This window comes from Musa acuminata, chromosome BXJ2-7 (genome assembly GCF_036884655.1).
Source record: "Musa acuminata AAA Group cultivar baxijiao chromosome BXJ2-7, Cavendish_Baxijiao_AAA, whole genome shotgun sequence".
Classification (NCBI taxonomy): domain Eukaryota; kingdom Viridiplantae; phylum Streptophyta; class Magnoliopsida; order Zingiberales; family Musaceae; genus Musa; species Musa acuminata.
In genome coordinates this window covers 27035501-27107589 of record NC_088344.1, presented here as the reverse complement: position 1 = coordinate 27107589, position 72089 = coordinate 27035501, and the positions used below count along the sequence as shown (strand labels likewise).

The following is a 72089-nucleotide window of genomic DNA, read 5'->3' as shown; positions in this document are numbered from 1 at the left end:
GTTATAATTATAAATGAATATCCTTACACTCATTTTTAGAAGCCAAATCTAAATATAAACATCCATACATTCACATAAAATATAAAAATATCTATTTTGAAAATGATTATAACCATGTTCATGAATAAATGTAAATGACAAATATTATCGATTTTACCTCACACTTTGTTTTTTCTATTTTGTGTAAATTTAAGGAGAGTTATATTCAAAAACCAATATATTTTCAGCATGATCTTGGAAACAAATCTAACGATGTTCAATTATGAGTGTGACGGCATAGGTATTAAGTTTACTTGGCACTTTCACCGTGAAGGGGTAATAATATCCAAATAATGAATCAATATATTCTTTTATTTTGTGTAAATTTAAAATAATTTCATAGGACAAATCATAATGGGAGGGGGAGGAGACGGGTAGTGGATGAAGATGAAGATAGTATTGAGTCAACCTTGGAGTCAAATCCATTGACAAAACGGAAGAGGGAGAGAGACGGGGGTGGGGTGTAGCGGTCGAAGTTGCATGGGCCGAGGGGGTTGTTCCTAAGGGAAGGGTTAATATTGTCAACACAGAGGAAAGGGGAGAGCATGAGATAGTGGAGGAAGCTGAAGGTGATAATTTTAGGATTAGTAATGACATTAACAGGGAGGAGGATAAAGTAGTACGTGTGTAAATTTAAGCAAAACTTGTAATTTTGATGGAAGCAATTGTATGAAATCTAACTAAAGCAAGTAAATAAGTATAAAGAGAAAGGGTACTTATAACCCCTAAAAGCCCCCAAAAATTAGAGCAAATCAAGGAAAAAAAATTAAAAACTAGGGTATTGATAATACTATCATCGTTCATAGTGGTACTACTATCGATACTCCTAAAATAATACTATCTGCATCGTTTCTAGACTTATGTTATATCATAGCGTGAGTTATATAGTACCACCTATCATGAATAATTGGTAGGAAGGGAATTAATTTGTGCTTTAGAAAATTTTTGATTTAAAAGTCCGATCAATAAATCTGTAATAAAAATGTAATTGATAAAAAGTGTCAGTTAGAATTGCTTAGTAGGTAAATCAATATGTAATAGTAAATCAAGGTAAAAGAAGAAATGAAAATCGATTTATAGTAGTTCGGTTATCCCAATTTACGTCCACTCTCGATTCTTCTTCTTTCGAGGCCATCGACTTTCACTACCGATCATCTTTTAATGGGCGAAGATCAACTACCATTGTTACAACTCTTTTTCCTTTTCACTAGTTAAGATAGAACCCTTATACCTTTTTTTTACAAAAGAACTCTCACCTCTCTTAGAATAACTTTTAGAATCAAGGAGGAAGAGACTTAACAATTTTTAAGAGTTTATAATACTTTAATATTGTTGAATCTCATATTTTGGTGATGAAATCAATTGATAAAGTTAATATTTAATTAGCATTTGAGTGATGCAGGACTAACTTCGATCATGGAAAGTAAATTAATTAAAGTTGGAGAATCAGACGTTGAGCTGGAGAGCATCATGTTAGAAGATTGTTCGACATGCCGGTAGAAGGACTTCATTGTTAGGAACGAGTCGACTCTAAGAGTGGGGGGTGAATTAGTGCAGCGGTAAAAACGTCGATTTTGAAATCCTTCGTACGATTAAAATCGATTCTATGCTTAACTTTGAAACGTTTGCAAGAATGTCATGAGCAAATAAAATAAGTAAATCAGTTTGCAATATGATAATTAAAAGCAGAATAAAGATGCAAACTAATTTATAGTGTTTCGGTCGTCGTGATCTACATCCACTCCACTAATTCCCCTTCCGTTGAGGCTATCGGCATCCACTAACGATCTTCTTTCAATGGGTGAAAATCAACTGCCCTTTTACAACCCTCTTCTCATTTTCATAAGTTTAGGAGATAACCTTTATACCCCTTTTACTCCTCTCTAAAACTATACTAACACTTGGAGCTTTTAGAGGAGTTCTCACGAGATTAGTTTTTCTACTTTTTTTTTCACTCAATTCTTATGTAAGTTAACTAGGGATGAGAGGGGTATTTATAGGCCTCAAGTTGATTCAAACTTGGAGCCTAAAAATGTCTCATCCTGAGTTTCTTGGGTCCTAACGGTACCACCGCTTATGTTGGGTGGTACCACCGCTTGTAGCATTGACACTGGACAGTACCACTGTCCAGTTTGGTGGTACCATCGCCTAAGTGACTATGTCTATGTAGTACCACCACCCAGACCGGTAGTATCACTGCTTGACATTGACACTCGATGGTACCACCGCCTAGTCTAGTGGTACCATCACCTGACATATTCTCGGAGACTGTGCCACAACGGTGCCACATGTTGGGTCACTATTTGGGTCTTTCACTTAGCCCAACATAGTCCATACATGGGCCCAATTTGCCCCTAATTGGTTTGGCCTAATTTCAATCCCAATTATATGCTAACTACTAAATTTAAGGCATACACTAAGTAAATCCGGTCCGGTTAGTCTAGGTTTCTTTTGGTGAGCTTTTGGCGATCTTTCGGCGAACTTCTGATGATCTCTCGGCAATGTTCCAACGTACTCCCGATAAGCTCCTGGACTTTACGACGATCTTCTTGACGAGCTTCTTCGGTAAACTCCTGGACTTCTTGGTTAATTCTGGTAGAACATCCGACGAATTGTCACGGATTTAGCTGGTTTTGCCTAAGTCGTGCGGCACCCTTGCGTGTCCGTCCGCAAAGGTCAGCCTCCCCGAAGCCTCCCATGTCCCTTAGGACCCAAAAAGGAGAGAACGGGTTAGAGAAAATGCCTCATTCGGGATCCACAAGCAAATATTTTCGAAAACACTTCATAGATAATGCAAATTACAAATAGACTTTACAAGCTCTGAATAGTTGCACAACAAAAGGTAAAATGGTCCATTACAGATCGAAAATCTCTCACACGTGTCCACATGACATAACCTTTATTTATAAGCCTAAAGAGGCCACTAACCTAACTAAAATGGGACTATTAAGCCTTCGGTCGTCCCTCTACATGTTGTACAAGGCATGAACATACCAAAAGACACGGACATACATAAGCATTACATCAAACATCCTGTTTAGAAGTTTGTCCGTGACATTCTCCCCCACTTATTCCTTCGACGTCCTCGTCGAAGCCTTTGTGAACATTACAACTCCTCGCCTATGCTGAGTCTTCAATCTTCCGCTCCAGCTGCAATGCGCCTCTTGGCTACCAGTTGCTCTCCGCTGTTGTTTTTAAGTAGTCGAACCTTTGATCCGCCATGCTGCTTCAACTCACCAATGACTCTGACTCTGGTGTGGGGTTGGTTGAGTTGTGTTGATCCTTGTTGATTCCTACGGATCCCTAGATGAAGGAAAAGGCCATCCTTACTATGCTAGTCTCTCAAATTCCTCATGCTGCTTGAACTGGGTGGATGCTTGTTGGAGCTTTAACGAGCATCGTCTCGCAAACTTCTAAAGTTTTGGGTCCTTTCCTCCACAAAATTTGCTCATTGACTCTTCTTTCACTTAGTTGTCACATCCAAGTAGGTTTGCATCACTTTCGCTTTCGATTGGCATTTCGTTGGGAAATGAAGCGGACAATCTACTCTCAGTAGCACTGATCACCGTTGGTGAGGATTTGACAACTATTGTCTTTCATTATCTTCGAAGGGTCTTTGAACTTGTGCAGAGCTCCTCTGCTAGATAGATAAGAGAATTGGGGTACTTGGTTTCACCCATTCTCTTAAGAGTTGAGAAGGCAAAGGTTACTTGACTTCGCCCGTCTCCTCGAGATTGTACTTCATGCATCGAGCTGGTTACTGACCTTCGCCTGCTCTTTGCTCACACTTCTAAAGTACTTGAAGTGTTTGCACTCCTTGCGTTGAGTTAGCTACTGTGATTCACCTTCTCAATGCCATCGAACTTCTGGAATGTAGGAAATTTTCACCCCAACTTGGAGTGATTCTCTCATAGGTTTGGTTGCCTCTGGAATTGTACCGTCTTCTCCATCAACCCTATCGCCTACTCCATTGAGTAGCAAAGGTACAGCACCACGTACTGCTTGCTTCGTTCTTTGGTTATACACTCTTGCATAACCCGAAGTCCTTCACTTTTGGCTATCTTGATGAGAAGCTCATTAACACCGGTCTTACGAAGTTCCTCGGCCTCTGCCCTTCAGCCTTGTCTCGGTACTTGGAGATTACCTCTGCATGTTCCACCTCCTCGGCCCCTTTCACGACCAAACGCTCTCCCTCCATGAGAGCAAGGGATCAATGACTTTCACGGAAGTCCCGCCTCTATGGTACCATGGAGCTACCATGCCCATGGCCCTACTATCCGTCGCCTCGCATCTGCATCCTTTTTCTTCACGATCAGTAGATATGTCTCCGTGGCACTCCTCTGAGTCCACCTACATTCTAACTAATGCTTGATTTTGGGTAATTAAGTCCCTCTGGACTCGTCGTCGCTTCCTTGCCCCTTTCGACCCCCTGCTTCAACACATCTATGTTCTCCAAGCAGCTCCCTCTAGTCAATGGAAAGACAGACTACAACTCCCATGCATGGCCTCTGCCATCACGTTGTAGGGTTTGCACCGATTCTATTCTCCTTAGCTTCCTTGGTAGCAACGTTCGCTTACTCGACCTTGTCCTCTGACTTGCCGGGCTCCCTTAAGCGAATATGAGCTCTAGAGCAGTCCAACTCTCCAACTGCTTCGATTATACCTCTGCATGATCAAGTCCCTCCCATGGAACTCACTGGTACTTGCATTCAAACTTTTCCTTTGGTGGAACACAACCCCCATATGCTGATGACCAAGATTTTCATCCGATGCAAAATTCGATGCACATACGGAAGACCCGCCTCTGCGGTACCATGGCCTTCACTCCTTGAATCCATAGCCCTTCTTGCCGTCGTGTTGTTCATTGAAGTGGAGCTTCCAGTAGCTCCCGATCATACCTCCATATGATCTAGTCCCTCATGGGACTATGTCGTGTGTATCGCATTTGCCACGAACTGTTCCACCACGATTCGTTGCACCATGTCGCCTCCTAGTGACATCTCCATTGCATTCTGATCCTTGTGGGATGAACTCGAATTGTGAACCCTCCATGTGTGGCCTCTGCCAATACATCGCAGGGTCACTTTCACCTTCGATTTTGTTCGTTCCTTTGGCAATCGACCTTCATCCACCCACTCTTGGGTCACACCTAGATGAAGCGCCGCTCTAGGACAGTCCGTTGCCTAGTAGCTCCCGAAGTCCACCGACTTCACTGAAATTTGTGCACCATAGTCTGGATCTTGAGCCTCTACCCCTACCAGCACAATCTCCGCTACGCACCGCTTCCTTCATGGCAACTTGAATGGCAACACTGTGGCATATTCTTCAAGAGTACCCACCTCTGAGTCCTCTTGCCCCGTGCTAAGGCCTTCTGAACCCAATTTCGCCTCCGCAAATTGAGTCGCCTTAGTTCCTCCATCAAATGCTTCTCCGAGATAAGGTGCATGTGCCTAGAAGCTCCTTTCGTCTTTGGCATTATGCAAGATGAGTCCGCTCCGTCAGAATGAAGGACCCATGGAACAACATGATTCTACTCTTGCCTCTACAAGAGTTCATGTCCTTGACCTCTGTCTAAGGAAAGCACTGTGCCTCCGCTCCATGTTCCAACTTCTATGCTGGCTCTCTTCATGCGGCTTGGGTACTTCGCCAAGTTACACCCAAGTTGCTCCGCTTCTCGTTTTTGCATTGAGTCGATGGTGGCCCTCGCGCCCACCATTCCATGGGTCAGCCCTCCCTTGAGTTCGATCTCCACATCGACTCCAAGTGTGCCTTCATTTAAGTTGCTTTGGGTCGCTCCCCCACTTGATCTCGCAATGCATCCACCAATGCATTCTCTCAAGCGAGATCATGCGACGACTCCTCGCCGCTTGCTCAATCCATTGAGCTTCGTGGAGTCGTTGTTTGTTGAGGTACTCCTCCTCAACATGTGAGGTCCGTCCCACATGATTCTCCCTCTGGAGAGTCGGGATTTATCCCTCCTTGATAACTATCCCATTGGAGCAACATCTCTCTTCGTTTCGAAGACCACCATCCCCTTGGACTACTCCGATCTGCTGAACAAACTGTGCATTGTTCTGCCTCCTGCAAACGCACTTGCTAGATTGTGACTCCCCGTCAATACAGCCCCTGCTGCACCCCTCAAGGCCTAGCAACATGCTGAACTCGTTGCACACTTTAGCCTCCTACGGACGTATCCTTCACATGCTGAAGAGAAAGTTTCAATGCTCCATGGCGCCGAGTTTCGGTCGCCTTGGGATGGCCGCGAACATTCCATCGCCCGCATACAAGCCCATGCATGAGTACCGAATTCTTTGAGTTAGCAATTCCCCTCACCTTTGTGAGCTTTGCACAACTCTTTCAATCGCTGAGCAACTCATTCCACCTTGGATGGTCTTATCCTTTACCAAGCGCCTCGCTTGCCTTGAGCACCATTAAGTATTGTTGTCAACGTTGAGCCGTTGCTCAAACTCAGCCATCCCAACCTTTGTGCACTCCGCATTCTTCCAAGCTTGCCTGTTCTTGTAGTGCCTCTTGCGCGAAGGGTTGGCCATTCCTCTGAATGCCAATGTCAGATGCCCGCTCCTCCGAGCGACTCCTTTTCCCTACATCTCCATGCTCATTTTCCCCCAAACGGTCGCGCGTGTGCTGATTGCTCTCAACGCAGCCCCGCTAGGTCCCCCACATTTGCATGCTAAGTGTTTCTATGAGTACTTGTCCCGCTCTGATACCATCTGTCACGGACTTAGCTGGTTTTGCCTAAGTCGTGCGGCACTCTTGCGTGTCCATCCGTAAAGGTCAGCCTCCCCGAAGCCTCCCATTGTCCCTTAGGACCAACAAAAGAGAGAACGGGTTAGAGAGAACGCCTCAATCGGGATCCACAAGCAAACATCTTCGAAAAATACTTCATAGACAATGCAAATTACAAACAGACTTTACAAGCTCTGAATAGTTGCACAACAAAGGGTAAAATGGTCCATTACAGACCGAAAATATCTCGAACGTGTCCACATGACACAACCTTTATTTACAAGCCTAAAGAGGCCACCAACCCAACTAAAATGAGACTATTAAGCCTTCGGTCGCCCCTTTACATGTTGTACAAGGCATGAACATGCTAAAAGACACGGACATACATAAGCATTATATCACACATCTTGTTTAAAAGTTTGTCCGTGACAAAACGTCCGGACTTCCGACGAACTCTCAAACTTCCAACGAAGTCTCGTTCTTAACTCTAGGACTTCATTTTGCTTTATGCCTTGATCACTATCGTAGTTAATTCTGCACAAATAAAACCTACTTTGATCTAGATAATTATTACAAAACTTAAATCATGTTGTCTGGCATGTCATTGGTTCATCGACGCTTTATCCGATTCTTCGGCACATCGTCCTCTCTTGCAGCCTATTGCCCAATCGGCTAGTTGACCTCTACAACTCTGGTTTAGTTAGTGCAATTTCTGCTCTTCTTTGCCTAATGCTCGAACTCATGGTTCGAAGCCTTTTGCTAATACATCGACCGATCCTCCGACTCGACGTCCAATCTTTTGACATATTCCACTCTGGCCCAATATGATTCTTCCTATCTTTAATTGTCTCTCCCTAATCGAAGCTTCCTATGTCACTCAAAACGTAAATTAAATCATAAACACTATCAATTTGTTTCATCATCAAAATCCGAGATTCAACAATCTCTCCCTTTTTGATGATGACAACCAATTGATGATGGAGTTTAAACAAACTCCCGGAGTTTAAACAAATTACCTCTATCAATTTGTCATATTGATAGAACTCTTGGATTTAAAAATTCAAACAACATGTTATCATAAACTTATGCATAACATTATACTTCTCCCCCTTTATCATCAACAAAAAGGAGAAGTGCACCTTTCAAGTGTTTAGAGATATAATGTCAAGCATTGCATTTATCATCATGTAATTTGTAAGCTAGAAAATTTAACAAGTGTTACATCATATTTAGAACATGCAAGTTAGCATATTTTATATCACTTTACAATATGCATAATCACCAAATTATTATTTATTTTAAAGATGTGCATGATTGCAAATTTTGTAAGTTTATATTTTTGCTTCTTAAGATAGACAAGCTAGCAATTTTTGGTGATGTTCAAGATAGCAAGCTCTTTCTTCTCTTTTGAAAAGTAAGATTTTTGCTTCCTATGCAAAGTGCAAGCTAGTAAAATTTTACATTATTTTACAAATGGCAAGTGTTACTTCTCTTTGAAGTATAAAGGCTAGCAAGTTTTTAAAAAATAATTCAAGATAACAAGCTAGCAAGATATAATGTTTTACATGAAGCAAGCTAATAAGTTTTGCATCTTTTTACGATATATACATTTGTAATTTTTGCTTCTCTTTAGATGAGCAAGCAAGCAAGCAAGTTTTTCTCCTTATAATTTGTGAGCTAGCAAATTTTATACATATGAAAGTTAGTAAGATTTTTGCATCTTTTGAGCTGAGTAAGCTTTTTGCTTCTTCTTGAAGTCTACAAGCTAGCAAAATTTGCTCCCCCTATGTCATTGTCAAATAGAAGGGAAGAATACAATGTTATAATTCTTTTCCCTTTTTATCAATCTTCACATCATGACAAAGGTAAAGTATCAACCTTATTTCAATATGTTTGTGCATCATTATAGTTTTAATTTACAACATGCACAATTTTAAAACTTTACATATCATCCTTACTCTATACATGATACTAAAAATAAATCAATCATCATATCATACATGATACTCATAAGCTAGTAAATTTATATTATTTTAGAACATCAAAACAATATCATGAGTATTTCATGCATTCGTATCATCATATGAAAAATATCAAGAAGAATTAGGTGATAAGATATACTTTAAGAATACAAGGAATTATACAAAAACAAAAAAAATCATATTATGAAAGATGAGATCATGTGAATACCAAAAGACATGATTCATTTTAATAAATCTCCTCTTAAATATTCAAAGAGAAATCTTACGAGATCATATAATAAAAGATATTCAAATGAAATTTTAAGTCATAAATTTTGAAAAAGATATTCCTTTTAGTAAATCACAAAAGGAAACATAGGAGGAAAAAGATTTCAATTCATGCATAAGAAATCTTATAATTCATATAGGAAATCTACTCTTTAGTAAAATACCAAGAAAAATCGTAGGAGTACAAAGAAGAGATCTTGATTCAAAAAATCTCAAGTAATTCCAAGAAACCAAGATCATGATTTTAATAAAACTTATTCAAATTAAAATCATCAAAATCATCAAAATATCAACATTTCTTTCAAGAGATTCAAAATGGCATAAATAATTTTATTGGTCTCTTAGTGAAAAATCGATAAGATAGAGAAAAAGAAAATTTTCAAGAAAAATGCTTTCCTCCTTTGGTTTCAACTTATTGATTGATTTCATACATGCATGTTCTTTTCTTTCAATTCCATGCATCATTCATTAACACCAAAAAAGAACTTTCAAAAGATCGTAAAAATTATCATACATAAGTTCGAAATATAAACTCGTTAAGCATGCTTTCAAATCATCATTACATTTTCATTAAGACTTCAAGCATGGTTTCGTTGAACATAATGTTGAATGATTCTTAAAGATATCTAAACTTCTTTTGTTTTAATTTATGTGATTGACTTTATATTAGCATGCCCAAATATTTGTTCTTATGTCAAAACCATGCATCAACATGGAAAGATAAAAAATCATCAAGATCAAAAAGTGTAACACATAATTCCAAAATATATGATTTCAAATCATTACTTCAAGTCCTCATGCATAAAAATCATCAAGTATGATATAAACATTTATTTTCAAAACATTCATCATGATAAGGCATACAAGCCAAAGAAATCATTAAACATAAAGCATATTCATTAATCATGGTTTCATTTAGCATAAGGCATTTCCAAACAAAATAAAAAATCAATACAAAAATCATCAAGATATACATTATTGCTTCTTAAAACATACATAGGATTTATCTTAAGTATTAGATTTAAGTCTAACATTTTTGTTCATTTATCATAATATTATTAAACATATAATTTTTAAGAAAATAATTAAACTAAATTAAAAATAACTCATGAAAAGCATCATGTAATTTTGAAATAAATTATGGAGATTTTGATTACCTCATCATCAAAAGCCATTAAGACGTAGTTTGGCACCTCGCCTTTGTTGATTTTCTCTTCGTCTTCGGATGAGCTTGATTCATCCCAAAGTAGTTTCCTATTCTTACGTTCATAATAGGTAGTTACATTCTTTTTGTTATTTAATTTTTGTTTCATGAAATTTTTAAATTTTATAGTGAGGAGTTCAAGTTCACTATCATTTGAGCTTATGCTCGAGTGGTTTTCAATTGTTCTAAGTCTGAAATCCTTCATATTCTTTGGAAGGTTGTCCTTAAGTTCATTTTGTGCATTGTGTGTCATTTCATATGTCATTAATAAACCAAAAGGTTCTTCAAGTAAAAATTATTAAGATCTTTTGCCTCTTGTATTGCGGTTACTTTCGGAGCCCAACTCTTATTAATAGAACATAAAATTTTGTTTACAAGTTCAAAATCCTAAAAACTTCTACCAAGTGCTTTTAAACCATTGACGATATCCGTAAAATAAGTGTACATGTCTCGAATGGTTTCGCTTAGTTTCATATGAAATAGTTCAAAATCGTGCATTAAAAGATTGACTTTAGAATATTTTACTTTACTCGTGCCTTCGTGTGTGATTTCAAGAGTATGTCAAATGTCAAAAGTCGTTTCGCAAGTAGAAATCCGACTGAATTTATTTTTATCTAAGGCGCAAAATAAAGCATTCATAGCCTTTGCATTTAAAGAGAAAGTCTTCTTCTCCAATTCATTCCAATCGTTCATTGGAAGAGAAAACTTCTGAAAACCAAATTTGACTATATTCCATAAATCGAGATTCAACGAAAGCAAGAAAACTCTTATTCAAGTTTTCCAATATGTGTAATCCGTCTCATTGAACAAGGGGGGATGAATGAGAGAGTAACACTCTTGAAAGCTGAAAAGAGCCATTTCTCTTTAGGTGTTAAACTAAATGAGAAAAACGAGGCTTTGATACCAACTATTAGGAATGAGTTGGTACTAAGAGAGGGGGTGAATTAGTGCAGCGGTAAAACCGTCGGTTTAATAAAAACTCTTCGTACGATTAAAACTGATTCCAGAAATATGCTTAGATTGAAAGCGTGTTTGTAAACATATTGAAGGTAGTTTGCAGTTAATGTAAATTGCAAGAAGTAAATGCAAACCAGATTTTATAGTGGTTCGGTCGTCGTGACCTACATCCACTCCGTCGATTCCTCTTTCGTCGAGGCCACCGGCATCCACTATCGGTCTTCCTTCAATAGGCGAAGACCAACTACCTTTTACAACTCGATTCTCATTTTATCGGGTTTAGGAGGTAACCCTTACACAGCCACTCACTCCTCTCTTAAACTATTCTAACACTTAGAACTTTGAAAGGAGTTCACACAAGATTACAGCAGTGTTTTTTTCTTTTTCACTATCAAATCTTGTGTATTTTAACCAGGGATGAGAGGGGTATTTATAGGCTTCAAGTTGATTCAAACTTGGAGCCTAAAAAAATCTCATCTCGGGTTTCCTAAGTACGGGCGGTACCACCGCCTGCAGCCTCTCAGGTGGTACCACCGCCTGACACAGTCTCAGAGACTATGCCACGATGGTGTCACCTCTTGGGTTACTATTTGGGCCTTTTCATTGGGCCCAACACAGTTCATACATGGGCCCAACTAGCCCCTAATTGGGTTGACCTAATTCCAATCTCAATTATATGCTAACTATGAATTCTAAGACATTTACTAAGCTAAACAAGTCTGTAAGTCTAGTTTCTTCCGGCGAGCTTCCGGCGATCTTCCGACGAACTTCCGACGATCTCTCGGTAATGTTCCAGTGGACTCATGGCAAGCTCCTGGACTTCACAACGATCTTCTTGGCGAGTTCCGACGAGCTTCTTTAGTAATCTCCTGGACTTCTTGGTTAGTTCTGGCAGAACTTTCGATGAACTTTTGGACTTCCGACGAACTCTTGAACTCCCAACAAAATCACGTTCTTGACTCTGAGACTTTATTTTGCTTTATGCCTTGCTATCGTAGTTAATCCTACACACATAAAAACTAACTTTGATCTAGACAAATAGTATAAAGCTTGAATCATATTGTCCGACATGTCATTGGTTCATCGACACTTCGTTCGATTTTTCGGTGCATCGTCCTCTCTTATTGCCTATTGCCCAATCGGCCAGTTGACCTCCGTAACTCCGATATCCTTGGTGCAATATCTGCTCTTCTTGGCCCGATGCCCGAATTCATGGCCCGAAGCCTTCTACTGATATGTCGACCAATCCTCCAGCCCGACATCCAATCTTTTGACATGTTTGACTAGCCTAACATGATTCTTCCTACTTTAATTGTCTTATCCTAATCGAAGCTTCCTACGTCACTCAAAATGTAGATTAAATCATAAATACTTATCAATTTGTTTCATAATCAAAATTTGAGATTCAACATAAGCAAAAATGAGTTTAATCATCTTTCTATTTGTAAAATGACTTTCGATATTTAGCATACACTTGAAATCACACACGAAGGCACTAGTAAAGTTAAAGATTCAAAAATAAATCTTTTGATACATGATTTTGAACTATTTCGAATGAAGCCGTGTGAAACCATTATTAATATGTACACCCGTTTTATGGATGTCATCAATGATTAAAAGATCGTGGCAAATGTTTTTCGAATCTTGAACTTGTTAATAAAGTTTTACGATATCTTTCTAAAACTTAGGATCCTAAAGTAACGGTCATTCAAGAGGCCAAGGATTTGAATACTTTTCCTATTGAAGAACTTATCGGGTCTTTAATGACCTATGAAATGAGTTGTACGACATAAAACGAATATAAGAACAACCTTCCAAAGAACAGAAAGGATTTGACACTTAGAACTCAAAAGGATCACTCGAGCGAAAGCTCAAGTGATGATGATGACGACTTTGAACTTCTCACTATAAAATTTAAAAAGTTTATGCAATAACAATTAAAGAATAAAAATAAACTTAAAAAGAAGTTGCCAAAGAAGAAGAGACCACTTAAGGTGGCTTGGAACGAATCAACTTCATCCGAAGATGAAGAACAAACCAATAAAGACGAGCTGACAAACTACATCTTAACGACTTTCGATGACGAGGTAACCAAAACCCCTTTGCTTTATTTCGAAATTACATAATGCATGTCATGAGTTGTTTTAAATTAGTTTAGAAAATATCATTTCTAAGATAGTTTTAGCAATAATTGAGATATATCGCTAAATATCTTGATGCTAATAACATAAGTTATTTTAATTATATCAATCAACTTAAAGTTCATAGTGAGACATTTCTTGGTTTCATATAATAAATCATGATCATTACTGCTAAGTAAAATATTATCTACATATAATACCAATATAATAAATTAGCTCTCACTAACCTTTAAATATGAACACTAATAAATAATATTTTTTTAAAATATAAAAAATAATAATTTTATGAAATCATTATCTAAAAGCTTGTTTATAGTCATAAATGAATTTCCTACATTTATAAGTCAAATTCTCATTTTCTTTTTTTTTTTACAAATCCTTTAGGTTGATTTATATAAATTTTCTTATTTAATTCTTATTTAAAAATTTTACTTTTACATTCATATAATGTAACTTAATATCATAAAGAGTTACAAATATTATGACTATTTTTAATAAGTTCTTTTTAAAATAAAAAATCTCATTATAGTCGATATTTTTCTTTTGAAAAAAACTGTTGCACAAATTTGGCTTTATATCTAGTTTCATAGATCAATTTTGACTCTTATATAATTGTTAAGTAATTTGACAAGCACCTAGATATTATTCTGATCCATTGATTTTAATTTTTTTTTCATTACATCATATTACTTTTCAAAATATCTACTTTTCATAACTTGTAAAAATGATAAGGGGTGCATCTCTACTAATTCTCTTCTTTTCATTTGAAAATATTTAGAGATACATCTCAATTATTATTAAAATTATCTTAGAAATGATATATTAATCAAGTCTTAGAGAGAATTAGTATACAACTTTATTCAATGAATATTAAAAAGTAAAAAAAATTAATTAAAGCTAGTTTTTTAAAATAAGTCAAAAAAATGAATGAAAAATATATGCACGGTTGGAAGTCTATTATATACTTAAGGATATACTAGACGAGATATTAGTTTTGTATTTAGAATAATGGGTAGATATTAGAGTACCTAAGAATGAAATATTAGAGAGCTACAAATAAAATAATAAAATATCTACCAGAGATAAATGATTATATGCTTGCATAGGAGATTAGATCAATTTGAAATGATGATATTTTTATTTGTCGATTTTGTAAATTACAAAGAAAAGTATAAAGTAATACATTATTACATTATAACCTAATTTTGTGACATCTTTTAAGGTTATTAATTAAGTTTTGACTGTAAAATTTTATATCATGACTTGGCATTATTAGACTTAATTGTCAAATTATTAAAGAATATTTTTTTCTATATCGCAATATTTTTCTTCTCTAACAATAACAAGTTCTTTAGTAATTTTAAACATATTGATATAAAGTACTTGATGGTAAAATAAATAGTTTAATAATAATTAGTGTTAATTAAGAACTTTAATTTCATTATATTGATGGCTAGTCCATTCATCATTACAGTTTAAAGTATTTGAAAGTATGACATTAATGATAGATAGACTCACATTAATAGTCAAATCTAATATGGTATTGTTGTATTTATTAGATTTATTGACTTGTTTTATAAAATTCGTGTGCACATGTAAAATATGTTTTTAAAATTTTAGAATCTAATCAGGTAAAATTATTTTTAAATAATTTTTATTTTTATTTTGAATCCTTTTGTTTTATATCTTATCTGTTAATAGGTTAAGTGGCAGAATGCTAACTTCGATTATGTAACCTTGATTAATTTTTATTAAGATATATTAAAATTTTAATTAAATTATAATTAGAGTTATTAGAATAGAAAGAAATTCCTCTTATATTATGATACCTGATTGGTTAGTAGGAGGGACTCTCCTAATTATTTTTTGTGTTCAGAACATAACTAAGTTAATCTCTTTACTTCATTGTTGACCATAGTTGTATGAAAGATTAAAAAAAATAAAAATCTAATTTTTCTTTATAGATTTGTTCTATTACTTGCTATGCATTGAACCATGGTGCTTTTGGATTGGAATATGGTGTATTTTCAGATTTGATATAGATATTCTGAAAAAATATTAAAAATGTATGTAAATCTAATTTTTGATATATATTATTTGATTTTAATTTTGACATTAATTTATTTCGTATGATATTATTTTATGCTTATTGTGGACGTAGTCCCCTGGTCGATAAAGTCAAACTAGTAATCATCCGTTCAAGAACCTCTGCACAAGATCCCACCTGTTCTGCTGCAAAGGCCCAGTTTTGCTGGTCGATCATTAACTCACCTTGTGTCCGACATGGAAGATTGCAAAAGAATACAATGGCAGCTAAGCTGCCTTCATTTGTCACAGAGAAACGAACACAAAGTCAAAGACGCAGATCACCGGGAAGAGAACAAGTGTAAGCGTCTATAGCTGCTCTGTTCTTCATCTATAGAAAGGAAGAAGACGTCGATCCAATTTACATCGATAGAGCTACATGCATCGGTATACAGACAGACAACGGTTCGAGTATTTAGGACGCGGTGATCCAGTTTATATCGGTATACACATAGAACTGCTTAAGAATACGATGACACTTGCAGTGGTTCAAAGTTCATGAACTGTGTGTCGAGCTCCTGCTCGTCTAAGAATGGAACGCTGTGGAAGGCCTCCAGCCCGAAATCCTCTGGCTTCGGCAACCCAGAAACATAATCGTCGAAACTGTAGAGGCCGCCGGCGTAGAAATGCGCGGCCGGCAAGCCGATGCTGTCCGGGAAGCTCGCCTGTGAGTCGCCGGTGCTGGTCTCGTTGGACCAGGAGGACGAGCACCGGAAGTCCGGCTTGACGAGTGCCGCAGCGGGAGGCGGCGGCGTCGACCCGGTGGAGTTATCCCCCACGGACGAGGGGCGGCTGTCGGACAGGTTCAGCCGCGCGCAGTCGCCGTAGAGGGAGCGGGCCGCGTTGTCGTAGGCCTGGGCGGCCTCCAGGGCGGTGCTGAAGGTGCCGAGCCACAGGCGGGCGCCGCGGTTGGGCTCGCGGATCTCCGCAACCCACTTGCCCCACGTCCGCTGGCGCACCCCTCGGTACGTGCATGCCTGGTTCTCGGGACCGCCCTTGCCCTTCATGCACCCCTTCCTCGATCTCCGCAGCGGGCAGCATTTCCTTGGTTGCTTCTCCTGAGGTCCCATGGCAGCACTGTGACGAATGTGAGGGCCAAGCAGGTGACCGTGGGGTACTTATCTATTATGACGGCTGCGCCACCGGTGGCACGTGTGGTGGCGCGAACAGGTGCCAAGTAGGCGGGGAGCGGGCAGGGGAAAGAAGGAGGGCTGGACACGAGGCCGGCGGCAGCGGCCCCCGGGAGCGGCGGGGCCACCTGGCCAGACAGTGTGGGGTCCACGAGTCAAGTGCCCTCCTCGGATCGGCGGAGACGACACGTGGCGGCCGGCGGCGGAGGACGGGAGCCCCTGCTGTGGCCGGGTACAACGAATGGGGAAGGGGGCTCGGATGAGGACGGGGTCGCTGAGGCGAGCGATGACTTCATACGTGCTTTGGATGAGTACGGACTCGACGGCTGGTTGACAGCTCTGCTACAAGAACGGTTGTAAGCAAAACTGCAGCGAGCCGATCAAGGGCCCTGCACGCATCTCTGCTTTTATGAGCCTACGGACGGTGATTGGCGAAGGTGCGGGCCGAAGCGCGATATTCAAAGGGCCCACCGGTCCAGCCAATCATGAATCAGGTGGATGTGAACCCTGAACGGGTGGGATAAAGGATTGATTTGATTCATGAACCCTACACGGCTAACTGTTGTCGCCGAAGACTTCGCTGGCCGGCTCTTGAGCGGCGATATCCACCTCTTCCATCAGCTCCCTCCTCCCGCCGACCTCGCACGGCCGCGACGCCAAGGTCTTCTCCGTCCGAGAGATGAGCGCAACAACCGCCTGTCCCAAGACCCGGGCGTTCCAGCTCCGAGTCAACCCCCTCACCGGCGACTCGGAGTGGATCGTCGTCGAGGAAGGAGGAGATAGAGAGGAATTGGAGGAGAAGACGTCCGAGAACCTGCTGGCGACCACGTCTTACCTCGATATGCTCAATGATTCCTATCGGAATTGGGCCTTCCGCGCAGCCATCGAGAAGACCATCAAGAAGCCCTGCCACGTCCTTGACATTGGGTGAGTGTATCTTTTCTTTGATCGTTTTGGATCTTGCCATGGCTCTATAACCATGGATCGAAAAGGAAGATATCTTGTGTGGTATTAATTCAGGTCAGTCGGAAAACTAGTCGATTAACGATGATGTATCTATCGTTTGATAAGATGTTTCTCAGTGAATAATATCAAAGCAAACAAGGAAAAAGTGTTAGAAATTATCTCTTTTAGGTGGTTATGTTTGACAATAGTTATACTTGTACTGCGGTATTAGTGTCTACAGGAGAACTCGGGATTCAGGAGGCGATAGACTAATCTACATTTGAGAAGGCTTGGCAAGGAGTTTGTTTTAATTTTTGTCAAAATTTCAAGAAAGTGCGGTATCTGTTTAGTTTTGATTTTAATTAAAATAACTAGCGATTTAGATGAAGCCTAAGTAACTACTGTAGGACATTTTGTTAATGACATAATAATAGTTTTGGGATATGACAGTTCTTATCTTGGTTGCTAATTGGTCCTACAATGGGTTCAAACATAATTTAGTTTTGAGACTTATTGTTTCTCATAGGACTTGGATTTTGGTTTTCAGCCCATTGTTTTGTCAAGCTTTACTGGGGAAGTTTAAAAGGGTATCTAACATTCCCCTACTGGCTGTAAATGGATCCGACTATGAGTGGCAAATTGATGATGGAACTAGTAGTTAGCATCTTTCTTGTTCATTATGTCAAATATTTTAGTGAAATGGAAATATTAAAATATAGTTCATGAAAATTTCATAGGTTTGATTTCTACTCAAACTTTGATGCTAGATTATTCATGACTGTTTGACACTCTGTTATTCTTTTTCTTATGTGGAATCCTTAGTTGATTTACCAATACTAGCTGCTATGGTGACAATTGTAAGTTTATAACATAAAAAGAATAGAAGTGACATTATGGAAATGCAATTGATTTTTCATATGAATTTAGGGTTCAAATGCAGGGAAACTAAGTTGACATTGATTCAGTTATGGCTTTAGGCTCAATGCAAGTCACATAGAGATGCCAAAGCTGTGAAACAAATTACATTGTGGTTGCAGAGCTGGAACTGGCCTATTGTCAATGATGGCGGCAAGTACAATGGCGAAATTTGAAGAGGCCTCGGAGGCAAAGGTGTCAGCTTGTGAATCTTACCTTCCCATGGGGAAGCTGATGCGGAGGGTGCTATGGGAAAATCAAATGGAGAAGAAGGTAAAGGTCTTCCATAAGCGATCTGATGAGCTCCTTGTTGGTGTTGACTTACAATCACCTGCAGAAGTGTTGGTAAGTTTTTATTGCTATTGATATGAATGTTGTATTCCTAGTTGGGACTTACGGCATTGTTGTTGTTGTTGTTGTCATCGTCTTATGAATGTTGAATTCCTAGAATATGGAGGCCATATTCTTATATGGTTGTATTCCTGTGTAGTTATGTTCCTAAATATTTATATTTGTAAATTAAATAGGATACCGGTCTAAAATTTACATGTATAGTTGTATTGGACTGTAATAGGATAGCTGTATTTTACTTTTATGGGTTTAAGATCCTTCATATAAATTTGTTTGTTTATTCCTGATGAAGTAACAAATGAAATTATTCTTCCTACATTTTTTATTTAGTTTCTAATTTTTAGGGATTTTTTGAGTTCATTATGCTTAAGATTTAATCCTTTCTTCATGTTGACATATGAGCTGGAAGGAATGAAGACAACTTTTAAGTTTTAACACATCCTACTAGATGAACTCTTTTAACTATACATATTAAGATTGACTATGCAATCCATATGAGAAGTTTACTTAATAACTATCAAGGTGATAAATGACAATTGATTAATGGATCCCTCTATTTTAGCTTTGCCCTTTACATTTGTGTTCCCAGTGGAGAGAATTATACCAGTTATCATTATTTTCTGAGGAATATTTATTGGAATTTGGAGCTATATATCATGCATTTTTGCTCTCATTAAACCTGTAATTGTATATATCTCTTGATAGTTCTGTATAACAGCATGATTATGATTTACAGTCAAATCATGTTAGGATCTTGGTTTTCTGAAACTGTAGGACAATCCAATCAATGCAACCAAAACACCATGCTTTAGTTATACTTATGTAAAGGCTGCTTGTTTTGTTAGATGTCAAAAACTAACTGTTAACCAGTGAGACCATTTGAACTTGGAAGAAGGAAGATTTAAAATTGAGATTCACTGTTTGAAGGTCAGAGTTATATTGATTAAGAGCTAGAAATATGCAGCAAATTTTTGGTTGAAATCAAAGGTTTTCCTTGTACTGCTAGAGGAAATCTTAGTTATTGATCATTTGGGTTGGCACAACTTTTTTCCATATAGATGGATTATGAAGATAGCTCTCTAACTTCTGAAATAGAAGGGAAGACATACAAGCTTTTTAGAATCTAATTTTACAGTTGAAGCTTAATGCGTCTAGCTCTCATCGATACCTGTATGGATCGCTTTTCAAGTATGAGTTAATTGTTCAAATCATCTATTAAAAATATTAGTCCTTATAGACCAGTCTATATTGGTTCATCAGACACTGACTCTTCTGATATATACCAGTGTGTCCAGGATCTAATAAAACGTTATTAGATATAATAAATGTAGATTGGATCTCTTCATTTGACTAGTGTTATTTCCCTGGCGAAAGGTCAATGTCAGAAAATCTATATAGTTTATGAGATCTGAGATATTGATAACCTAGATAGTTGGGACTTCAGGACTTCTTATCGTGGTATATTGCAGTATACCCATACTGTACATAAGCCTGGTATCGGCCTGATTCTGTATTGTGAGCAGAGTTTTAAATAACAGTTGATCAGTGATTATCAGTCTAAGCTCAAGCTGTGTACCATATAGCTTAGTACTGCTCAGTGTACTATTGTTATTCTTTCTAGTCTTACTGAGTGGTATTGTTGGAGTACTGTTCAGTTTCTTGGCATTGTACCATTCTGGGAGTTGTTCGACTTGGGATATAAAATCTCGATCCATAAGATTTCTTCTCTTTACCTAGTACTTAAGTTGTTTTAAGAGACATCCTGACATCAATTGTTTTCTCTATTAAAGAACTCATTTTGTTGTAAAGTTTATAGCTAGCCCATCAAGGCAATGGATTTGTAATGTGAAACTTTTAAAAATTGAAATTCAAGTCGATGGGACTGGAAATTTTTGGTTTATATGGGCTGCTTTTTCACGAGCACAAAAGTGCTTGAGAGGTGAAAGAGAAGCCTCACCGAGGATTAGTATTTAAGGCAGAGGATTAGGAATGACATTTAGAATGCTATTTAAAATGCACTTTGTTTCTGCATAAGGATCCTTAACTTGCTGCATTCTGCACACCCTTTGTAAATTCAACCGTTAGGAACTTCGATAATTTGCCTCTTTAAGAAATAAGAAACTAGAAAAAAAGGAAAAGAAAGAATTATATAGGTCTCAAGTCAGAAACAAAAGGAGAAAGGAGATTTGCTGCTTCTTGTGTCTTCATTCATCTCTTAATTCCTTTAAAATAATGGCCAAATCAAACCTAATACTAATTTTTTGTTTTGTTTAGCTGAAATCTTTATTGGCCAATAGCAAACTATCTTTGTTCTTGTTGTAGCTAAATCAGATTGAATGACCAATAGGAATTTGCCAATAGCTGTTTCTTGTGATCGGTAGCATTTATGTGGGGAAAGTACTGCTTGATGTGCTTTTAGTCTCCAAGAATTTGATGCAGTCACATCTCAATCAACCCACAATGACTCATATCTCTGCTCTGATTATTTGATTAAGCATGTGCTGATGTGCAACATTTTACCTATAAACTGAAATTAAGGATTGACGCAGGTAAGTGAGATACTAGATTCAGAATTGTTGGGAGAAGGACTAATACCAACTCTGCAACAGGCTCATGATATGTTACTCGCTAAAAATCCACAGACAGTTCCATATCGTGCCACCACTTATGGGCAGGTAAATGTTTCTTGTTATGTGATACCTGCACTTTGTGTTGAAATGATTGAAACTTTTTTTAACTATGCCCTTCTCCCCCCTTCTAACACACAGTGAGGTTTATGAACTACTGTTTCCTTCATTTTCTACCAGATCTCGAGCACAAAATCAGGTTTACTGGTTACAGAAGAATGACAAATAGTTTGATATTTTCCTGTACTTGTATGTAGAACTATCTTGCATTTGACAAATAGGTTTACCTTGTTTTTTGTTTTTGATTGATCCATTTGAATGGTATTTCTTGTTGTTACTCCTAGACAAGTTTGAAGTGGTATTCCTTGCTTTTGATTGTTACTTTTAAGGTGATACAGGTGTATCTTTTTAGAATGACTAGTTAAAAATCATGAATTTTTTCTAGTTTTAATGAGTTTTGAAATGTGAGATACTGTTGAACTGTTAGTTGACCGTATTCATGAAATATTAACTTGAAATTCTTAACATAACAGGCCTACACTCTACTGAGCAAATCCACAAATACAGGTCACTGTATTACAACTGTACAGATGTTCTGATTTGTGAAAATTTGAAAGGTAGGACATGACATTGCATGAATATGACAACAAAAAATATTTCAGCATAACATCATGTGTAAAAGAGTTTAAGATTAATATATCATGATCCATAATATAATTTATTATTCATGATTAATAATTAGCATTAATTAGAATTCCTAACCTATTGATATGAAAAATATTATTCTTGGTAATACGGCATGTCGAGATTATAGAGAACATAGCAAGAACTTATTATGAATGAAGTAAAATCATTTTATTAATTTTACTAAGCATCATTACCAACCCATTCCTCTCTATAATACTTTGTCTTCTTCTCATTTACTAGCTTGCGACTTGTGTTTGTGTATAAAGCATAATTGAAACTTAATTCAACTTAATTATTGTTTATGCAGCTTACAAACTTTAACTAGAAGTCTTTTTAGAATTGGCATGATGCATAAAAATGGGAGCAGCCATTTGGTGTCCAGTTTCTTTTGCAATGGACAATGTTTTAAAATTTAGCTAAACATATATCAGGTCTAAGAACTAACTGACATGGAAAATTTCCACATTGTAGTTTCCTTTTAGTAATTTATAGGTTTGTCTTTATTTAGTCTTTTTTGAGGGGTTAGAATTTGAAAGGATATAAGATATTTGATGGCTTTTAGTTTGATAGTGATATTGTGGTCCTTTTTTGGTTCTTTTATATTCTTGATAAAAATTAGCATTAATTGGTGGGAGGAGAGTGATAAGACCCTAGGGTTTTATCAGAGAAGAAAAGAAATAAAAGGAATGATAACTTCGAGGGGATCGACCTCCTAAGGTTTACCAAAAGACTGGAATAACATTTCATAGATCATGAAAAAAAACAGATACATCCATATTTATAGAGTTCTACCCCTGAGTCTATCAGGACTTGGACTCTTAATAAATAAAAAAATTACTAATAAGCTCCTATCTGACTTTTACTGAAGTAGACAAACTCAATAAAAAATTATTCAAGGCTCAGAAAATAAAACGGATTCTAACAGGATCTTAACAATTCCTCCTCCTTCAATTCAGCCTTATCCTCAAGGTTGAATAGCATCAAACTCGGGAAATTTCTCTCTCAACACCCTGAAGGGCTCCTAAGTGGCGTCTTCCTTTGGTAAGTTGGCCCATTGCACCAGCACTTCAGTCACAGGATGTCTGTGGCACATTATAACTCATCGATCAAGTATGGCTTGCGGTTGAGTTTGAACTTCACCAACAACAAAGATATTTGGCAAATGGTATTGCACTATCTCATCTTCACCTAACTTCCTTTTAAGGCAGGAAACATAAAACACTGGGTGTATCTTAGAGCTAGCAAGAAAATCTAAACAGTAGACAATTGGTCCAATACGTTCTAATACTTTATAAGGTTCAAAAAATTGAGGAGACAACTTCATAGAGGATCGGACCCTTATGGAAGTTTGCTTGTAGGGCTAGAGATGAAAGAAAACCCAATCACCCATGGTAAATTCTCGTTCACTTTGGTGGTTATCAGCTTGTTGTTTTATTCTTGCTTGTGTGGCTGTGAGGTTATCTTTTAAAAGCTGAATAATCCTGTCTCTATCAAGCAATTCCTTGTCCACTTGATCAACTTTAGAGGAATCGAGTACATATTTTATAATTGTAGGTGGGGGTCGACCATAAACTATTTCAAAGGGAGTCATTTTAATAGAACAATAGTAGGAGTTATTATACCACCACTCTTCCCAAGGAAGTCATTTAATTCATTCCTTCGGTTTGTCACTGGTAAAACATCTGAGATAATTTTCTAGGCACCTGTTTACCACTTCAGTTTGTCCATCTGTTTGTGGATGGTAAGCAGTACTCATACTTAGCTAGGTACCTTGTAAACGAAAAAGCTCTGTTCAAAAGGTGCTAGTAAAAACCTTGTCTTTGTCACTAACAATGGAACGGGGACTCCCATGAAATTTAGCTATGTTCTCCATAAAAATACGAGCAACACTTGCGGTAGTATAAGGATGTCGTAAAGCACAAAAATGAGCATACTTTGTAAGCCCATCTACAACTATAAGTATAGTACTTTTTCCTTGTGATGGGGAGGGTCCGTCAATTAAGTCCATGGATATATCAGTCCAAGCAAACATTAGGAATAGAGAGCGGCTGAAGTAAACCTGGGGTGGCTACTGTCTCACTTTTGTGGCGTTGACAAACATCACATTTAGTAACAAATTTCTTGATAAAATTTTTCATACATTTCTAGTAAAATAATTGTCAGACTTGTCTATAAGTGCGGAAAAATCGGGAATGACCAGCAATTTGTGATGAATGGAACTCCTTTAGAATTATCTCTTGACAAGAAGAATGTGGTGCTACAACTATTCAGCCTTTATAGCGCAAGTCCACCGACTCTCAACTATAATTTGGGACAGAACCCGGAGCTTCTTTTGGTCTTCTAATAATATTCTAGATCTCAGGATCATTTGACCATGCCCTCCTAATAAATTCCAAAGTCTCGTAAGTAGGAATTGAGATAGCTACTAGTTCAGCTTGTTCTGGAAGGAGTGAAAATGCATTTACAACTAGATTCTCGCTCCCCTTTTTATAAATAATCTTATAATTGAATCTCAGTAGTTTCGTGACCCATTTATGTTGCTCTAAACAATAAATCTTTTGCTCCAAGAAATATTTGAGGCTTTTGTGATCAGTGCGTATTTGAAACCGCTAACCAATTAAATAGGGTCTCCACTTTGTGACTGCATGTACAATGGCTAGCATCTCCTTGTCATAAATGGATAAACTCAGATGGGAAGGGGAAAGAGCCTTACTAGTGTAAGGAATGGGTCGACCTTCCTGCATTAATACAGCTCCTATACCTGCTCTAGAAACGTCATACTCAATCGCAAACAACTTGTTAAAATCGGGTAGAGTAAGCACCGGTGTAATAGTTATTACAGTCTTCAAATAGTTAAAAACGCTTGAGTTGCCTCTTCTGACCATCTGAATACATCTTTCTTCAGAAGTGATGTCAAGGGGGCACTAATTTTGCCATAATTCTTCACAAACTTTCGGTAATAGCTCGTGAGTCCCAAGAATCCCTTTAAAGCTTTGATTGATTTCAGAATTGGCTAGTCTTTCATCACTTAGATTTTTGAAGGATCAACTGCAACACCCTTTTAAGAGATGATATGGTTGAGATATTCAACCTCTGGTTGCCCAAAGCTGCACTTTGATTTCTTGACAGAAAGACAATGCTCACGAAGAATAGTAAAGACAAGTCTGTAAATGTAATAAATAACTCTCTAAGGAGGGACTATATATTAAAATATCATTAAAGAAAACCAAAACAAACTTATGAAGATGAGCCCGGAATATATCATTCATTAAACTTTGAAAGGTAGAGGGTGCATTAGTTAACCCAAAAGGCATTACTAGAAATTCACAATGGCCATTATGTGTCCTAAAGGCGGTTTTCTGAATATCATCTTCATGGACTCTAATTTGGTGATAGCTCGATCGTAGGTCCAATTTAGTGAAAACTTAGGCTCCTCCCAATTCATCCAACAGCTCATCTACCATTGAAATAGGATATTTGTCTTTCACCGTAATGTTGTTGAGTACTCTGTAGCAGTGATTGAAAAAGGCGCTCGGGCGCTCGCCTAGGCGCTCGGGCGAGGCGAGGCGAGGCCCGAGCACCTCGCTAATGTCCCAGGCGGCGCGCTTCAAACAGGCACCGCCTGGGCGCTCGCCCGAGCCTAGGCGTTGGGCGCTTCGGGCGAGCGCCTGGGTAAACCAAGGCGACCGAACCAGAATTTTAGGTCTGTTTCGGTCCTGGTTCGGTTGTTAGTTGGTTCAATCGAACCAACTAAACCGATATAACCCCAACCCTAACCCTTACCCAACCCTAACCTGCTGCCGCTGCCGCTGCCGATCCCGATCGCGATCTCGCTGCTCGTCGCTCCTGCTCCCGCTGCCGCTGCTTGCCGCTGTCGCTGCTCGTGCCTCCCGCGAGCCTTCCCGCTGCTCGCGCCTCCCGTGAGCCCTCTCGCTGCTCGTGCCTCCTACGAGCCCTCCCGCGAGCCTTCCCGCTGCTCGCGCCTCCCTTGAGCCCTCCCGTTGCTTGCGCCTCCCGCGAGCCCTCCCGCTGCTCGTGCCTTCCGCTCCCTTTCCCTTTCCCGCTGCCGCTGTCGTCGCTCGCCGCTGCTGTTACCGTCGCTCGCCGCTGTCGCCGCTCGCCGCTGCTGTTGCCGTCGCTCGCCGCCGCTGCTGCCGTCGCTCGCCGCCGCTTCCTCGTTTCTCCATCAGGCTCAGTATACAGTATACTCTTAATATTAAGTTTATTAGAATTTTGAAATGATTAATTTTTTGTTAATAGATTAATAATATATTATTTTGATTTTAATGTTGTTAATTTTTATTTATTTGAAATTATTAATTATATTATATATTTTTATATTTTAGCGCCTCGCTTCGCTCGGGCGAGCGCCTAGCGCCTCGGGCGTTTGTGGACCTTGGCGCCTTTTGGCGCCTAGCGCTTTTTAAATCACTGCTCTGTAGTCCACATACATCCGCCATTAGCCTTCTTTCTTACCAGTAGGATTGGGGAGGAATATGGATTAACACTAGCTCTTATAACCCTTGTTTCTAGCATCACTTTGACAATCTTCTCTATCTCTGTCTTATGGAAGTGTGGATATCTATTGGGTCGAACTGTCACGGACTTAGTTGGTTTTGCCTAAGTCGTGCGACACCCTTGCATGTCCGTCCGCAAAGGTTAGCCTCCCCGAAACCTCCCATGGTCCCTTAGGACCTACAAAAGAGAAAACGGGTTAGAGAAAGCGTCTCACTCGGGATCCACAAGCAAACATTTCAAGAAACACTTCATAGACAATGCAAATTACAAACAGACTTTATAAGCTTTGAACGGTTGCACAACAAAGGGTTAAAATGGTTCACTACAGATCGAGTTCTCTCACAAGTGTCCACATGACACAACTTTTATTTACAAGCCTAAAACAGCTACCAAACCCAACTAAAATTGGGCTGTTAAGTTTTCAACCGTCTCTTTGCATGTTATGCAAAGCATGAATGAACCAAAAGACACGAACATACATAAGCATTACATCAAACATCCTGTTTAGAATTTTGTCCGTGACATTCTCCCCCACTTATTCCTTCGACGTCCTCGTCGAAGCCTTTGCCGACACTGTAACTCCTCGCCTTTGCTGAGTCTTCAATCTTCTGCTCCAATTGCAATGTACCTTTTGGCTCCTAGCTGTTCTTTGCTGCTGTTATTGAGTAGTCCACTTTTGATCTGCCATGCTGCTTTAACTCGCCAATGACTCTGACTCTAGTGTCGGGTTGACTGAGTTGTGTTGATCCCTGTTGGTTCTTGCGGATCCTCCGGATGAAGGAAAATACCATCCTTACTATGCGCTAGTCTCTCAAATGTCTCATGCTGCATGAACCGGGTGGATGCTTGTTGGAGCTTTAACGAGCACCGCCTCACAAACTTTTGAAGTTTTGGGTCCTTCCTCCACAAAATTTGCCTATCGACTCTTCTTTCATTTAGTTGTCACTTCCAAGTAGATTCACATCACTTCTGCTTTCGATTGGTATTCTGTTGGGAAATGAAGTAGATAATCTACTCTCAGTAGCACTAATCACCATTGGTGAGGATTTGACAACTATTGTCTTTCGTTATCTTCAAAGGATCTTTGAACCTATGCAGAGCTCATCTGTTGGATAAATAAGAGAATTACATCAAACATCCTATTTAGAATTTTGTCTGTGACAGAACGTTGGTTGGTGCTCTCCCGGGTAATATCGGAATTCAGTGATCATGAGGTCGAAGAGGTGGGAGTCCTTGTGGCTATGCAAATACATCTGCAAACTCTTTGAGCAATGATTCAATATTTTCGGTCTCGATGTGCACTGTTGTTTCCTTTTAAATGCTCTGCAATTGTACCAAGAATTCGGTGTGTGTCTTCTGAAGAACCCCTCTCCATCCGATGGTTAGTGACAGTTGTGATCTTACTTCCGCGTCTTCGTTTTAGGATCACCTGCTTTCCATTAATAAAAAACTTCATGATTAGTTTAGAAAAATTTCAGGAAACATCATCCAAGGTTGATAGTCATTCAATTCCAAGAACCACTTCGTAGTCTTCCAAAGGTAGTAAAAAGAAATTCACAAGCAATTCTTGGCCTTGCACAGTCAGTTTTATCTTTGGGCACTTGCTATCACAGGTTAGAATCCGTCTATCAGCGACCTTTACTTCAAATTTATCATAGCCTTCGACGTGGTAGGCCAATCGGGTAGCGACTTTACTATCCATAAAATTGTTAGTGCTACCAGTATCAATCAAAACAATAACAAGCTGATGTTTCAAAGTTCCTTCGACTTTCATAGTTTGCAGGTTAAGAGTAGTCGGCCATTGCATGCATTGTATGTGTGATACAGTGATAGGTTCAACATCTTCATCAGTTTCTATGGCTTCATGATCGAAGTCCAAATCGTTAGCTTTCGGTTCCTCCTCAATAGGCTCAATCATCAAAAGCTTCCCTTGTTTGCATCGGTGCTCCTTACTCCACTTTTCATCACAATGCCAACACAACCACTTCGTTGATCTTTCCTTGAGTTCTTCTTGGGTTAGTCTTTGAGTGTTAGGGTTTTAGCTGGGAGTAGATGGGGTGGGTGGGTTGCTGATCACCTGTTTGTTGATACCTCTATTTCGGCGATTCTCTATGCTGATTTTTTCCTCATGCAGACGTGCAAATGAGATCGCAACTGTCATAGTGCGGGGTTGGCGAGCCTTAAATTCACACCGGATATCTGGATCAAGTCCTTCGATAAATGTACCCACAAATTGTCGTTCGGACCAGTCTTTAGTTTGATTTGATAATCGTTCAAATTTGTTTTGATATTCTAACACTGTAGAAGTCTGACGAATTTTAGCGATCTACTGATCAATATTCTCATATTCAGATGGTCTAAAGCGAATAAGAAGCCCTCTCTTAAATTACTCCCATGAGGGGACCGCGTGATAGGTTTCGTACCAATCAATACCATTGGATTGCATCTTCATCTAGTTGGATTGGGGCTATTTCTACCTTAGATTCTTCTAGAGTTCTGTGAAAATGAAAAAAATTTTCTGCCCTGAAGATCCAACTGGTTGAATCCCCATCTTTCCATCTTGGAAATTCCACCTTAATGCGTTGGTAGCTTATGTCATGTTCTTGGGGCTCTTTTCCTGTATCTCCAGATCGGTTCAACGCAGGACTTGAACTTCCATCTTTTTGAAATTTGCTAGAGTTCTCCAATAGACTCTTTTTGAAATCGTTAAGGGTTTCTTGCGATCGGTTCTCAATTCTGATTTCCAAGGCTTCTAATTGAGCTTTCGCTTAGTTGTTGCTGGCCATTGCATAAGATTGCAGATTTATAATCCCTAGTTCTTGTTTTGATGTCTGGTCAAGGGCATTAGCACTGCCTATTTAGTGCAACTTTCAGTGGCGTCAGCCCGAGGCAGTGTTGAGGGCGTGGCTGGGAGGTAGTGATGGTCGTGGCGCTGGAAGCAGCGATGGCGACGCGACTGGCAGTAATGCTCTATTTCTGTTGCACCGTGGGATGAGACACTGGCGATGCCGAGGGATCACGAGCGGTCGAGGGTTGAGGTTGCGGTGGCTGCTATCGATGCCGATAGGGAAGAAAGAAGGAAGCAGCGACGATCAACAATTGCGGCAGAAGGTGTGAGGAGGTAGTGGGGGGTTTTGCCTTGTTTCTACTGCTGCGTAGGGTAAGAGCGTTGAGGGATCGCGAGCGGTTGAGGGTTGAGGCTGCGGGGGCTGTTGTCGATGATGGTGGAGAAGAAGGAAACAAGGGCGATGGGTGTGGGGAGTTGCTCTATTTCGGTCGCTGCGAGGGAAGGTTGCTGCCGAGGCTAAGAGACAGCAGTGGTGGCGTGGTTGGGAGCAGCGTCGCCGAGGGCTAGGAGCGGCGAGGGGGTGGACTTAGGCGAGTTTCACCCTTGAGTCCGTCAAGACTTAGACTCCTAATAAATAAAGAAATCTCAAATAAGTCCTTATCCGACTCTTACTGAACTAGACAAACTCAATAAAACATTATTCAAAACTCAGAAAATAAAAAGGATCCTAACAGAGAGGTGGATGGAAACCTAAGAAGAATATATTAGAAACTCCAAGAAGTTTCTTGAATGTCTTATGCAAAGCCCAATGATGAGAAAAGATGCATGTAGTTGATACCGAATAGTTACATTATTCTTGTTTGTTGTTGTTATTGATTATACCCTTGATAAAATCATCTTTATTGCCGGAAAGTAGCTAAGATCTTTGAAAAGAATTTAACTTACATGGCTACATTGTTAATGTTCCAGCTAGTTGAGAGCCCATTCTTGTGGAAGCTGCATGATTTATTTAGCAACGAAATAAATTTATCAGATGGGATTCATCTTACACCTGCTGGTTTGGAGAGGGTTATTGGCATAAAAAAACAGCAATATGCCATGCACTGCACTGCAATGTCAAGAGAGATACGATTGGTACTTTTTTTTTTCTTTTCCAAGGCTCGATGATACATTAGATTCTATAATTTTTTTAGACCCTGTGTAATATCCACTATCCATACAGTTATCAGAACCCTTCAAAATATTTGAATTTGACTTTTGGAAGAAACCAGAGAGTCATGGTGAAATTGAAATGTCGATAAAAGCTAGCGGTGACGGAAATGTTATTGCTGTAATTTCTTGGTAATGGTCATGCAAATGTAGTCAACTGAGATGGAAACTTTACAGTGGATGATGCTTATTTGGTCTTCAATTTGCAGGTGGGTGCTTCAGTTGGATGAGGAGGGTTCAATCTTCTACTCTACAGCTCCTAGATGGACAAACTGTCCTGATAATGGAATGGTAGAAAATTGTATCCCTGGTGAGTTGAGTCATTGTAATGTTTATCCTAATGAACAAAGCAATGTGCATCTATTCGGTGACTATTCCTTTGAAACCTAGAAAGTTGATCTCAATATCTCTGCTACATAATATTTACACCCCAATAGGACATATCAAGAAGACACTACACCAGTTGTAACTACTTGCTGGCTGCCATTTTAAAGTTTTTATGCTGTGTTTGTTAGAAAAACAATTCTTGTTCTTTATGAAAATTTATACCTAAGATGACATTGTGGAAACTGCTTGCCTTGGTGGAGTAAATTAATAATCCATTAAATGGGTTAAGGAATCTAGCTAAAATTGATCAAGTTGGATCTGGATTATGTTTCTTTTGCTGCTTTTTATGCAAGTTTGAAGCATTAGTTTTGGTTTCATTTTGAATGATAACTGAGATTTAGGTTTGATGGAATTAGCCAGATTGTCTAAGTTAGATGACTAATTTGGTGTTTCAGCCCCTCTTTAAAGGAAAAATAAGTAAAATTAGGAATGTTAGTAAACCTGCGGAATATAAACAATATATGATTCTTGATATAATGGCAGAAAGTTAAATGAAACATGTTAACATGTGATTCTTGATATAAATGATAATCGAATGAATTAAATATTATGCATATGAACAATAACAACAATAGCAGTAAGCCGTTGGTCACAACATTTTAGGGTCAGCTCCATGGATCCTTATGTGACATTAAGCTTTGTCAAAGCACTATTGCAAGATAGTTCAGGAAATTTCTAATAACTTATTTGCTCTTCCATTACTTTCACTTGTGTCATTAGTGAGAATAGTCCTTGATGATACAACCCCAAAATTTTCTCTAATCTAGATATGTTTTTTTATACTTTATAGAAGCATAACTTTCTCATTTTCTTGTGTTTTGATATGTTCAATCTCTTGAACATTTTAACTCATGTTTTGCCTAATGACTGTTTGTCAACATTTGTAACTCAAGGGGCTTTAGATTCTCACACAACTTTCCATGTGCTTCTTCTCATCAACTACCTGCTTGATTTAATAAGAAATTGTCTTGTTAGTATCCCGTTTATGTTAAATTAATTATAAATCAGGTATCCAACATATTGGAATCTTTTATTTTACCTTCAGAAGTTTCTTGCTCATCTATTTTAATGAACATTCATTTCTTCTTTTAATGTTGCTATAACTGTACCTTATGATTAGTGCCACTTAAAATAAATTTTAAAGTTTTGTTCAATTGTTCTTTTTAGTTTTGGTTCCTATTCTGTTCTCATTGATAGTTAGAATATCATCAACAGACAATATGCCTCTATGAATTTCATCTTGAATACATGACATTAGAGTGACTTTAGATACCTAACATGTTTCTGGTTACTTTTGTCTTTGCCCTAGTTATTCCCTGTCATATATGCTTTCAAGAATACTGATATCCTGAGCTTTTTTTTTTTTAACGTACAACATTTTAACTTAAGTCACTCATTTATAGACCTTATATAATGAACAAAAGCATGTAGGTTAAAACAGTGAAAAAAAAACTATGTTAATGTCATGGGCAAATATCACTACAGAAGTCTACCTTTTTTTTAATGTTGACAATGTAAAAAAAGACTTTATTTCATGGGCAAATATCACTATGGAAGTCTCCCTGTTTTTAAATGTTGACAATGTAACTTGTGGTTTGTGTTCATAGGGTATGTTGTATTTAAAGCAAAATCTCACAGGAGAGTTTCGTGGACATTGGAAGGTTGGAGGCTTGAAAAAGGAGCTTGCATTGACTCAGAAGTAGACTTGGGATCTATTTCTAATCATGTTTAAGAGAGAGAGAATGCATTGTTCATTCCTAGTTCTTATATCCTAGTACTTGTGAACTAGCCCGACATGCTACCAAGTATTTTTTGTTATGCATGTCTGATCCTTCTTCTCTAATCATTCTCACAAAGCTACCTTGTATATGTACTTATGGATGACATGATTTCATCATATATGTATTTCGTCCAAACAATATATCTTTCTACTACATGTGATGATTGCATTAAATTTTGTCTACTTGTTGAAGTCAGTGGAAGTTAATACTTTGGTGAAAAAAACCATTTATGGATGTCTTTTGAATTTGCTTGTGATAGAAATAGCATAGTGAAAAATTGACCAGTACACGAGTCATGCTGACACCTATTCTATTCCTTAAGGAAATATGGTAATTTATTTACATACAGGGAAAAGATGATAATTTCTTTTTAAGCATTCTAGTAGCTCTTAGATGCTCTGTTTTTATGTTCATGATTTCTCAAATGTGACATCAACTTCTGGCAAATAAAGGCCCCATATAGATGTCTTTTCAAGTTTATTCATAAATTGTCAAACGGAACCTGTCAAGATTCTATGTTGACAACCTTGTGTCGTGTAGTTGCATTATAGATTTAGTCAAATAGTTACGACCAATGACCAATTAAGGTGTTTAATGACCTTCTTTTTTGTGAATAGGTAATGAGAATTGGTGTGATCACTGGAAGCAATGTGTTTGGTTCATTTCAGGGGCAGGACTGCCTGTTTTGAAGGATAAACTTGTTCTCTTTAAAGCTGCTTATGATGAAATTAAGATTTCATATCATCTTAAGTGTGATGACCAAACATGCTGTAACAACTTCAACTTTGGGAACTGTCTTTTAGAGCTTTCACCGGAAAGAGTTGCAGTTTATGGAGATAAAGATTGGAGGTCGGGATTTATAAATGCTATGAGAAATACAGTAAGGACTTATAGTTATGTTTATTGTTTATCCAATGTTGATAGTTCAAGCAATCTTTTAGCAAACAGCTTGTAGTCAAGCTATCCAGTGAACCTGCAAATGATTTGGAAAATTTCAAATTTATTGCTTAGCAATGTAAAAATTTTCAATTTTCTGTTGCTTTTGACTGTTGAATATGAAAAAATGGTGACCACATCATTTGGACTTCTTTCTTATTTACTTCTTGGTATATACAAGCATGATAAAGGTTATTGATAGATTGCATGTGCTCTAAATCCTGTTACTGATGTTGATATCTAAACTTCAGAGAAGCTCTTCTCCTCATGCATTGACAATCTCATGCAAGTACTTTTGTGCTTTTTCATTTTCATGCATGTATTGCTCATATATCTGAACTTTTTGTAACAGTTGAATGTCAGATCTGCTCCATTGTGTATTGTTGCTGATGATAGCGTGTTCTTGACAATTCTTATTTCATCTCTCTCCAAAAATGCAAATACAATATCAAGTTTCCCTGGGATTCAAGAAAAAGGTGCCCAGTATCTGCGAGCCATTGCTGATTCAAATGGTTTCTCTATGGATCGGGTGAAGGTCATTGGAAAGAGGGCATCATATTTGTTCACAGATAATCTTATACAGCAAAAGGTGATTGTATTATCTGCTTAGGGTTTATTTGAAATAGGTGTCTTTTTCTTTGAACTGTTTTGTTGTATCGGCTTACTGCCCTATATGCATTACAATTCTGACCAAGGCATTCCTAAATCATCCCCACCCATCCTGCATCATGGTGGAAGCTATATAACCTTCCGTTGCCACAGTCTGATGTGTGATCTAAGAACATGTAGCGAGTGCAACTCTGTTTTCCCTCTTAAGCTTCTCTCATGGTGATAGGCTGGTAATGCATATGATCAATTATTTATCTACTTCTTAACATAAACCTAAATTATTTACTTGGTCAGATAGTTTTTGCTCATTTCCAATCCAACCATTGTATGAAGAAAATGAGACAATGTATAAAATTTAAATCACATCATGTATGTTCTATTTACTGTATTTCTCCAGATACTATAGAACATTGTTTACTGTTTTGCTTTTCAGGTTGATTTTTTGGTGGGAGAGCCATTTTACTATGGAAATGAAGGGGCGCTCCCATGGCAGAATCTGCGATTTTGGTTAGAGATTAAAAAAATTTCTTGTTGGCTTTGTTATGTTTATGAAACTAAATCCTAGTCATCGAGTTTTACGAGTATCCATAACAGCTGTTTATTTCCTCTTGAAATTTGCTAATTGACACATTGGTTCTTCTGTCTTTCAGGCATTTGCATTTCCTTGAACCATATGGTCAAATTGCATTTTTCTTTTTGCATAAGATTAATGAATATGTTAATAGATTGTATTGTTATCATATGCAAGAAGATCGAAGCACAAGATATAGTCATTATTTTTACTATGCTATAAAATTTAATGACTTTCTCAATATTAAAATCATTATCGTCTTGTCTATAAGTTATTGCATTCTGCTTGTGGTTTGTTGATTCAATTTTGGTTTTTTACCTTGTTAAACATGTTGTTTTTATTGGCATTCTTATTATCTTTACAACCAAAAATTTTAGTAGTTTTATATGATTGTATTTGTTGGTGATATAAGCTTAATAATATCATGATTGAAATCATTTACCCTGTACTATATTGCCATTTTGAACCCACACAGCACACAAACAAGCTCTTGAATATGCCTTGTAAAATTGCTATATGAAAGAAGACAATCAGAGATAACATTTAGAACTTGAATGAATGTCAATGTCATGAGCACAACTCCTTATTAAAATATATTTTCTTTGTTAACCTGAATGAATTTCAATGCCATGACCACACAATCATGGTGGACATGAATAAATTTGCTAGGATTTTCTTGTGTGTATAATTCCTCATCCAAGCATTCTAAGGCAAAATTTTAAGTTGCATCAGTATTTCGGCCTTCATATGTTCTGAATTTCCGTTGACTATATTTGCATATCATATATCATACCCGCTAACTAGTATCAATACCAAGCACTAGGACTGTTGTTTGGTCTCTGGACGTTGGTGGTTGTGTAATGTATATTTTGATGGACTGGAGGATGCAGTGGGGTTAAGGATTGTCAGTTGAAACCAGCAAAGTATATATAAAATAAAATAAAAGACTTCAAGAAACAATAGGTAATAGGGCTAGTGAATCATAGAAACTCACTCTTTCATTCACAAAACTTGAGTAAAAACAAAGATTATGATGATCTTGTCCCTACTTTAATTGATCTGGACCCATCTTCCAGACAGATTAGGACCCTTTTTTCTGGGACTCCTAAAACTAATTATTTAATAGTCAATTGAGTTCCTGTTACAATTCTTATTCACTCTGTGAAGATAAAATTGGTGATCTTAACTGCACCAAAGAATGAATAATTAGATAGTTTGTACACACCCCTAAATACTATGAATTGTAATTTAACCTCAATTAATAGACATTTTGCTTAATCTCAACAAACTTGGACTCAGCTTGGTCCTGTCTTAATTTACCACTGGAATGTATCATGTTGCTTCAGCTGCACTTGGCCCTGTCTTTGTGATAGCAAATTAATGGTTTGAGCTTTGATTTTTGACTCCTTCAGCTCAGTACTGAGGTGTATGAAGTGACCCCTTTCCATCAATGTAAACTTGACAGGGGGATCACCTGAGCTAGCAGTTACTTCTAGATTTAAATGAATTAAGATGCTAAGTTTTGATGCATTCTGTAGTTAGCAGGGGTTTTATAGTATTTCTATGGTTTCCTTAACCTCTTTTAACTAAAAATGAAGGAAGGAGAGGACACTACTCGACTCTATTTTGTCTGAAGATGCCGTCATCATGCCATGCAAAGGAATATTAAAAGTTTGTGCTATGTCACTTCCAGTGAGTTCCTTTCTATTCCTATTTTACATTTGACAATTTCCACTGGCTTCAAGCTAATTTTATGGCACTTCTTTATGGTGATGGAGAATTACTTTTCTTTATGTGAAGGATCTATGGAGAAGTCGTTGCAGCCTCAAAAAGGTTGAAGGCTTTGATCACTCGGTGGTAAATAAGACTTTAGGGGCCTGTGGCGACTTGCCTCCAATGCTGGAAGGTCCTTGCCTGCCTTATTACATTTGGCAGTGTGGTGAGGTTGAGGTAATTATGTGAAAGTTCAAAAGAGATTTGAAACACAATTAAATAATCATGCAAAGTCCTGGTTATTTGGATTGTTGGTACGATGGGCTCCACTATGAAAGTTTATTCACTCATTAACTGTGTCTACTACAGGAACTCAGTGAGATTCTTCCACTTGTTGAGTTCAATTTCTTAGAACCCATTCACGCATGTTCTGGAAAAATAAAGGTAATCCTGGATGATGCGGTCTACAGTTTTTACCTGTTCAAGATGCAGGATTATTGATGTCTGGATAAGACTGAATCTATAATATAATCAGGAGATCTACAAACTAAATCTATAGCCTCAAATAGTTGATGCTTTTTGGCTTTGTTGATGTTGTTATAGTCATGATTATTAAATATTACCACTTTGTATTATCCTGCAGATTGAGTTTTCCAAGTTGGGAATATGCCATGGTTTTGCGCTTTGGATGGATTGGGTGTTGGACAATAAAAAATCCCTTGTTGTGTCAACTGGACCAAGTGAGAAATCAAGTGCTGTTAGCAGCTTAAAATGATAATGATGATCTAATAAATTTCCAGTATTCCAAATTTGATGTTTTTGAGCTTGCTGCTCATGATCTGCTGCACTACTAATATTCCATCCTTTGGATGTTGATTTCAGTTAGCAGATACTGGAAACAAGGAGTGAAGCTTCTGAGCAAGCCTCTTGCCGTCAATGCAGCTGACTCTTTTGCTGGGATAGAGGCGTTCTTCGATCATTCATCTGGTGAAATCTCCATTTCATCCTTCTCACCATCTTGATTTGGTTTCCCAGGGTGACCTTTTTGTACATGACATGTTCCTCTATGTAGTTGCAGTTCTTTTGTCAGATGTTTAGGGTTTTGTAATCCTGAGTAAATTAGATTCTTTTACATTGAAAACGTTGGACCTATCCATATATTGACTTATTTTGGAAACAAAAAGGAATTCTCTCTCTCTCTCTCTCTCTCTCTCTCTCTCTCTCTGTTTCTCTAATAAGAACAGTAGTGTTCATAGTATTAATCAAATTGTCAATCAAGGTCAATGTTAAGCGTGCAAGGAGGTGGGTTCGAGAAAGGACTTTACAATCTAGCAATGTAGACAACCAAATTAATTTGGATTGAAGCATTAAAGTGAATGAATTTTGAAAATTGGAGGTGAGTGATGTTTCAATCATTGTGCATTATGGTCGGTTACAATGTGACAAGATGTATGTTGTTATTTATTTTAAAGATTTAAGTAGTGAAGATGATATTTGATCTTACAATGTTGTAGCGATCTAATAAAATCATTACCAACTGAGTTAGCATCTCAAAAAAGAAAAAAAACAAAAGAAGAATATTTTTGATTATTTTTTAGAAAATATATTTTAAATTAATCCATAATCATCAAAGCAGTGTATGATGCTCATTATCACAAAAATTAACAGGGAAATCACTACCCCAATTCAAGCTAGTGGACCTACAAGCTCTAGCAAAATTGGTCAAACTTGAGGTGTTAGATGTAAAAAGAGTAGCCAAGAGCATTGACTTGAATCATTGATCCCATCGGATGATAATTTGGGAATCTTTCTTGATGAAAAGTTTGGAAACCTGTTCTTGAATGATATGTTGTTGAATTCCTTCTCTGATCGCCTAAGCTTCGAACAGAACGATCGATAAAGTCGTGAAACACCTACTGAGCAAACTAGAATACAACGATAAAAAGTCTTCAAAATATATGGGGTATTGGGAAAATGGGTGGAAGAGTGATTTTTTCCTTTTATTATTTTAGTCTATGAGATAGATTATGTTTGTGTATTGCTTAGAATCGGGAGGGTTTCTTCGATCATTTTAAAATGATAATGTGACAAGATGTCACAGACTTAGCTGGTTTTGCCTAAATTGTGTGGCACCCTTACATGTCTGTTCGCAAAGATCAGCCTCCTCGAAGCCTTCCATAGTCCCTTAGGACCTACGAAAGAGAAAACGGGTTAGAGAGAACGTCTCACTCAGGATCCACAAGCAAACATTCCAAGAAACACTTCATAGGCAATGCAAATTACAAACATACTTTACAAGCTCTGAATAGTTGCACAACAAAGGGTCAAAATGGTCCATTACAGACCGAAAATCTCTCATAAGTATCTATATAACACAACATTTATTTACAAGCCTAAAGTGGCCACCAAACCAACTAAAATAGGACTATTAAGCCTTCGGATGTCCTTCTACATGTTGTGCAAAGCAAGAACATACCAAAAGACATGGACATACATAAGCATTACATCAAACATCCTGTTTCGAAGTTTGTCCGTGACATTCTCCCCCACTTATTCCTTCGACGTCCTTATGGAAGCCTTTGTGAACACTACAACTCCTCGCCTTTACTGAGTCTTCAATCTTCTACTCCAGCTGCAATGCGCCTCTTGGCTCCTAGCTGCTCTTCGCTGCTATTTTTGAGCAGTCGAATCTTTGATCCGCTATGCTACTTCAACTCACAAATGACTCTGACTCTGGTGTGGGGTTGGCTGAGTTGTATTGATCCTTGTTGATTCCTGCGAATCCTCCAGATAAAGGAAAAGACCATCCTTACTGTGCTAGTCTCTCAAATGCCTCATGCTGCTTGAATTGGGTGGATGCTTGTTGGAGCTTTAACGAGCATCGTCTAGCAAACTTTTGAAGTTTTGGGTCCTTCCTCCACAAAATTTGCCCATTAACTCTTCTTTCACTTAGTTGTCACTTCCAAGTAGGTTCGCATTACTTCCACTTTCGATTGGCATTTCGTTGGGAAATGAAGCGGACAATCTACTCTCAATAGCACTGATCACCGTTGGTGAGGATTTGACAACTATTGTCTTCCATTATCTTCGAAGGGTCTTTGAACTTATGCAGAGCTCATCTACTGGATAGATAAGAGAATTAGGGTACTCAGTTTCGCCCATTCTCTTAAGGGTTGAGAATGCAAAGGTTACTTGACTTTGCCCGCCTCCTCGAGGTTGTACTCTATGTATCGAGCTAGTTACTGGCCTTCGTCTGCTCTTTGCTCACACTTCTAAAGCACTTGAAGTGTTTGCACTCCTTGCATTGAGTTAGTTACTGTGATTCACCTTTTCAATGCCATCGAACTTCTAGAATGCAGGAAGTTTTCACTCCAACTTGGAGTAATTCTCTAATATATTTGGTCGCCTCTAGGATTGTATCGTCTTCTCCATCAATCCTGTCGCCTACTCCATTGAGTAGCAAAGGTATAACACCGCGTACTGCCTGCTTCATTCCTTGGTCGTGCACTCTTGCTTGACTCGAAGTCCTTCACTTTCGACAATCTTGATGAGAAGCTCGTTAACACCAATCTTACGAAGTTCCTTAGCCTCTACCCTGCAGCCTTATCTCGGTACTTGGAGTTTGCCTCTGCATGCTCCACTTCCTCGGCCCCTTTCACGACCAAGCGCTCTCCCTCCATGAGAGCAAGGGATCAATGACTTTCACGGAAGTCCCGCCTCTATGATACCATAGCGCTACCATGCCCATGGCCCTACTATCCGTCGCCTCGCATCTGCATCCCTTTTCTTCACGATCAGTAGATATGTTTCTGTGGCACTCCTCTGAGTCCACCTCCATTATAACTGATGCTTGATTTTGGGTAGCTAAGTCCCTCTGGACTCATCGTCGCTTCCTCGCCCCTTTCGACCCTTTGCTTCAACGCCTCTATATTCTCCAAGCAGCTCCCTTTGATCGATGGAAAGACAGATTGCAACTCCCATGCATGGCCTTTGCCATCACGTTGTAGGGTTTGCACCGATTCTGTTCTCCTTAGCTTCCTTGGTAGCAACGTTCGCTTACTCGACCTTGTCCTCTGACTTGCCGAGCTCCCTTAAGCGAATATGAGCTCTAAAGCAGTCCAACTCTCCAGCTGCTTCGATCATACCTTTGTATGATCAAGTCCCTCCCATGGGACTCACTAGTACTTACATTCGAACTTTTCCCTTGGTGGAACATAGCCCCTATATGCTGATGACCAAGGCTTTCATCTGATGCAAAATTCGATGCATGCACGGAAGACCTGCCTCTACGGTACCATGGCCTTCACTCCTTGAATCCATAGCCCTTCTTACCGTCGTATTGTTCACCGAAGTGGAGCTTCCAGTAGCTCCCGATCATACCTCCGTATGATCTAATCCCTCACGGTACTCATTCATGTGTATCGCATTGCCACGAACTATTCCACCATGATCCGTTGCACCATGTTGCCTCCTGGTGACATCTCTATTGCATTCTGATCCTTGTGGGATGAACTCGAATTGTAATCCCTCCATATGTGGCCTTTGCCAATACATCGCAGGGTCTTTTCCACCTTCGATTTTGTTCGCTCCTTTGGCAATCGACCTTCATCCACCCACTCTTGGGTCACACCTAGATGAAGCACTGCTCTAGGATAGTCCGTCGCCTAGTAGCTCCCGACTTTACCGCAATTAGTGCACCATTGTTTGGATCCTGGGCCTCTGCCCCTACTAGCATAATTTCCGTTGTGCATCGCTTCCTTCATGGTAACTTGAATGGCAACACTATGACATATTCTTTAAGAGTACTCGCCTCCGCGTCCTCTTGCCCTGTGCCAAGGCCTTCTAAACCCAACTTCGCCTCCGTAAATTGAGTCACCTTAGTTCCTCCATCAAATGCTTTTCCGAGATAAGGTGCATGTACCCAGAAGCTCCCTTCGTCTTTGGCACCATGCAAGATGAGTCTGCTTCGTCAGAATGAAGGACCCATGGAATAACATAATCCCGCTCTTGCCTCTACAAGAGTTCATGTCCTTGACCTCTATCCAAGGAAAGCACTGTGCCTCCACTCCATGTTCCATCTTCTATACTGGCTCCCTTCATACGGCTTGGGTACTTCGCCAAGTTATACCCAAGTTGCTCCGCTTCTCGTTTTTGCATTAAGTTGATGGTGGCCCTCGCGCCCACCATTCCACGGGTCAGCCCTCCCTTGAGTCTGATCTCCATATCGACTCCAAGTGTGTCTTCATTTGTGTTGCTTTGTGTCGCTCCCTCACTTGATCTCGCACTGCATCCACTAATGCATTCTCTCGAGCGAGATCGTGCGATGACTCCTCGCTGCTTGTTCAGTCCATTGAGCTTCGTGGAGTTGTTGTTTGTTGAGGTACTCCTCCTCAACATGTGAAGTCCGTCCCACATGATTCTCCCTCCGAAGAGCTGGGACTTATCCCTCCTAGATAACTGTCCCGTTGGAGCAACATCTCTCTTCGTTTCGGAGACCACTATCCCCTTGGACTACTCCGATTTGCTGAACAAACTATGCATTGTTCTATCTCCTGCAAACGCATTAGCTAGATTGCGATTCCACGTCAATATAGCCCCCGTTGCACCACTCAAGGCCTAGCAACATGCTGAACTCGTTGCACACTTTAGCCTCCTACGGACATATCCTTCATATGCCAAAGAGAAATTTTCAATGCTCAATGGCGTCGAGTTTCGATCGCCTTGGGATGGCCGCGAACATTCCATCGTCCGCATACAAGCCTATGCATGAGTATCAAATTAGTTGAGTTAGCAATTCTCCTCACCTTTGTGAGCTTTGCACAACTCTTTCGGTCACTGAGCAACTCATTCCACCTTGCATGGTCTCATCCTTTACTAAACGCCTCGCTTGCCTTTAGCACCATCAAGTATAGTTGTCAACGTTGAGCCGTAACTCAAACTCAACCATCCCAACTTTTATGCGCTCCGCATTCTTCCAAGCTTGCCTGTTCTCGTGGTGCCTCTTACACGAAGGGTTGTCATTCCTCTGAATGCCAATCTCAAATGCCCGCTCCTCCGAGCGACTCCTTTTCCCTACATCTCCATGCCCGTTTTCCCCCAATCGGTCGCGCCTGTGCTGACTGCCCTCAACGCAGCCCCGCTAGGTCTTCCACATTTGCATGCTAAGTGTTTCTATGAGTGTTTGTCTTGCTCTGATACCATTTGTCACGGACTTAGCTGGTTTTGCCTAAGTCGTACGGCACCCTTGCGTATCCAACCGCAAAGGTCAGCCTCCCTGAAGCCTCCCATGATCCCTTAGGACCTACGAAAGAGAAAACGGGTTAGAGAGAATGCCTCACTCGGGATCCACAAGCAAACATTCCAAGAAACACTTCATAGACAATGCAAATTATAAACATACTTTACAAGCTCTGAACAGTTACACAACAAATGGTCAAAATGGTCCATTACAAACCGAAAATCTATCATAAGTGTCCACATAACACAACATTTATTTACAAGCCTAAAGCGGCTACCAAACCCAACTAAAATGGGACTATTAATCCCTCAGTCGTCCCTCTACATGTTGTGTAAAGCATGAACATACCAAAAGACATGAACATACGTAAGTATTACATTAAATATTTTGTTTTGAAGTTTGTCCATGACAAAGATGTGATAATTTCAAATGTATGAGAGGGCGATTTACCATATTACTAAGAATTGAGAGGGTAAATGATAACGTGACAAAGATGTGGTATCTTTTTTTATTATTGCATTGCCTTTAAAAATATGGTATTTTGGGCATTATATGATGAAAATATGAGAGATTATTTCTTTTAATGTGTGAGATTATTGCTCAAAATTGGGAGGGCATTTTGGTCATTTTGTACTGATAATATGACAAAATGTTGCATTTTTATAATATTCGTTATTTTATGGGCATCCTGTATATTATATAAGACGATGCAATTTTAGTAATCTAGTGATTTACGACTCAGCGATCCCCAACTCACTTGGGATTCTTTTCATCGTTGATGACAACTTTTAAATCGAGTAAAAAAAGTCGGAAATTTTGAAATAAAAAAGATTAAAGTATTTTGCTCAAAACTAAGGGAAAAATAAAAAGATTGCATGAAGGATTAATGAATTGACAATAATCAAATGGTTGACCATTCTCTATCCCCTGTCTTTTTTTTTTTATATCTTTCATTTTTCTGGAATTCCTTCATTAATAAGTTACATTTACTCTATATATATATATATATATGTATATATGTACATATATACATATATATATACATATATACATATATATATATACATATATATATACATATATATATACACGCACGTATTCAAAACTCCAGAACGAAGACACGAGTTTGAAACGGACTCCGACTTGGCATCGTACACGATTCCGAAGATTTGAGCCTATAAATACAACATGAAACGTGGACGAAGAACTGTAGTTTTCTGAAGCTATCGAGCCATCAACCAATAGCTTCTTCCGCCGCTCAACGATTGCTTCTCGCCGTCGCATCGTCTTCTTCCTTCTCAATCCAATCCAAGGTTAATTCTTGCAGTGCTCCTGTGCTGTTTCTATATACGATTCGATTGCTCAGTCATGATGATCTTTTTTTTTTATTTTGTTTAATCGAGAACTAGGAGTATATATATATTATGATGATCTTCTAAGCCATGGTCCTTCTTGATCATTACCTGCATGTTGTCCTTGTCCTCCTCTCTTCTTCTCATCCTCAACCATGAGTTGTTTGCTTCTTTGGCATCATAAGCACAAGCAGCAGTTGCTGTGATATCTGATGAGCGTGTGAGCCCGAAGGTTCGAAGCTTAAGTCGGAGCAGAACACTGCAACGATTAGAGAATTAGATCCGAAGCTATGAATCACAAAAAAAAAAAAAAAAACCAAAACAACAAATACATGCATGTGAATAAATATTATGTCGGCTTGGCTAACTAGTGCCTAATTATTCGGCTTGTAATTACGAATCATGTGAATAAATATTATGCTAGCTTGTCTAACTAATGCCTAATTGTTTGACTTGTAATTACAAATCGTATAAGCTCGAAAGATCCTTTATCTTTGTTAAGCTACTTATATATTATCCCTTGTAATTAGGTACTCTTAACATCTCGATCCATGTATTTTCAAAAGTTATATAGAGATTCTTAAATTTATGAAATTGAAACCTAACAAGTGTTGGTGAAGAAAAAAGAGATTAAATGTTTCACTTTTATAAATATAATTTTTAATAGTGTAAGGATCGAAATACTAAATGTAGCTGATTACAATGATTAATATTATAATTAGTCTTAACTTTATTCGACCGGAGTTTAAACAGGGTAGAAGTTATGCAACTCTTGGAAACCCGAAAGAGAGAGATCTCCATGCAGACTTAGAATTAGTGCCTTGATGTGTGCTTATCGAAGGAGGAAAGAGAGAGAGACAGAGAGAGAGTTGATGATAAAAAAATACTGCACACCCATGCATGCATGGCAGGTACTACCTACGTAGAGGACCAAAGAATTCCTTTCTGTGTGTCTTACCTACAAACCCATGGTAAACCACCTTTGTTTAGGCTTCTGTTCTGCTTGCAGACTGACTTAGCTGCTTCATCCTTCTTCCTCAGTTGAGTTCTTACCAGTATTCCTGTAAAAGAATGTAAGAATATTAAGAGTAATATATATGGAGAGAAGAAGACTGCTACTAAACGATGATCAAATAGTTGAGACAAACCCTAACTCTCCAGCTGATTCAGATGGGTGACATGGGAAACATGAAGCTTCAGATGCTGCTGGATTTCATCAGCGCACATGATTTGTTTCACGAAAAATGTAAACTCCATGAAAAACCCTGCAACTTCTACTGTTTCGACTGCCGAATGACTCCCTTCTGCGCCCTGTGCAGACCAGCGCACAACCACGAGCACCAACACATCATCCAGGTGAGTCAAACCAACCAACCAACCATCCTTCGTCGTGACCTCGCATTCTGATGATGGCTTCTTCCATTCCAAAAGGTGTTCAAAGCCACGCGCAAGGAGGCGGTGTTGGAAGAAAGCATCGCCGGGCTCATCGACACCTCGGACATCCAAAAGCTCATCAACAACGGGGCCAGCGTGGTGTACATCAAAAGGAGGAGAGATCCTCGCGCACCGGGACAAATCATCGAACATCACGCGTGCAGGACGTGCTGTTTCATATTCCCGCCCTCTACGAAGGACCCTGGAATCAGGTTCTGCTCCATCAGTTGCAAGGTGAGCGAGGTTTACGCTTGGGAGCTCTGCTTCGTCTTTTGCGTGCGGTGGTAACACGTCGTCGGTGGATTTGAGCGAACGCAGCTGCAGGATATGATGGCGGAATTGGGATGGAGCGAGGGAGGCGAGACGCCGAATGGGGGGTCGACTTCAAACGGCAAGGGCAGCGGCAGCGGTAGCGCAAGCGGCAGCAGCAGCAACGCCACCAGCGACGACGCGGACACGGGAGACGAGGGAGGCATCGTAGTCCCACTTCGTCGGAGGCCGCGGAAGCAGTCGAGGCCTCTTCAGTCGCCATTGATGTGAAAGTAGAGCAAATTAGTTGGAATTGTACAGCAAACACACATACCACCATTTTTTGTCTTCTCGTCATCGTTTCTAAGACTAATAGGCATCATCGTATCGTGTAGCACTGCCACATTTTGACCCCATCATGACCACAGTCAATGATGCCATTGGTAGTTTATATTTTCTCCCTTTAATAATAATTACGATAACAATATTTACTGTTACTGTAATCTGAGAGGTATCAAATAAACAGTATTGACGACCATATTGTAAACAACTCGACCTTTCGAGAGGTATCAAATAAACAGTGTTTCCAAGGATCAAACAATTATTACGTATGCAAGAGAGGCTACACAAGATTACCTGATAAATATTTGGGCAAGAAAAATTGGATACTAGATTACCAACTAATTTGAAGTTAGTAAAACCATTTTGGCCGCGACTCTTCTTCTTTCTCTGTCAGCTCTTGGAACTGGTACCACTCTTCACCGGCTTTACCGACAGGGATTGGTGGCCTTATGAAGATCTCGACGGGCTTCGGCACATGAACAGCCAGATGCAGTTCCCCTGCCTTCACCCTCGTATCTGGGTCATTGGGTTCTGCTGCACCGACGGGTTCAACTGCTATCCATCCTAGACCGGATATCGCAATGTCACAAGCAGGCCTGTCCAACAAAATGATTTGCAAGGTTAAAGCTTTGGCTCAGCATATATCTTATATCTTAGAGCTGTGTTACTCTGATATTCTCAAATCACCAGATTTGAAGTAACAAATATGTCAAAGTAATGTATTAGCAGTCAACATTCATTGATAGAATTCAGCCAAGTCAATCCAGAGACGTGCTAAGATTATAAAGAAAACCCTCAGCTAAGGCAACTAAAAAATGATCCTTCAATCAAAATGAAACAAAGTTGTACAACAAGGATATTAGCATGAGGGTCCAACAAGAACTTCAGTTCAGATGTAATAGCATGTTAGCATAAATGTAAGCAGCAGCACAAGGAATCAGCAGTGACCATACACAAAAGGAACTATGTTTTCACATTCTTGTACCTTATCATACTCCTAAAGGAATGAGCTACTTGTCCTATACATAGCATCGGGCATCTTCTCTAGATAATCTTGCAGCCATTTCTAACCAAAATCACTTCCAACTTGGCGAGGACAATTAAATTGGATTACTTTATTAAATTTCTGTGTCCAGCAAAAATGACCGTAGCTACATTGATCACCTTACAAATCAATGTCAAGGATACGATAAGATTCAAATTGAAACACATTGTTACAATCATCATTTAAATCAGACCAGATATTTTGGCAACGATAGTCTGCACATGTGATATTACCTCATAGATCAATATTGTAGCATTAATAGCTTGAGCAAATGAATTTAATAATACAGTTTTTCTAAGATACACTGACGATTATCATCATAGTGACTCATTTAATTATGTAGGAAGAGTCAGCTAGTAGGTGATGCAAATTGTTTGATTATGACATGATTGATCATAACAAACATTAGACAAACTTATCAAACCTTATTCCCTGATACTCAACTAAATCATTGTATTTAATAATGAATGGTAAGACTACAGTTGGTCAGAAAGATAAAGTGGTCTCCAGATGTCATCAGGACAGTCGAAGATCCTGATGGCACCTGCTGCATTTTCTTTTCACTCTTTGGGACTCTTACACAGGTGCTTTGGCACTTGGGACATATGGCATGGCATCACATGGAGGATCTAGCATCCATAATGAGACATTTCTCTTATCAGAGAAGCAATACCATCATGTAATGAAACAATACCTGTTTGTATCTTCAAATTTTATCTGCAATTGCCTTACTGCTTGAAGACCTAACCAAGATTCAACTCTTTCCTTGCCCGATGGGGGTGTCAGTGTGTTTCCAAGTTCTTTCTGGAAATCAAAACTTAAATGACATTAGACAAATGCATGAAATGGTTAATATACAAATTTCATATGAGAGAAAAGTGCTCAAATAAAAGAAAGAAGTGAAATAAGCAGTTAATCAGCAAGCTGCCATCTACCATAGTGGTAAAGATTTTAGTATAGTTGAATACAAAGTACAGTTGATACTCCCAGCTTGATATCAAAGGCATGAACTATTTCCTAAGACGCACAAATCACCATGTTTGCCAAACCTTCTGACCGTGAAGAAGAAGAAGAACAAAGTACAGTTGATACTCCCAGCTTGATATCAAAGGCACGAACTATTTCCTAAAGCGCACAAATCACCACGTTTGCCAAACCTTCTGACCGTGATAGAGTAATTTTTCAGAAGGCACCTCAGCATATAATTAAGAAAATATGCAGCTAAACTTGAATGCCAATGAATTAATTATAAGCAAGAAAAGATGTATGATACAAAGGTAGAACAAGGTGAAGCATAATCTTAGTTTCAAAACCTTAAAAGATTAGCAATCACATACATGGTAAAATTCATCTGCTTTGGCCATTGAAACCATATGAACCTTTAATTTCTTGGGCCCATAAAATGTCAGACGTGTCCTTGGAAGAACCTGCATTTTCACACACAATGGCTACAAATACTTGGCAGCATGAAATCTGTAGATTCATCCTTGTGTGCTATAAAAAAGAATGTTGATAGAAAACCTTGATAACATCAATTCGGACAAGTCCTCCCCAAAATAGTGAAGATCCATTTATGCCTACAGCTTCTGAGTCGGTGATTGTACCAATAGAGATAACCTGCTTTTCACAATCATTTCAAGAAAAAAACTACAAAAAAATATCTTCTGTGCAAAATCTCAAATACATCTCAAATGAAAGATCATTGTACAGGAAATGATTGTCCCCTTAGACGGCTTTGAGGTGCAAGAGAAGGCAGATCATCCGAATGTACCACTGCTGCTTGCCGGTGGTGAAGATGCACACCAGGTGTGTCAAACAAATTCTGTCCCACAAAAACATGTAGTAATTACTATTCTCATAAATATGTTATGACATGATTAAGAAAAAAATATCATAACTCAATATAATCCAATAGCATATTTCCTTAAAAGAATACAATACAAGAAACATAATTGAAACATGTTGAGTACAAAATGAAAATAATTGCTGATGACATGACAATTTATATTTATGGGGGTCGCTTCAGTGGTATGGAAAGTTTGAGGTTGAGAACCTTATCACCTAGGTTGCTGAGGAGCAACCTGACTGCTTCTGCTTCTACCAATGTTGTAAGAAAATTTGTAAATGCATGAGAAAAATGATGGCCAAAGAATATGAAATCATAAATAACAGCTAGCATGCATTTTCTATTTATTTACACGGTTCTGAAGCAAGAAGCTGGACTCTTCCAGTGCATATCCAAGATACTTTTGAGGTATTGGTTCATCACAGGTCCATGTACGGTATTGTCAAAGAGATATACTGAGACTCTGTCCCTCTAACATCAGAATAAGAGGGAGATAATTAGAGAGAGCATTATACATGTAGAGGTACCATGTTTTTATTGTAATCATTTCACCCATATATAAGATCCTTCAATATCAAAATTTCTCACATCAGTTTGTCCTATCCTGCCACATCTATACATCACACAAGTATGTCTGTTTCTCCACAGAAAAACAGAAAACAGGAGTTAGATCTTAGCAACTATTTTTGAGAAAACATATATTGGCAGCAAACTGGAATCTGTATTATTTGCAAGGACAGAATGGAGAAACTAAACTCATCAAATTCTAATACGCATGTAGAAACCAAGTTCTGGCAACTCAACTAATCCAAAGTACGCACCCCTCCTCCTTGGAAGGCTTCAATTTGAATAGGACCCAGGGTTGTTCCAGGAACAGCTGATTGCATTGGTTTGTATTTCTGAGCAGCTGCAGCAACCGGATCCTTTCTTGCCATTAACTCTATATTTACAAGAGCATAAATTTTAATATACTGATCAATAAGTTGAAGTTTTTATGCATAAAATAATCACAAGGAAAGGGATCATAAGATAATTGTCAGAATAAATGGCAAGGTCACAATATAAATCTTCTCATTTAACCGAGGTAAAATTTTCTAATTCATAGAATATCAATAAATACAAAAAAGTGTGACAATTCAAGAAAATTATCTTAGGAACACAAATCTAGTGCATTATACATATGAGAAAAATCTAGCGCATTATACATATAAGAAATCCTACAGTATATATTTTTACAAAGACAAATGCAATTGTAATTTTTCTGTAATTATTAAAAAAATACTAAGCTAATCTTTATTTATCAAGCTGTTAAGGAAATCATGCATACTGATCATAGGTGCTCACCTGTGGAAACAGACATTCCACCTTAGCTTTTCAAGAGGTTACTGCCTATGAGCACCTAGGCATTTTGACAAATATAATACAGCAGAAAATTTGAGATGCTAATTATATCAGATAAATGTAAAAGGTTCCATTTGCAAACGTACATCTTACATAAATCTATACAGACTAATCATTAGGTTTGACTTTGAGGACTTGCACAATCAAAAAATCTAGTTATAGACTTACAGTTCAAACCAGGGTTCTAAATACCGCCCAGACCTGTCCATAGAGGACGACATTTACCAGTTCGATGGCAAAAAACCACTACTTTTCGGGTTGGTCCAAGCAGGTTCAAGCTCTTCTTTTATTTACCAGTTCTTTTTTTCTCAGAATTCATGTTAAGTCATGCCAAGTAAGACAGTGAGAGCAAGCAAATTCATGAACAAAGTCTAGATTGATGTATGACATTAGTGTACAACATTAGGATAAACAACTTTGGACAAATTACTAGATGAATTAACCTTAGACTAAACAGATCAACTTCCATGGAAAATCATTACTTGATTCATAAATGAAATGTAAATGCTTCTGCCAAATTACCGGATAACATAAAGGAAAAGATGGTTTAGTATAAAGTGATCAAACTTCAACCAATAATCAGTCAGTTGTTATAAAAGTCATCTATAGTTGCTATGGGTTGCACAGTAGAAATAATAAGGTTCACTTCTATATAAGACAAGTGATAGTTGTCAAGAAAAAGAACTTACTGAGCAAAGCATTGATAAATGCAGACTTGCCAACATTTGCAGACCCCTGTAACAATGACAGTAATACTTGTCATTAATGTAAATCACAAGTGAGTTATTCTAAGTGTCACACAATGGAAGAGACAGCAAAAGGATACATGTCTTGATCAACAAAAATATGTTTACATGTTTACACTCCAAATCATCAAACATGTTTACATGTTTCGATGAATTAGTTCAAATTTCACCCTGGGTCAGTAAACCAAGACAAGACAGTAGAAAGAATATGACAAAGTCTGGGCATCATCCTTCTCAGTCTCTTGCATGTATTCCATCGTGCATTTGAAGTTTGGTATTCCTGAACAGTTTCCTATCTTTATTAAGAAGTACAATAGATCATGAAATTTGGCTAGTTAATCCTCATTTTCCTTGAACTAGTCTTCCTAGTAGCCATATTTAAAGACATGAGATTAGTCTAATTGTCAGGACATATTTATGATGTTGATTAGTGTCAGGAGATTGAATGGCTCGAACAAAGATGAGCATATCGAGTGGAATTAGTTCTCTTACAAAATGCATAATATAAGAAATGATCGTGCTCAGCCAGTTCAAGGATGCATCAATTTTGATGTGATGGCCTGAGGTGGTTCAGATAGAACCTTGGAACCATAAATTGCATCAATAAGGGCAAACCAATTAGGCTGCAAGAACCACAAAGAAAGAAACAAAGAAGATTAGGAGTGAGTCAGCTAGTCAGAGAAGACCTAAAAGGATCTCTCGATATAAAAAGGGAATTTCCAAACAGTGTGCCTTCTTGCCAAACTCAAGTGGTTGGGGCTTTAGCAATAAAGCCAGATATCGATATATTTATCTTTTAAGAGTATTGTAGGAATGAATTTAAGGTTTTTTTAAAAAATAAAATATTCCAGATTCACTATTCCCACAAATAGGTTTGAGTCAATCTTAGGCTAAGAAGCACAGACACCGGACATGGATACGACACAACTTGGACAAGGCAACTTGTCATTTTTAAAAAAATTAGAACGCGAGGAGGACACATGTACTTTTTAATATATATGTATAGATAATATTCAATTAACATGTTTTATAGTATTTATACTTATAAACTCAGCAATGTGAACAAATGAATATCATCATATAGGTTGAAAAAATTAAAATCATCAAATAATATTTAACAATCTCCAAATATAATTGATATATGTTTCATTTTGATGATTTCAGATTTCTTTTTTTGCAAAGCTTATGGCACTCACGTGAGGACCACACAAGTGCAATGCCGCATGCGAGTGTCCAACACATGTGTCCATGTGTCTGAGTGTCAGACACGGAGACGTCCACCAAAAGCATGTGTCAGTGCTTCTTAGATCTTAGGTAATAACGTAAGATTATCTTATTACTTTCTTCCCTTGAAGTGTTTCTAGAAACTCAAGGAAGAGTTTTAATAAATAGAAGGTGAGTGTTGCTTGTATTCAGTGTCATGTAGCCCACGGGCTTGTCCTCCTCTTCTCTTGGCTCTCTAAGTCTTTTAGTTTTTATTATTGCTTCTCTTTCTCCTATTAATCTGTCAGATGCTTCCCTTGCAGGATCATATAACCAGCTTGTCAGATGGCTTGCTACTGCAGAGCCTTTTGGTATGATTTCTGGTGCAAAGATGCCACTTCTTTTATTGTTGCTACTTCGGAATTATCAGGACTTGATCTTTAACAAGTTTTTGGATATGATCCTTTGGTAGATTCACAAGAGAGGAAAAAAATCTCTAATTGCATCTAGTTCCTCCTATTTAACTTTGCAAATTAAAGAACTGCCTGTATGTCTGGCAAACCATCTACGATTGTCGTGAGGGTAGGTGGAGAAGTGGGATGGTTGGATTAGACATCACGATACGCCATTGTGGCAAACACAAACATACCAAATATCATAATAGGCAACATGGCAGATTGATAAGAGAGGAAGAACAAGAGAGAGAAGAACAAGACTCGGTTAATACACTCAACAGGTACAAACTCAACACAAATTTTCATTAATCATCTCAAAAAATTGAATACAAAAAAGACCAATTACCCTTGTTCTGAATCTACATTGCTTGAGCTTTAAGCAAACTTAAAGAAGGAAAAACTAACCAAGAATATCACAACAAATGAATTCAAAGAAACCATAGAAATGGGAAAAGTGCTTTAGAACTCATATTCAAACCAAAGTTAAGACCTAACCTAACTAATATATTAAAATATAGCCTTAAAAAGTATTATCAAACAAGGTAAAGATAATAAACTATAAATGAAAATCAAGAATAAAGGCAATGCAATCTGTTTAGCAATGTGTAGAAACGTTCCATTAAGATTCACAAAATATTCATGGAGAACTGAGTAAACTAATAAAAAATTAGCTATACAATATAACAGCAAAATTTCCACATAATAAAGAGTAGTTTAGACAAATGCAATTGTGAACCAAAGAGATGGGAAAAATGAAAAACCTGATAGGCCTGAGACCAAATAAGCCATAGATACTTAATGTAGATGTGACATTGTTCCAATAATTGGAATACATGATACAATCATACAATATGTCCAAGACTCAAAGAGGATATCTAATCAATTTCAAAGATGACATTTTATTTAAGGCATGGCTTTATCATATAAATACATGCATACAGGGAAACATTTGTAATGTTTACAAGCTTTAGAAAATACGAACCAGAATATAGACATCTCGGCCCTGCACAAAAGAAAAAACACCATAATTAGCCATAAATCCTAAAATAGCAACGTCTGTACTGATATAGTTTAATGAAAAGATCATAGGCATCCTCTTAAACAACCTACCTCCCTCTGGCTATGCCAGCACTACCACTTCCCAAGTAGCTGTTTGTTTTTTGTATTTCTCTCTTCTCAATTTTTTTTCTTTTCTATTCTTTTTTCCTTTCTTCCCGTTAGTGCCCCAATCAGTGTTGGAATGAGCTGGTTAGATGCATCCGGGCAGATTTCAATCATATAGATCAGATGATCTGGTAGATCTTAATCAATCCTAAGACCCCAAACTACCAAACCCATTTTTTTGAATCAAAATACGAATTGACAATACTCAGATTTAATTGTTTTGTAGCGTAGATTATAAAGATCAAGCTAAAAAGAGAATTTATAGAAAAAAAAAGGAACACAACAGACCTAAACTGATGTTATAGTAAATTCAAATGACGTAGGGATAATTAGGCGAGGAAATAGTGAATGAAAAAGAACCTTTTTCTCCTTTTGGATCTCTGATATGACACCAGCAATCCCCACAAAAGACTTTGAACTCGTCAGGTGGACACTGATAACACTGCAATAAAGGGTACATCTTAGGGCAGTAGTCCATTTGTGAATGAAATCTAAATAAATTTCAAATAGCATTCTCCTAGAACCTCTTGTTCAAAAGAATAGCCAACATCATTAGCATTATGTTTTGGTCTAATCAGCTAAATTACACAATTACTAATGAGCTAAATGTCCAAGAGCCAAAAACATCAATGAAACAAAAGGAAAATATGTCCCAAGAGACAAAATACCCCAAGAGCATACCCTGGTACCACTCATTGCCTATGGTGATCAATATCAAATTTGACCCTTATCCTGAACAATAACACAGCAGAGATGTGGTTGATAAATAAAGAGAGAGAGAGAGAAGAGATAAACAAGAAAACGGAAGAGAAAAAAAGAAAAAAGGTAACTAGGATAACAAACAGAAAACTTGCATTTTCTCAAAACCATGTATATAAAAGGAGCTGACACCCTTAATTAGAAGCTTACTATTTGCAGCCCCTTTTTTACTATTGACAACCCCCACACTACTGATAAGCCTTTAAAAAATAATAAAATATTATTTTATTATTTACAGCTCCAATATTACCAATATTATCAATATTTTCTTTTTTTCTTTTTTTTTTCCTTCCCCACAATCCCTTATTTCATCCATGCTGTTGATGCCATCGTTATCGCCCCATCGACGTCATCCTTTGGGGAGGAGTGGAGGAAAAAGAGTCCATTTGCAAAGGGTCGTTTAGAAATATTAAAAAATTTTAAAAAGATATTGTAAATAATAAAAAAGGGTTGCAAATAGTAAACTCCCTCCCCTAAATCATAAGCATTAAAATTTAAGCCCTAAGCAAGATAGAAATTATCGTGTTATCAAAATCAAATCAGATCAAATCAAATCCATACACCAGAGTATCCACAACTCGATATATTTTTATTAATATGTATATTACTTTATATATTTTATAAATTGTGTAATATTTATATTATATTATGTTTATGATATTATTTATTTTTTAAATTTTATATGTATGTTTTCATTATCCATATATATTATTTAATGTATATCTATTATACATTGATTTTTTTATAAATACAAAATATTATATTTTATTTTTTGATATTTTATTTAATGTTTACAGTAGCTTATTGTGTTTTTAATAGGCACTCGAGTGAGACGAGACTCGAGTGCCTCGCACAACATTTGAGCGGCGTGCTTCACTAAAGTGTCGCTTAGGTGCTCGCCTTGGCCCAAGCACCATGTGGCTCAAGCAAGCGCTCAATTGAATCCCACAAGTCGAACCAAATTGTGGACATTAGTTTAATTGAATAGTAACTTGGTTCAATCGAACAAACTAAGCCTAATAGTAAATCCCAAACCTCACCCCCTTTAGTCTGTCGTTGTTGCCTCCGTGCACAGCTCCATCCGCCGTCGAGGGATAGGTCTGTAGCTTCCTCCACCGCTGATGGACACATCAAAAACTTCCTCTACCACCGACGTCGTCATTTGCAGCTTCCTTCGCCACCATTGTCGTCGTTCAAAGGTTCCTCCACCTACATTGTAGCCCTCTCCTTCCCCACCTTCCACCGTAAGCTGATGACCCTCTTCGCAAGCCATGTTTAAATAGCTTAGGTTATTTAAAAATATTATTAGTCCCAATTTAGAACTATTAACCCCTAATTAGAATTGTTAATCCTTATTAAGAACTGTTATTAGTCCCTATTTAGCACTGTTGATCCCTATTTAGAACTGTTATTAGGGTTTCAAGAATAATGACAAGTGTACAAAGTAATTCAGAAGATTCGTTAAAAAATTCAAGAAAGGATCCCAACTGAAAATACAATTATCTAAAGGATTCTATAGATCCTAATGCGGTGACTTGTATCTTTTGTGAGAAGACTACTAGAGGTTGCAAGGCACCATCAAGTAGGGAACTTCAAGAATGCGTCAACATGCACTTAATGCATATAAGCCAACAACTCTCCTTTTACATCAGGTAGACACTTTAATGCATGTTGATGCACTCTTGAAGTTCTCTACTTGATGTCGCTTTGCATGGAAAATATCACATCTAGAAGTCTTCTCACAAAAGATATAAGCCACCATATTAGGATCTTTAGTATCCTTTAGATAATTGTATTTCTAACAGAGATCCTTTCTCGAGTTTTTTTACAAATCTTCTGAATTACTTTGTACACTTGTCATTATTCCTGAAACCATCATTCACCTTATCGGTTTGTACTGATGTACCGACCAACTATCGATATGGTACGTACCAAGCTATACCGAGCATCCCAACACATGGTACATTGGGGCATATCGATGTACGACCCATACCGGTCCCCCTATCGAACCAGTGCGTACGGCCCGTATCGAGTGATATGCTGCGATATAGTAAACCTTGCCTGAAACCCTAATAATAGTTCTAAATATCAATTAACAATGCTAAATAGAGATTTATAGTGCTATATAGGGACTAATAATAGTTCTAAATAGGGATTAACAATGCTAAATGAGGATTAACAGTTCTAAATAGCGACTAATAACATATTAATAGTTTTAAATAACCTAAGCTATTCAAACATGGTCTGAGAATAGTCACCAAGTTAGAATTGAGGTGGGGAAGGAGAGGACAACGACAGAACCTTCGGATGGCGACGACGACAGCAGAGGAAGCTGTGAATGGCGGCAACGATAAAGGAAGCTACAAGCGATAACGTCGGGGCAGAGGGAGCTACACATAAAAGCAGAGGCGACTAAGGGAGCTATGCACGAAAGCAACAGCTACGAAGGGAGCTTCGGACCTGTCCATCGACGACAGAGGAAGCTTTGAACCTGTCCATTGACAAGGGAAGGAGCTGCACACTGTCACGGACTTAGCTGATTTTGCCTAAGTCGTGCGGCACTCTTGCGAGTCCGTCCGCAAAGGTCAGCCTCCCCGAAGCCTCCCATTGTCCCTTAAGACCACCAAAAGAGAGAACGGGTTAGAGAAAACGCCTCAATCGGGATCCACAAGCAAACATCTCCGAAAAACACTTCAGAGACAATGCAAATTATAAACAGACTTTACAAGCTCTGAACAGTGGCACAACAAAGGGTAAAATGGTCCATTACAGACCGAATATCTCTCGCACGTGTCCACATGACACAACCTTTATTTACAAGCCTAAAGAGGCCACCAACCCAACTAAAATGGGACTATTAAGCCTTCGGCCGCCCCTCTACATGCTGTACAAGGCATGAACATGCCAAAAGACACGGACATACATACGCATTACATCAAACACCTTGTTTAGAAGTTTATCCGTGACATTCTCCCCCACTTATTCCTTCGACGTCCTCGTTGAAGCCTTTGTCGACACTGCAACTCCTCGCCTTTGCTGAGTCTTCAATCTTCTGCTCCAGCTACAATGCGCCTCTTGGCTCCTTGCTGCTCTCCGCTGCTGTTTTTGAGTAGTCGAACCTTTGATCCACCATGCTGCTTCAACTCACCAATGACTCTGACTCTGGTGTGGGGTTGGCTGAGTTGTGTTGATCCTTGTTGATTCCTGCGGATCCCCCAGATGAAGGAAAAGACCATCCTTACTGCGCCAGTCTCTCAAATTCCTCATACTGCTTGAACTGGGTGGATGCTTGTTGGAGCTTTAACGAGCATCGTCTCGCAAACTTTTGAAGTTTTGGGTCCTTCTTCCACAAAATTTGCTCATTGACTCTTTTTTCACTTAGTTGTCACATCCAAGTAGGTTCGCATCACTTCCGCTTTCGATTGGCATTTCGTTGGGAAATGAAGCGGACAATCTACTCTCAGTAGCACTGATCACCATTGGTGAGGATTTGACAACTATTGTCTTCCATTATCTTCGAAGGGTCTTTGAACTTGTGCAGAGCTCCTCTGCTGGATAGATAAGACAATTCGTGTACTCGGTTTCGCCCATTCTCTTAAGGGTTGAGAAGGCAAAAGATACTTGACTTCGCCCGCCTCCTCGATGTTGTACTTCATGCATCGAGCTGGTTACTGGCCTTCGCTCACACTTCTGAAGCACTTGAAGTGTTTGCACTCCTTGCGTTGAGTTAGTTACTGTGATTCACCTTCTCAATGCCATTGAACTTCTGGAATGCAGGAAGTTTTCATCCCAACTTAGAGTAATTCTCTCCTAGGTTTGGTCGCCTCTGGGATTGTACCGTCTTCTCCATCAACCCTACCGCCTACTCCTCTGAGTAGCAAAGGTACAGCACCGCGTACTGCCTGCTTCGTTCCTTGGTTATGCACTCTTGCATGACCCGAAGTCCTTCACTTTCGGCTATCTTTGATGAGAAGCACATTGACACCGGTCTTACGAAGTTCTTCGGCCTCTGCCCTTCAGCCTTGTCTCGGTACTTGGAGATTGCCTCTGCATTCTCCACCTCCTCGGCCCCTTTCACGACCAAGCGCTCTCCCTCCATGAGAGCAAGGGATCAATGACTTTCATGGAAGTCCCGCCTCTGCGGTACCATGGCGCTGCCATGCCCATGGCCCTACTATCCGTCGCCTCGCATCTGCATCCCTTTTTTTCACGATCAGTAGATATGTCTCCGTGGCACCCCTCTGAGTCCACCTCCATTCTAACTGATGCTTGATTTTAGGTAGCTAAGTCCCTCTGGACTCGTCGTCGCTTCCTCGCCCCTTTCGACCCCCTGCTTCAACACCTCTGTGTTCTCCAAGCAGTCCGTTTGGTCGATGGAAAGACAGACTGCAACTCCCATGCATGGCCTCTGCCATCACGTTGTAGGGTTTGCACCGATTCTGTTCTCCTTAGCTTCCTTGGTAGCAACGTTCGCTTACTCGGCCTTGTCCTCTGACTTGCCGAGCTCCCTTAAGCGAATATGAGCTCTGGAGTAGTCCAACTCTCCAGCTGCTTCGATCATACCTCTGCATGATCAAGTTCCTCCCATGGAACTCACTGGTACTTGCATTCGAACTTTTCCCTTGGTGGAACCCAGCCCCCATATACTGATGACCAAGGTTTTCATCCGATGCAAAATTCGATGCACGCACGAAAGACCCGCCTCTGCGGTACCATGACCTTCACTCCTTGAATCCATAGCCCTTCTTGCCGTCGTGTTATTCACCGAAGTGGAGTTCCCAATAGCTCCCGATCATACCTCCATATGATCTAGTCCCTCTCGGGACTAAGTCGTGTGTATCGCATTGCCACGAACTGTTCCACCACGATCCGCTGCACCATGTCGCCTCCTGGTGACATCTCCATTGCATTCTGATCCTTGTGGAATAAACTCGAATTGTGAACCCTCCATATGTGTGGCCTCTGCCAATACATCGCAGGGACTCCTCCACCTTCGATTTTGTTCGCTCCTTTGGCAATCGACCTTCATCCACCCACTCTTGGGTCACACCTAGATGAAGCACCGCTCTAGGACAGTCCGTCGCCTAGTAGCTCCCGAAGTCCACCGACTTCACTGTAATTTGTGCACCATTGTCTGGATCCTGGGCCTCTGCCCCTACCAGCACAATCTCCGCTGCGCACTGCTTCCTTCATAGCAACTCGAATGGCAACACTGTGGCATATTCTTCAAGAGTACCCGCCTCTGCGTCTTCTTGCCCCATGCTAAGGTCTTCTGAACCCAACTTCGCCTCCGCAAATTGAGTCGCCTTAGTTCCTCCATCAAATGCTTCTCCGAGTTAAGGTGCATGTGCCGCGAAGCTCCCTTCGTCTTTGGCACCATGCAAGATGAGTCCGCTCCGTCAGAAAGAAGGACCCATGGAACAACATGATCCTACTCTTGCCTCTGCAAGAGTTCATGTCCTTTACCTCTATCTAAGAAAAGCACTGTGCCTCTGCTCCATATTCCAACTTCTATGCTGGCTCCCTTCATGCGGCTTGGGTACTTCGCCAAGTTACACCCAAGTTGCTCCGCTCCTCGTTTTTGCATTGAGTCGATGGTGGCCCTCGCACTCACCATTCCACGGGTCAGCCCTCCCTTGAGTCCGATCTCCACATCGACTCCAAGTGTGCCTTCATTTAAGTTGCTTTGGGTCGCTCCCCCACTTGATCTCGCAATGCATCCACTAATGCATTCTCTCAAGCGAGATCATGCGACGACTCCTCGCCGCTTGCTCAGTCCATCGAGCTTCGTGGAGTTGTTGTTTGTTGAGGTACTCCTCAACATGTGAGGTCCGTCTCACATGATTCTCCCTCTGGAGAGCCGGGACTTATCCCTCCTGGATAACTGTCCCATTGGAGCAACATCTCTCTTCGTTTCGGAGACCACCATCCCCTTGGACTACTCCGATCTGCTGAACAAACTGTGCATTGTTCTGTCTCCTGCAAACGCACTTGCTAGATTGCGACTCCCCGTCAATACAACCACCGCTGCACCCCTCAAGGCCTAGCAACATGCTGAACTCATTGCACACTTCAGCCTCCTACGGACGTATCCTTCACATGCCGAAGAGAAAGTTTCAATGCTCCATGGCGCCGAGTTTCGATCACCTTGGGATGGCCACGAACATTCCATCGTCCGCATACAAGCCCATGCATGAGTACCAAATTCTTCGAGTTAGCAATTCCCCTCACCTCTGTGAGCTTTGCATAACTCTTTTGGTCGTTGAGCAACTCATTCCACCTTGGATGGTCTCATCCATTACCAAGCGCCTCACTTGTCTTGAGCACCATCAAGTATAGTTGTCAACGTTGAGCCGTAGCTCAAACTCAGCCATCCCAACCTTTGTGCGCTCCACATTCTTCCAAGCTTGTCTGTTCTCGTGGTGCCTCTTGCGCGAAGGGTTGGTCATTCCTCTGAATGCCAATCTCAGATGCTCGCTCCTCCGAGCGACTCCTTTTCCCTACATCTCCATACCCGTTTTCCCCCAAACGGTCGCACGTGTGCTGACTGCCCTCAACACAGCCCCGCTAGGTCCCCCGCGTTTGCATGCTAAGTGTTTCTATGAGTGCTAGTCCCGCTCTGATACCATCTGTCACGGACTTAGCTGGTTTTGCCTAAGTCGTACGGCACCCTTGCGAGTCCGTCCGCAAAGGTCAACCTCCCCGAAGCCTCCCATTGTCCCTTAGGACCACCAAAAGAGAGAACGGGTTAGAGAGAACGCCTCAATCGGGATCCACAAGCAAACATCTCCGAAAAACACTTCATAGATAATGCAAATTACAAACAGACTTTACAAGCTCTGAACAATGGCATAACAATGGGTAAAATGGTCCATTACAGACCGAATATCTCTCGCACGTGTCCACATGACACAACCTTTATTTACAAGCCTAAAGAGGCCACCAACCCAACTAAAATGGGACTATTAAGCCTTCGGCCGCCCCTCTACATGCTGTACAAGGCATGAACATGCCAAAAGACACGGACATACATACGCATTACATCAAACACCTTGTTTAGAAGTTTGTCCGTGACAACACGGGGGCAACAATGACAGCCTAGAGGTGGGTTAAGCAACGAGAGAGACTAGGGTTTACTAGGTCGAGGGCACGCCGAGGGGGCTTGGGTTTATTATTGGGCTTAGTTGGTTCAATTAAACCAATTAAGTTATTGTTGAATCAAACCGAAGTCCATAATCTGGTTTAACTCATGAGATTCAATCGAGCGCTCACCCGAGGCGCCCATACTATCATGCACTTAGCTAGTTTCGCCTAAGTTGTGCGGCACCTTTGCGTGTCCGTCCGTAAAGGTCAACTTCCTCAAAACCTCTTATGATCCCTTAGGACCTACAAAAGAGAAAACGGGTTAGAGAAAGCATTTCACTCGAGATCTGCAAGCAACCATTTTAGCAAACACTTCAGAGCCAATGCAAATTACAAACATAGACTTCACAAGCTCTGAACGATCACACAACAAAGGGTCCAAAATGATGCAAAGCGTGAACAAAACCGAAAGACACGGACATACACGAGCATTACGTCAAACACCTTGTTTATAATTTTGTCCGTGACAATACGGTGCTTCATTGAAGCACATAGCCTGAACCTTGTGTGAGGCGCTCGAGCGTCGCCTCGCCTCGCCTCGCCCGAGCATCTATTAAAAACACTAAATGTAAGTATATAACAATAATTTTGTTCCAATTAATCTGTTCTTTTTTTAGATAGATATATTAATATATCTTTAATTTGTATGACATTTTTGATTTACATAGAAAAGAAATCGGTTAGAGCATCAACGATTACATGATCTGGTTTATATAAAGCATAATCAAGCACTAAAAGCTAATTATAATTTGCAAGTTAATATTAATTCAATCTCATTACAAGACATTAATAATTCAAATATGATTGGTAGGGGAAATGGGTGCAAACTTGCAAAATGCCGAAGATGAACTTGTATTTGAAATGATAGCTTGACATGGGGAGATATGGCAAGAGCCTCAAATATTAGAGAAGTGCAAACATACACTAGGAAAATGACAAAAGCAAACATGAGAGCACAAGCCTCAAGTTCATCACATGCCATTGTTGAAGAGGAAACATATTTTAATAAAGATAGACAAGAGGAAGAGGAAGAAGATGATAAGCTTGAGAATAACAATATTGATTATGATGATCATTGAATTTGATGTAAAACTATATTATTTTGACATTTTTGTTATTAGAAGATGAACAATGTGACTTGGTACTTTATGTGTTTTCAATTTGATGTCACTTTTTTATTTTTATAATCATGTTTATCAATCATAACATATATTTTTTATATTTTAATATTCTAGAGTGTCTACTTCACTTGGGCAAGCGCTCAGGCGAGCGCCTAGCACCTTGGGCGTTTTGGGACCTTGACGCATAGCGCTTTTAAAAACACTGGTAGTTTAGTTTTAATTAGTTTAGGCAAATCCTATCTTATATAAAAAGAAGGGAAGAGATTAAAAGGTTTTTGTGTCACAAGATAGTGTCAGGAGAAAATCTCTCTGAGAATCACTATTTATCTTTGAGGGTCGAAAAATCAAAGCCTAAATTATTGCACACTGTACTCAGAAATGAGAAAGTGATTGCCTTATTGCAAACAAACAACAATTGAATCAACAATTCATTACCATTTTCATTCCCTATCTACTTTCCATGTTACCAAATGGATACTCAATGAAACTTTGGACATCACATTATAATTTTGCACACTCATGCTACAAAAGGTTCACTCTCTTTTATAGGAACCTCATCAAGGCAAGATCAAAATTGATAGAACAGTTTACCATACATACCCCAAGATTACAATGAACAACATGCATAGAAATGCAACAAAGCACATACAACACAAATTATGCAAACCCATCATAAATATTGATGTGTCATTATGTTATAGACTGTAGACGAGTTAAGAAAAAGAATGATCATATCCTAAAAGGTAAAAGGTAATAATAAGTGAACTAATTGCAAAGATAAAAGATGCTTTTACTTGAGTTTTTTCTTGGTAGTGGCCTCAACAACCCAATCTCCAATACAGTTTAGATTTGTGCCTCTGGGCAGCAGATCAACCTTCAAATTCAAATAAGCAAGATTTCTTTTACATCCACATCATTAGAACAACCACTAAAATGTAAACACTAAACATGTGAAAGAATATCACCTTAGTTATGACCAATATGATAGGGTTACCACCAGCTAGATCACGTACACGTGCCAAAAAACTGCCATTGAAGTCAACAATATCAACCTACAGATATTGAGATGCAGATAGAAAAGAGCTTTCAGTGGTAAGTATATAATTAAAGGAGAATTTTGCATACATTCACATTATGAATCATAATCAGAATGCAGAATGCACTAGTCGGTGATATCATATACGTGCATAGACGTTGAAGGCACAATACTAATTTTCATCCTTCTGCTCCCTCCTTTTTAATTTACTAAAGCAATGTCAACCAATCAACTTACTGCCCTCATCCAACATATTTTATAACATGTGAACACATAAGGATTATGTCTGTAGAAGAGAAAAAGCTCACTACTTTTAACTTGACTTAGATAAATTGTTACATCAAATGTTACCACATTGATGAAAACCTTTTAACCTAAGATAAATTGTTACATCAAACATTACCACACTGATGAAAACCTTTTAACCTATCTTCTTTTTTGCTCATGTTTTGCATTACACCTAAATAGCAAAATTAGTGTCCATTTTGTCTCCTTTATTTTAGAGGATCGGATTGGTGTCTGGGAAGGTTGTTCCTCTATGATATAGGTGAGATATAACTGACAAAGGCTTGAGTGGCAAAAACAACCTGTCTGCTTGCAGGGGTAAAAATAGGCTTGTACATCAGGCTGCCCTTCTCAATACCCCTTCTTAATAAATTGCATCTACCAAATAAAGCATGGATGACATTCTTTAACTCAATTATAAGAAAGGAAACCAAAATAGAACAGAGAAAATACAAAATTTGCTGCTTGGGAAACTTTTGGTTATCAATAAAATATCATCAGGAATACAATCTGACATCCCACATTCATCAAAGAATTTCACCTCATTCATGTCTCCCAACCAAAGGTCATTATTTTGGGCCCCACAGCAGAAGATTTTATCAATAGTATAATTTATACTAACATAAAAGAAAAAAGGTCTTATAGCCTCAGCAATAAATGTCATAGGCTGATATTGGAGTGAGATCTACATTTGTTGCATGACAATAGAACATGTCAAATAGCCACATGGAAATGCTCCGAATGGTAGATACTTGTGGATTCTTCTATGCATTTATTGCAACATTGACCAATTGTTTTGTCGACCTAACTTCATCATTTGGTAGTACTCCAGTATGGTGTTTATGATACAACTTGATAAGCGCCCTTTTCAATCAAGAACAAAATGCAACACAAAAATGAGCAAATGAAATAGAGCCACATTCTTCTAAAACTCATACCAACTTACTAAACAAGTAAACATAAGAGTTTGAGATCATGAATTCAACAAAAAGGACATTAGAGGCACCCGTAACATAGTTCTTCAAAGATACACAGCCAGAGCTACTAAAAGCAGAGAACTAAAGATATCAGATATGATCACTTACTAGTTTAACAATCAGTGCTTTTTCATGACGTAGATAAGAGAGCTTTTCCCGTAGTTCTTCAGCAGAAATAAACTGTTTACCACCAGAGTAACCACCATGCCCACCCACAGCAGTCACCATGTGTCCATGGGACAAAAGCTTGCATCGACCACACAGAATTGTCTTAAGCTGGCGGTGCATTTTCTTCTGCATATGATATAAACATGATAAAAAGTTCAAATTATCTAAAATCTAATAATCCCTTACCCTGACCAAACATGACTGAAGAGCATAACAGACTAAAAATTTCTAACTATAAAAAAAAAAAATAAAGGTTCTTGCAATTGATGTACATAAACGGGCATACCCAATGCACGAGGCTCCCGCCAATGTGGGATTTAAGGAGGGTCTATGTACGCAACTTTACCGTTAAATATTTAAAGAGATTGTTTTTATGACTCGAACCCTAGTCTCCCTGATCGCAAAGGAGCAAAATTATCGTTGTACCAAGACCTGCCCTGTATAACTCAATTATAACCTTACCATTGTAATTGATGTACATCAACATTATATTTAAGGATTATCTTCTTGACAGATGAATTAAGACATCTTATTATAATTGATACAATATCTAGTTCCCAGGAGTTACAAGCTACCCTTTTAACACCTATAAATTTAGAGTTCCTATCTCAAGGAGTTTATATAGATGAAATCTAGTTCCCAGGAGTTTTTTAGTTTTCACTTTTTTGTTGTTGTAGTTGTAGTTGTGTTTATATATATATATATATATGCACACACATATATATACACATATGTATAATGTTTTGGAGAAGGTGGCAAAGGTTTTAGTTATCACTGATAAAGCAAGGGATTCTATCCCCACCTTGCAACTAGAGCGTCCAGTCTTCACCTTCTTGGTGAACCAATACAAAAAGATCCAAGCAACCACAAAATGGTTTCTTTGGCTAATGACAAAGAAACATTAATGATGAGTCAGAATGACAAGTTCCAAACCCCGCTAAGGTTTTTCTATGTTCCAAACAGCATGCATCATATAACCCTACATACCTGCCATCGAAGATATCTCGTAGCAAGATTGGTTTTAGTTATGAAGAGGTTCCTATCTTCTTCTTGCAGTCACATCCCCATTTTTGACCTCCTTGGTGAACCCAATACAAAAGAATCCAAGCAACAAAATGGTTTCTTCAGCTCAATAGCAAAGAATCGTGCAAAAAATGGACCAAATAAAAAGAAATTAGCAAACCTAGCTAACGTTTTCTTATGTTCCGAAGAGGTGCCATATACCCTACAAAGGCAAGGTTTAATTGACATTGGAGAAAAAGAATCGACAAACAGCCATCAGAAAAGAACTAGTGGTAAGAATGATTTTGTTACCATTGATAAAACATGGGAATCTATCTTCATCTTGTAGCCAAGCCACCAATCCTTCATAGTAAATCCAAGAAAATAGGATCCAATCAACAGAAACGTTTATTTGGTTCAATGGCTAACTTTTCCTATGTTCCGAGCAACATGTACCATGTACCCTATATTCGTGGGCATGTGAAAGACCGAATCAAGAAATGGCCTTTAGTCCACGAGAACATGAAGCGTACCAACTCATAGGTCTCGGCATTAACATAGCCAGGGGCATCGACTTCCGTTGTCTGGAGAGGAGCGCCGCAGCCGTAGCAGCAAGCGACGTTGGTTGGGAGTTTGGCGTCGTTTCTTCTCTTCTTCTTTCCCTCCTTATTCTTCTTGAGAACGAGGGCGGCGGCGGACATGGACTGCTGGCGCTCGAGGTAGAGGTCACCGCGGGTAGGGGCGGCCGCGCCCGTCCCATCCAGCTCTACGGACGTCGGCGGGGGAGAGGGAGAAGGAGAAGGAGAAGCCGAAGAGGCCCGGCAGGAGATTGGGGAGGGTTTGCAGGGGAGTCGGATTGGCAATAGGGTTACGGTGAACGGACAAAAGGCGGCGAATTTTAGGTTGGGGAAGAGAGGAAAGGAGGAGGAGACAGCGTTGGCGAGGTGGGAGGACGTGGAGAACTGTGAGTAACCGGAGAGGAGGAAGGGGTTGGTCGCCATGAGACAACAGCGGATGAGCTCTATCGATTCACTGTGAAATGACAGGTGACGGTTAATATAAAAAGAAAAAAAGATTTATGAGCAAACATCCTTTCAAACCCACCGATTTGCGTCCATACCCATCTGATTCACGGACCGTATAAATAGATTAGACATTTTGATAAGCTAAATTTAATATCCAAAAAATTGACTTTTGAAAGGTCCTTTTCGAAATATTGATATATGCTTGTGTTTACATAAATCAATACGCTTATATTCTTATATTTTTATTCTTTTTTGGGATAATCAATATGCCTATATTTCACCAAACATCCTCATGTATTTTATTTTTATATAGATATTACGATGATCTTAAACTCGAGTGTCTAATAACATATTTACATGATTTAATATAAAATTTATAAAAATATTTTTTTGATAATTTATTGAAAAAAGTCTCTAGATTTATAAAAATATAGCCCATCTATATTTAATTTTTACGAGGGCATCGCTTTTGTTTAAACTTTTGATAATACCTAAATTCGATTAATTCATTCTCGATCAATCTACGGGTCGATTCAATCCAATCGGGATATCTTGATATAGGTTAAGTGATCAAATTCCTTCATGTCAAGTTGAGTCGGATCTTTTCCATCAACCCATGAATCATCTCTATCTCTGTCTTCTCCCAATTAATCTTTAATATCATCTCCTCCTCTCCCTCCTCATTAGTTGTCTTCTCCCCCTCTCATTGGTTTCCTCCTCCTTCCTCTTCCTTCCACTCTTTCGCATCCTCACCATTAGCTTCCATCTCCTCCCTGTCTATATCCGTGTAACATCCTACTCATTATTTCACCCATAGCCCCTGTACATGATTAAAATAGGATATCACATTTCAATTTTTATTACTACATCGATATCGATAGGAATATAATGGAAAGTAGGTAATTTTAAAATTAAAATATACTAATTTATTAAATAAAATTGATAGAGAAATTTTTGACACTTACCTAATTCTAACATCTAACCAAAAAAATTTTCAAACATAATATATTTAAGAATTATACACACAAAATATCGATAGGTCATATATATATAGATATATATGCATTGGCATGAGCTTATACATGCTTACTACTAGTCATAAATGTCTTGCAAGTCAATGTGAGTGATGACAAATGTGACACTGCATAATCTCTTTGCTTATATTATTATTGATATTTTCTCACATTATGTTATGTGTAACATATATTATGATGTTAATGTATCTGTGCAATAAAAATTGAATCGTGATAAGATCATGATAATAAGACCGATTCGTCTTTAAACATAAACCCTAAATAATTCCAATCATAAGTTACTTGAGAGGGACATTGAGATAACTGAAGAAACTGATGTGATGTATGGATGATGGAGGTGGCTGGTCTCATAGTTGCTCGTGTGGGGACACTATGGATACAACGTGAGTGCTTATTAGAGAATGAGTTCACTGATTAATCAACTTATAGAATGTTGGATAGTTGATGATACTATTGAATCCTAAATATTGATGATGAAATCAATTGATGAGTTTATAGGCTTATAAGCATTTGAGATAAGTGACGTAAGAGAAACTTCAATCATGGAAAAGCAAATTATTGAAGCAAAAGAGTCAGATGTTAAGCCGGAGAGCATCATGTCATAGTTCGGCCATCGAGGTGGAAGGATCAGACATTATGCTAAAAAATTAAATATTGTGGGAGGTCAACATGCCAATGGATCAAGCAATACACCAAAGGAAAAGACGATGCACTAGAGGTTCGAAGAAAATGCCAAATGAATAGATGACATGCCAAACAGCATAGGCTTCATGATTGTAATTGTTAAGTTTAATCGAAGTCGTTTAGAGTCTAATTGAGTTGGTTTTGAGCTGTAACCATGCTAACTTGATTAAGAGCTCATTTGGTTTGAACTAAGGCTGAATTGGGCTTATTAAAAGGCCAATTTAGTAACCTATTGTTGGGTTGAGAGTGGTACTTCTAGAGCCCGGGTTCCCAAGTTGTCAAGCAGTGGTACCACCCAAACAGACAATGGTACAGTCATAACTTGGGTTCCCAAGCTATTAGGCAGTAGTACTACTCAAACAAGCGGTGGTATCCCCAAACAAGCGGTGGTACAAGCGATGATATTGCTAGACTATCAAGCGGTAGTTTATGTTGAATCTCGTATTTTAATGATGAAACCACTTGATAAGTGTTTATGATTTGATCTGCGTTTTTAGTGACGCAGGATGCTTCGATCAGGATGAGACAATTAAAGCAGGAAGAATCATGTTGGGCTAGTGGAATATGTCAAAAGATTGAACGTCGAGCTGGAGGATCGGTTGACGTATCGACATAAGGCTTCGGGCCATGGATTCGAGCATCGGGCTAAGAATAGCGGATATTGCGCTAAGGATATCGCAGTTGCAGAGTCAACTGGCCGATTGGACAATAGGCCACAAGAGAGGACGATGCGCCGAAGAATCGGACGAAGTGTCGATGGACCAATAACATGCCGAACAATATGATTCATACTTAAAAATAATTGTCTAGATCGAAGTATGTTTTACATATGCAAGATTAACTACAATAGCAAGGCATGAAGCAAAATGAAGTCCCGGAGTCAAGGACGTGATTTCGTTGGGAGTTTGAGAGTTCATCGAAAGTCCAGACATTCATCAGAAGTTCTATAGGAACCAGCTAAGAAATCTAGGAGCTTGTCGGAAGAAGCTCATCAGAACTCGCCAAGAAGATCGTCGTGAAGTCTAGGAGCTTACCAGAAGTCCGTTGGAACATTGCCAGGAGATTGTTAAAAGTTCACTAGAAGATTGCGGAAAGCTCACAGGAAGAAACCAAGACCTAGGGACTTATTTAGCTTAAGTATGCCTTAGATTTCGTAGTTAGCACATAATTGGGATTAGATTTGGGCCAACCCAATTATGGGTAGTTGGGCCCATGTAAGGACTTTGTTGGGCCCAATGAAAGGCCCAAACAATGACCCAAGAGATGGAACCGTCGTGACATAGTCTTTGAGATTGTGTCAGGTGGTGGTACCGTCAATTTGGGCGGTGGTACCACTAAGTGCAGTGTTAGTGTCAGACTGACACTGACGGTGGTACCGCCAAGCATAGGCGGTGGTACCGCCCATACCCAGGAAACTCGGGATGAGATATTTTTAGGTTTCAAGTTTTAATCAACTTGAGGCCTATAAATACCCCTCTCATCATTGGTTAATATACACACAACCTAGAGCAAAAAACAAAGAAAACTCTGTTGTAATTGTGTGTGAAACTCCTCTCAAAGTTCTAAGTGTTAGAATAGATTGAGAGAGGAGTAAGTGGGGGTGTAAGGGTTATCTCCTAAACCCAGTAAAAGGATAATCGAGTTATAAAAGGTGGTTGGTCTTCACCTATTAAAAGGAAGACCGATAGTGGATGCTGGTGGTCTCGACGGAAGAGGAATCGACAAAGTGGATGTAGGTCACGACGATCGAACCACTCTAAAATCTGGTTTGCATTTCATCTTGAGCAATTTACTTTACTACAAACCATTTTACTTGCTTACTGCCTTAAATACATTTATGAACATGCTTTCAAGTTAAGCATACCCGAGTTTGGCTTTTATTATATGAAAAGTTTTTGGAACCGATGTTATTTTATTGCTGCACTAATTCACCCCTCCACTTAGTGCCGACTCTATTCCTAACAGTTGGTATCAGAGCCTTGTTTTCTTATTTGGTTTAACACCCAACGAGAAATAACTCTTTTTGGCTTTCAAGAGGGTCACTCTCTCATTCGTCCTCCCTTGTTCAATGGGATGGACTACGCATATTGGAAAACTCGAACGAGAGTTTTCTTACTTTCTTTGGATTTAAATTTATGGAGTATTATGGAAAACGGTTTTCGAATGTCTTCTCTTTCAATGAACCATTGAAATGATTTGTAGAAGAAGACGTTTTCTTTAAATGTTAGAGCTATAAATGCTCTATTTTGCGCCTTAGATAAAAATGAATTCAATCGGGTTTCTTTGTGCGAAATATCTTTCGATATTTAACACATTCTTGAAATCATACACGAAGGCACTAGTAGAGTAAAAGACTCTAAGATTAATATTTTAATGTATGATTTTGAATTATTTCATATGAAACCAAGTGAAACCATTGGAGATATGTACACCCATTTTATGGATGTCGTCAATGGTTTAAAAGCACTTGGTAAAATTTTTTCAGGTTTTGAATTCATTAACAAGATCTTAAGATCACTTTCTAAAACTTGGGATTCAAAAGTAACGTCTATTCAAGAACAAAAAAACTTGAACTATTTCCCTCTCGAAGAACTTATCAGGTCTTTGATGACTTATGAAATGACTAATGTGGTACTTGACGAACATAAGAACTACCTTCCAAAGAACAGGAAGGATTTAGCACTTCGAACAAAAGAAGACCACTCCAGCATAAGCTCAAGTGATGGTGAACTTGAATTCCTCGCTAAAAAAATTAAAATATTCATGAAACAAAAATTAAAGAACAAAAAGA

General features: G+C 38.8%; 3 protein-coding genes and 1 long non-coding RNA gene across 11 annotated transcripts; 1 reads left to right on the top strand and 3 right to left on the bottom strand.

Annotated features, from left to right (window-relative positions):
- Window positions 1–15752: 15752 nt before the first annotated feature.
- Window positions 15753–16645, bottom strand: LOC135616440 (dehydration-responsive element-binding protein 2C-like). The gene has a single exon (XM_065115630.1). It carries the CDS (start codon window positions 16490–16492, stop codon window positions 15884–15886), a length of 609 nt encoding a protein of 202 aa, XP_064971702.1. The 5' UTR covers window positions 16493–16645; the 3' UTR covers window positions 15753–15883.
- Window positions 16646–17093: 448 nt separating this feature from the next.
- On the top strand, window positions 17094–37785 carry LOC103973496 (protein arginine N-methyltransferase 7). 4 transcript variants are annotated; one of them, XM_009388072.3, is made up of 14 exons: window positions 17094–17479; window positions 18535–18757; window positions 21313–21438; window positions 30353–30517; window positions 30606–30724; window positions 30802–30902; window positions 33378–33640; window positions 34049–34285; window positions 34739–34812; window positions 36475–36568; window positions 36677–36826; window positions 36959–37033; window positions 37233–37329; window positions 37472–37785. In XM_009388072.3, exons 1-14 carry the CDS (start codon window positions 17232–17234, stop codon window positions 37609–37611), a joined length of 2112 nt encoding a protein of 703 aa, XP_009386347.2. In that variant the 5' UTR covers window positions 17094–17231; the 3' UTR covers window positions 37612–37785. The 4 variants fall into 4 exon arrangements, with proteins under 4 accessions (XP_009386347.2, XP_064973774.1, XP_064973775.1 ...); XM_065117703.1 differs by having other exon boundaries at window positions 17341–17479; window positions 18438–18757; XM_065117704.1 differs by having other exon boundaries at window positions 17342–17479; window positions 18475–18757.
- Window positions 37786–43924: 6139 nt separating this feature from the next.
- On the bottom strand, window positions 43925–46163 carry LOC135617476 (uncharacterized). Of its 2 annotated transcripts, XR_010488755.1 has the most exons (4): window positions 45328–46163; window positions 45138–45240; window positions 44291–44438; window positions 43925–44170 (listed from the first exon to the last, which is right to left on the bottom strand). It is a non-coding gene; the product is annotated as an uncharacterized LOC135617476 (long non-coding RNA). The 2 variants fall into 2 exon arrangements; XR_010488754.1 differs by having other exon boundaries at window positions 43925–44438.
- A 131-nt stretch (window positions 46164–46294) lies between these two features.
- LOC103973495 (putative nitric oxide synthase) lies at window positions 46295–67600 on the bottom strand. Of its 4 annotated transcripts, none has more exons than XM_018821448.2 (14): window positions 67089–67600; window positions 66868–66918; window positions 65494–65679; window positions 64053–64139; window positions 63882–63961; window positions 54425–54506; window positions 53883–53903; window positions 51186–51231; window positions 49917–50035; window positions 48958–49071; window positions 48771–48869; window positions 48587–48676; window positions 47944–48053; window positions 46295–46800 (listed from the first exon to the last, which is right to left on the bottom strand). In XM_018821448.2, the coding sequence occupies exons 1-14, from the start codon at window positions 67554–67556 to the stop codon at window positions 46554–46556; spliced, it is 1800 nt and encodes a 599-aa protein (XP_018676993.2). In that variant the 5' UTR covers window positions 67557–67600; the 3' UTR covers window positions 46295–46553. The 4 variants fall into 4 exon arrangements, with proteins under 4 accessions (XP_018676993.2, XP_018676994.2, XP_018676995.2 ...); XM_018821449.2 differs by having other exon boundaries at window positions 48771–48866; XM_018821450.2 differs by lacking the exon at window positions 66868–66918.
- Window positions 67601–72089: the final 4489 nt, after the last annotated feature.

Excerpts from the sequence above, each read along its gene's own strand:
- LOC135616440 (XM_065115630.1), bottom strand. The coding sequence starts at position 16,492 with ATGGGACCTCAGGAGAAGCAACCAAGGAAATGCTGCCCGCTGCGGAGA.
- LOC103973496 (XM_009388072.3), top strand. The coding sequence starts at position 17,232 with ATGAGCGCAACAACCGCCTGTCCCAAGACCCGGGCGTTCCAGCTCCGA. Across the intron at positions 17,480-18,534 it reads TGCCACGTCCTTGACATTGG|AGCTGGAACTGGCCTATTGT; the intron begins GTGAGTGTATCT and ends TTGTGGTTGCAG. Across the intron at positions 36,827-36,958 it reads GGCAGTGTGGTGAGGTTGAG|GAACTCAGTGAGATTCTTCC; the intron begins GTAATTATGTGA and ends TGTCTACTACAG.
- LOC103973495 (XM_018821448.2), bottom strand. The coding sequence starts at position 67,556 with ATGGCGACCAACCCCTTCCTCCTCTCCGGTTACTCACAGTTCTCCACG. Across the intron at positions 53,904-54,424 it reads AGATCCAAAAGGAGAAAAAG|GGCCGAGATGTCTATATTCT; the intron begins GTTCTTTTTCAT and ends TCTTTTGTGCAG. Across the intron at positions 51,232-53,882 it reads GCCGAGATGTCTATATTCTG|GGGTCTGCAAATGTTGGCAA; the intron begins GTTCGTATTTTC and ends TCATTGTTACAG.